This window comes from Leptidea sinapis, chromosome 12 (genome assembly GCF_905404315.1).
Source record: "Leptidea sinapis chromosome 12, ilLepSina1.1, whole genome shotgun sequence".
In the NCBI taxonomy this organism is placed as follows: Eukaryota; Metazoa; Arthropoda; class Insecta; order Lepidoptera; family Pieridae; genus Leptidea; species Leptidea sinapis.
The window spans coordinates 14,518,884-14,590,972 of NC_066276.1; the positions used below are offsets into that span (position 1 = coordinate 14,518,884).

The 72,089-nt window shown below is 34.3% G+C and overlaps 1 non-coding gene across 1 annotated transcript; it reads left to right on the forward strand.

Annotated features, from left to right (window-relative positions):
• The first annotated feature begins 32,872 nt into the window (after window positions 1–32,872).
• Trnan-guu (transfer RNA asparagine (anticodon GUU)) lies at window positions 32,873–32,946 on the forward strand. Its single transcript has one exon. It is a non-coding gene; the product is annotated as a tRNA-Asn (tRNA).
• The last annotated feature ends 39,143 nt before the right edge of the window (window positions 32,947–72,089 follow it).

Below are 72,089 nucleotides of genomic sequence, written 5' to 3' on the forward strand. Positions count from 1 at the left end.
AAATTAAAATTGATAATATGTGTAATATCTCCGCATATCCACTTCACACTATAATTATTAGATCAGCCTGGATATATTTACCTAAAACACGTGCTAATAAAATATTAAAGTACTAAATGCTGTCCGCGACGCTTCATGTCAGCAAAAATACTAGGCTTGCATTTAGCGCGAGAGTATATAACCAACCTTTTGTTAATAATAATAATAATAAACTTGATAGTATGTTACTAGATCGGTAAGAGCGTCGGGCATTTATTGTTGTCATCACCATTCCGTGTGATGATAATCTCGTGAAAGCTGATATAGACAAATCACCGAAGTATCTAGACCTAGCACAGGTCACTGACATGTGGGATGTTGATTCAATGTCGTTTCCCTAAAAGGTTTTATAGAAAAGAGCCTCAACCATCATCTCAAAACGCTCTGGCTACATAACTGGAGTAAGGGTCTGATACAGAGGGTATTTTAGGAACGGCACGTATCGTGTGGAAGTTCCTCAGTCTGATGTAGAAGCATTAATTTCCTTATAATCGGCCCAATGTCTTGTTTTAACGTTTTGCCCTTATATACATACAGACTAAATTCAATTAAGTAATTATTTTTTTGGCTTCAGTGTTGTTTGTAGAACAAACAGCAAGAAGGTATTCTTTAAAAAAAATCAAAATAAGTTTTGCACTCTGATTTTATTATATCTATGAATAAAAATAATTATTGATAAAGGGCCCAATGCGACCACCTTATACTTAAAAAAAAAACAACGTTTTGGTTTTATTCACATGGCGGCCATTTTGGTTTTGATATTGGCACATACAATCTGACAATGTCAGTTGTCAGATGGACACGGACAGCCAAAGAGTATAATAATATATAGGGAAAAGAGAGCCCTCTTTACGCATTATGAGCTGTCTATTTGAAAACTAGCTCCATCTGGAGATTGGCCACGAAAATAACTATAAATAAGCTCGAAATTATAAAATTCATTTTTAATGTTGTGACGCAATTAAATAACTAACGCTTCTTTTTAATGTAGGTATTGCAATTTTTTACCATGTTGAAGTTGCACGTAGAGCTAGTTATTTAATTTTGTCACAACATAGAACATAAAGGATAGATTTAGTAGTGTAAACATGCAAGATGGAACACGAGAGCTATATACATGCGCAAACGCTAGAAGTAGCCGCCATTTTATGACCAGCGGGCTGTGACACAAATAAAGAAAAGTTGAAAGGTTTCAAAACGAGTGACAGCTGACAAAGCTTTCATTTTCGGGACAACTAACAGATGGCACTACAGTCTTCTGTAAACGTCACTTTTAGGCGTCTGTCCCACCCCTGCGGACAGCAGACGAGGCAGCACCTCAAACAGCGCGATGGGAGCTTATATGTACCTAGGTATGTATTATATTTAATATGTACGGCTTATCGACTGGAAGCTCTTTCGTTTTTTAATATTGGATTCTCTCAAAACTATTTTAAAGATTTTGGAGGTGATACGTGCGTTGTGAGACACACATGAACTGTGTCTCTTCTAATCGTTATATATATCTTTATAACTGTATAATCTCGATTAAGACATAGCTTATAAGCTTGATTTATAAAATAGAAGTATTGTAAGCTCGTTCAAGACTACAATACTTCCCTGTGGAGTCTTACAAATATGATTGAAGCTACAACGATAAATAATACGTGATAAATAGTTCTTAGGAGCGATTCTTACGATAACAACTTCTAGGTAAATACCCAACTAACATTTAGAACTAATATCGATGAAAGTTAACCGTATGTTCGTATTTTGATGGCTGAGCTAACTAAAAAGCTAGAGAATAATATTCCTAACAAATAAAACCAAAAATTAAATATTTTTACTGAATATTTGGTTTACAGTGTTATTTTAAGGTTTATAGTATTGGGTTTTTTAAAAATAATTAAAAAAGGATTGTTTGAAACGTGTAGTAAAAAGTGAAACTTTTTTTCACATTATAGACATTTAACTAAAATTTTTTGGAATAATATTCCATTAAGGGTATAAAAATCGCTTTATCAATCATAATTTTATACTTGGAAAATTGGAACGATAATGGGAAATAATAAAAGTAGACTAAGTCTCCAACTAAATGAGTAATAGTCTATACACTACACGGTCAGCTGCTGCGAACTATAGGCGCCGCCCGACCGTCACGCGACATGCAACACACAGACTAAAATACGATTCGATTGAGACGATGTAATTTTTAAAACACTTTAAAACATTATTAAGTAGTGTTAATCATATCTATGCTGTTATTAAAATAACAGAACTAAACGAAGTGATGTTAGTATATCGCAATATTTACGACAGGATATCTGCAGCGTCTGGGAATACATCACAGTTTGGAGACAGATCGCCGGCAGCTACTTAGTCCCGACTCCCGGCTGATAAACTGTGAGGAGCTATTTGTCGGTGTGTCGGCCGCGGGCGACATGTTACATTTATAATATCATTTGAAGGAAGGCTATTATCTGTTTGAACTCACTATTGCGTACATATTACTCGTAGCACGTATAAGTTTCAGTATTCACGAGAACTCTCCCGCATTCCAGTCTCACTCAAAACTTAATTTTTTTATTTCAATAACATCTTGGTCGACTCAAAAATATAATATTTCAGTACTACTGTAAAAAAGTTTAGTGATCACATAGAAATTAAACTCATATTTTTATGGGAAGTAAATAGTTTAAAAATCCTATTAGGCTTTTTAAACTATTTATGTTGTTTTATCTAGTTGCATGCAGAAGCATTAGTTCCTGTAGAAATAGAGAGATACCTATAGACATCAGACAAAAAAAATGTAAATTACATTAAAAATAAGAAATTGTAGTAAATACCTTATCTGTTTTGAAAAGAGCATCCTTTGAGGTTCTTGCTCGCTCTTCTCTAAGGGAATCTACCTTCCGAATGAGCTGTATGAAAAACACATGACATATTTCAAATGTAATGTGATTTACCTATGGCTCCTTCTCATGTCCAAATTACGTCAGTTGGTGCTGGGGCTGCTGCTGCGACTGCCGAAGACAGCAAGCGTCGCAAATATATTGGTCTCAGTGAGTCATACATCTTTGTGCCGTTTGGTGTCGAGACACTTGGCCTGTGGGGCCCAGAGGCGCGGAGAATGTTCAAAATACTATCTTCGCGCCTCAATAAGTCTACTGGAAACCCAAGCGCTGGCAGCTATTTCGGTCAATGGATCAGCCTTGCTATCCAGCGCGCTAATGCTGCCAGTATTCTTGGAACGCTTCCACGTAATGATAGTTTTAATTTTATGTAGTCATTGTATTGCAAATATAGCTATAAGATATGTTTTGTTTGAATAATACACCTATGAAATAAAATATTTTTGATTTAATTTGATTTAAAAGTATTCTCCAGTAGTTTTTAATAGTAGCAAGTATCCATCCCTAATCTGTGGTAGTATTAGTATATTTAACGCAAGCATCTTACTAAACTTCTTACACATTAATGCTCTAGGATGTGTAACGAACAAATAATGTTTCCATTCCATGTTTCAATTCCATGCTATCATAAGTTACAAAATGGAAATATCTGAACACATATTTTTCATTCTAACAATATAATCCAGCATTTTCTCGCCAAATATTCAGCTAGAAATACCCAGTTGAAATTCCTAAAAACAATTTCCAAAACTGAATTGTCAACAGAACGAATTCTTAACGAGAGTAAATGTAAGGGGATTTGTGAGATTGATCACTGTAATCAGAACTGAACACTTCTGAACTCGTTCAGATACTGGAAATGAATTCTTATAATTTATTGATTCAACATTTAAGTGACGCTTTTTATATGGAAACAATTAACGTAATAGCCAGATTATTTGCGTGATTATAAATTAATTTAACCTAATTTAATTATAAATAAATGTCCAAATGATTTGAGTTTTCTTTAGTGTTAATTCCGCCAATATTTGTCTTTAAACAATTCGACAGGTGTTTCGCCTCTACACGAGGCATCCTCAGGCCGTGTTGTCTCGCCAAAATCTGGCACGACGAACACGAGGCACGAGTCTAGATAATTATGGATTTCCGCAAAGTAATAACGCCTACTTCAATAAATTTTAATTATAAATGTTTATTGTACGATATTACATTGTAATCCATTTTTTTTTAATAGCCCGCTGAGTTTCTTGCACCCGTTATTCTCAGATCTGAGGCAGTCTATTTTGAATGGGTGGTAGTTTTTGACGTTCAATAAGTGATTTTGAATAAAAATGATGAATTTGAATTTATAAGTGATATACACACATATATATATTAGTGACAGTGTGATATTAATTTAGGCATGCAGAACTTTTATAAGCCTTTAATTTAACTTTAAAAACTAAACAACCCTTTCATAACTACTATAGAAGCCCTATTTATAACTTGGTTCAAAATTTAAATAAAAAGTCATTTTAACTGCCGCTCTCAATATATTCTTGATAATGTTATGTATGTACATTGGCACAGAAGTGAATTTTCTAGAAACTGTCTTAATCATAAAGTTGATAATGACCAAACATAAACTTATAATGCCTACTACTCGGCTAAGTCGAGTTAGCAAGTCTAATGTGGGGCTATATATGATTTTACAACAAGTTACATTACAACATATAATTGTTAAAAGACGTTTATGTTGTTACTTTAACATAGCTGACATTCTTAATGATACCACAGATTTTAAATGGAGCGACCTCCGTCAGGCTATTCAAATTATAAATTTTTATGATGATGATGACAATTTTCTTAAAAAAAAGGATCCCGCTGAGTATCTAGCGCCCGTTCCTCGCAGTATTGAGGCATTCATTTTCGAATAAATGGTAGATTTTGACTTTTAAAAAGTGATTTCATAACCTATTTTAAATAAAAATATTTGAATTCGAACTGTGCGTTCAAAGAGCCGTATCTTCTTTTCCTGGTAATATCATATTCTACAAATCAATCTCACGCTTTCGTCTTGAGTTGTATCCCGTTCAAAACGTATGTTCACTTATATAATATGTGTCATGAATACGGACAAGATAACGTTTTCTTTGTTTTTGAGACATAAAATGCTAAGTCTCATTGGCCCAGTAATTTTTTTAGCCACGGTATCCTTTAAACCAAAATCAATATTCCTTGAACCTTAGATTAAGGATTGGTCTCCGCTGCGCACCAACTAGATACCGCACTCCCTAAAAACACAAGCTTTTTTTATTACGGTAACTATTAGATGCTTGTGTGCGTGGCATCTTGACACTCAATGGCATCTCTCAAAGTTTTAAAAATTGAAAATAATAAAATACAAAATACTTACTAATGGTATGTGAACCCAATGTCTTTCTTATTTTTTGTAGTGTTATTTTAACCACACAACCCGGCAGTTTAGTTTCAATTATTAGCAAAGTTTTACAGAACATGTGAAACTTAAACGTCATACATTGTTCGAAACTGGCTCGAATACGCCCACTTGGGCGTAGTACCTCGTAGTACCTCCTAGCCGCAGTTTGCGACTATGAGACCAATCCTTAATCTCAGGCTTGAACATTACATACATTGACTGAAGAGAATGGTAGAAGAAAAGAAAGCACCAGTGTAGTATCCACTGGCTGGCATTCTGTGTAAGTTCTTTAAGCCTCCCACTGCTAAACATCAATATATAAGCGAAATATAATATAATTTACACACGTTGTCAGATGTAAAAAAAAATACATACATTTCATAGACCTAGCGCGATATAGATCCAGACAAAGCCGCGGCGGAAAGCTAGTAAAAAATAAATTCAATCAGATTATACCCAATAAAAAATTTTTAACAAAAAAACAACCGACTTTAAAAACACTATTCCAAAACAATAGATATAATATGCACTAAAAAGTATAAAAATAATTGCATATTTTTATGCAATCTAATTATTAAAATTAATTCTAGTTACGATTATTGTTATGTTTGGAATCGGAGAAACCCGGGAAGCGGACACACGGGAAGCACCAGATTTCAAATAAAAAAAGAATTATCAAAATCGGTTCATCCAGTCGAAAGTTACCAAAAAAATACCGACGAATTGAGAACCTCCTCCTTTTTTAAAGTCGGTTAATAAAAGTATAACGTTCTAAGGTGCGAATTTTGCTATTGATATTAATATCTTAATGGTCGAGTTAAAACTACAGCAACTGCCAAATTGTGAGCCTTTGTATCATCAATTTATTGCCAACACAAGAACAGACAGTCAGTTCTTGGATTAAAATCTTTTGTAACATCACAATAGAAAGTTATAAGAGTATTTAATTGTTGCCTCCCTCCACGCGTCAATATCAAAACGAAATTCTCTCGGCGATTACAATTAAACAACAAGTAGGTCATCGAATCGTGCATTAGCACAGAAACCGCTTTCAACCGGTATATCTCACTCAAAGTTTTTCACCCCCACCCAACACCCCACTTTTTATTCCTTCCCTTTTGAGCGCTCGGCGTTGACAGCCCACTAATGGAATGCTACAGAAGCCATTCGCTTCTTCCATACACGAAATGAAATAGCCCCGAATGGGACTGTTGTTCCTTTGTTATATGTACTTACGATTGCCACAATGCTCACAACTTATCGAAAGAACCACAGGTCGGTTATAAGAAGTTTGTAAGCTTGTAGGGCTGGCACTGTTTCATTATAATAATAATATAATATTGACACACTTTAACACAAATTATCTTGCCCCAAATTTAGGCATATAGCCTGTGTGATGGTTGCAAGACAACCATATATTTAATACAATATACTTACTTAAACATATACAGATACATTTAAACATCCATGACTCGGAAACAAACATCAATATTCATCATATAAATGCTTGTACCTACCGGGATTCGAACTCTAGCTTAGTAGGTAGGATCGCTAACCACTCGGCTATACAGGTAATATAATACAATCTATAATACAATCGTATTTATCAAATCTTGATTATAACAAATACAATATTAAATTATGTGATCATCAATATTTCTGAATATTAGTAATATGTTGTCGTCTGGTTAAATGACACGTGACATTCATTGATAGATTCATTTAACCATGATTGCTGGCAATAAATGATATAGTTGAAGAATAGCTCACTACGTCGTAGTTAAATGCGGTGATTTTATTCACTAGACAACCGTAATTCGACTCATTATGTGAATAAAAATTGATGATTTGTAATGTTTGTTGTAATAAAGTAAAGTTAGCTGTTTCATTCATATTAAAACTTTTACAATAAATACCGTATTGAAACATGACTATAGTTTAACACAATATCCAAAAAAATAAAAAACTGTTGGCCATGTAGTGAGAGTTTGCGGAACTAAAACTAGTGATGACAACCTCAGCAAACATCGATAGATGAAGGGAAACTATTTACAAAAAAAAATGTGTACTTTATTACGTTGATTCTTGAAGTATAATTATCACGGAAAACGAACGAGAGTTGAGAGCATTGTACGTTCCTTTTCAGCAGCATTTGTATAATACGTCAAAATTAGTTCTCTAGACGCTCGCGAGTGGCGTTTCAAATAAGCACAAAAAATTTGCTGTCAATTATATGGAACAGACTGGCGTACTGGTATTTATACAGTTCAGCGCCATGATATTTTACACGGTAGATTGCCTTCTTACAATTAAACGGCCAGGTTTTTGAAGTAATCCCCATTTAAATCGTTTCATTAATTTCGAAGTTCACTGAAAACAAACATCGGAACACTGGATTTATATATATTAAGATAACTTTAAAGTTCCAGTAGAGATTTTCTTGATGATGTGCTGTGCCTAAACATATGCGAAGTCCCTCAAATAAATGCGAAGGGAATGATGGCTGGTCCATGCGTTAACTCGTGAACGGGTGCCGCTTGTGGTGTCAGGTAGAGCTAGTAATAATTAATAAATCATTGTGTTTGTTGACGATCACGTCCGTGATTACTGTCATACGGCTGTTCCCAATATACTATGTAGGATAGAGATAAATTACTACCTTCTACTGTCAGTAATTAGCTGTCAATAATCTGAAGCTGTAACAATATACCCGATAAGTCATACTTATCGCCTTATATTGGAACGCATGAATTGCAATTTCCATACAAACTTCTATCGCTGGTAAGCTATACGTCGTCCTATTGACAGACAGCGTGTACGGATAAGGTGAGTTACCGTAGATAAGTTTATTAGGACAGAAAAGTCAACGATACGATATTTTTATCTCAAGTAACTGTATACTGGGAACGGCCGTTAATCAGTAATCGCATACGAATACTGGTCAATATAATTTCAAAAAATTAAATATTCTAACACTACCCTCCATATATATCTTATTACTCTATTGATGTCAAAGTCAAAGTCAAATAAACTTTATTCAATTAGGCTTAATCTAAGCGCTTTTGAATTGTTACTACAAATATTTCTTTTAAATAACTGAATTTACCATATTATGTTTGTAAAAAGTAGAGCTCGTGAGAAGAACATACAAGAAACTCAACGGACACTCTTTTCAATTAAATAGAGTATTTTACAATGGCAATAGAGCTAGTGTTCAAATTTTGCAGTAGTCAATCACCTAATTAATCTTTGAGCTTATGCTTATTACCAAGAACTGATTATTTATAAGCTGTATAACAGCGATGGATTGTTTGCGCCAAACAAAAATACACTCTAATATTTATAGCAAAGGATTAATTTTGCGAATTCATGTAAAAGAGGCTTACTTTGTAGCGAAGCTTCATAGGTTTCTTGTAATGTACAATCAAGAACAACAATCAAATTAGCAGTTTAGTGTTTAGCTGTAACGATTTTATGGTGGCGAGTTTCTCACATTACATATAAGGGGTGTTTAATTAAAGGTTAGAGGTTAGTAAGATGTTACGACTAACTTTTCTCAAATGTTATTTTATATTACTACAATATTTGGAATATCTTATTTAATATACATGCGGTAATATGAGCGCGCTGTGGTTTGAAAGAGGATGTTGTGACAAGAACTGAAAAAGAATGCTGAAATGGTTTGGACACGTGGAGCGAATGACTGAAGAAAGAATGATGCATCACATATATAAGGCAAGTGTGTGTGGGCAAGTCGGTCGCGGGAGACCTCGTAGAACATTCGTCGAACTAATTGGGGACGTTTTGAGAAAAGGAGAGGTCCGAAGCACCCGCAACCGGCGAGCATGTATGAAAAGAGTAATGAATGTAGAGGAAGCGCGTGAGGTTTGTAAGGATAGAAGCAAATGGCATTCTATTGTCTCTGCCTACCCCGACGGGAACAAGGCGTGAGTGTGTATGTATATAATATATACATTGGAAAGAAAATTTTAGTTTCAAAGGCAAAGTCAAATACTTTATTCAATTAGGCTTAAACTAAGCTCTTTTGAATAGTCACTACAAATATTTCTTTTAAATTACTGCGTTTACCATATGTTCGTAAAAAGTTTATCTCGTGAGAAAACATATATGAAACTCAGCGGCCACTCTTTTCAATCAAATAGAGTAATTTACAATACGTAACAAATAAGTGTGCAAAGTGCTGTATCCAATATATGAGTCCTCTTTAAATGATATAAACTATTTCATAAAAAGTTATAAAGAATTAACTGTGTAAATATAAATTATCGTATATTGGATGCATCAACCTTCATAGCTTGAATTCATTGTTTGTGTAAGGAAGCTTCGTGAACATGTCGTGATTACTGTCACTATTAATAATTGCATCCAACAAATAGAATTATTTATTAACTATAACACCTGTCGACCTGGCACCATAAGCATACGCCGCATACGCACACCCGTTCACGAGTTGACGAATGGACCAGCTATCAATCCCCTCGCACATATTATTTTGTCTGAAGGAGACGACCAGGCACTTATTTCTTCCATGTTATTACCAATAAAAAGCCACATTATTTGTGAGTGTCACATATATATATTACCCGAGATATAAGATTTGCAAAGTAAGTCATAGATTAAAAAAAATTAAGGAAAAACAACCGAGTTCAAAAACAGTATTCTAAAACAATAGATGTAATATGCACTAAAAAGTATAAATATAATTGCGTATTTTTATACATACTGTAAATCGTTAAGGAGTTCTTTGTTAATTTCGCATGAATCCCATAATCATAACCTAACCAAACTACCTTTGAGGTATATCCTTTCCAATAAAAAAAGAATTATCAAAATCGGTTAGCCCAGTCGAAACTTCTGAGGTAATAAACATAAAAAAAACATGCCGACGAATTGAGAGCCTCCTCCTTTTTGAAGTCGGTTAAAAAACGGTCGAATGAAAACATTTCTAACAAAGACTGTCTTACCGATGAGATATTTGTGATGTGCAGTATTTATTAATATAGTTTCACTGATAAATGAGGACAAAGTCGCGGGTAATAGTTAGTATTCCATAAACATACACAAAATTTTAGTAAGCAAAAAAAATTCAACTTTCTTAACCTTTTCTTCGGTGACCACCATCGGAAATATCTCGGGAGTGTTGAGCAGGCGAATCACTATTTAATTTCTGCTCATGAAGGATAAGTATTAATTGTTAGACATCCGTAATTCTTGTTCTGAAGTCCAATTTTTACGCCTACACGATAGGTTGCAGAGATTTTAAAATTATTATTATTTTTTTATTCAATAGAATCAATGTAATCTTTGAATCGTCAAGCTTAGATGCAAAGTTTACTATTACTTCAATGATTTTCATTCAGCTGAGAAGAAGACAGCCTACGAATTTAGCCGACAAGAAACTTTTTTTGTGATTACACATAGATTAAGTATAAATGATTCACAGTATTCATTACTCAAAACCTTAGAATTAATCCAAAATGAAGCAAATTGTAATAAAATACTAATTTATACTGATTCTAAATCATGTTTAACAGCTTTACAAAATATTAATAACATAGAACCACTTATTATATAAATTAAACAAAAACTGCTTAACCTAATTAAAAATAACTTTCAAGTTGAATTGATTTGGATTCCTAGCCACCGAGGGATAATCGGAAATGAGAAGGCAGATAGTGAAGCTAAAATCGCAACTAGTATTAGTCAAATTGATCAATCAGTTAAAGCAAGTCAATCTGAAATTAAAAGTTTCTTCAAGTTAGAAGTTAGAAAACTTTGGGATATATATTGGAAAAACTCAGAAAAGACAAGCAATCTCATGCAGATACGAAATTCTATTTTTGAAAAACCACCTACTGACTTCCCATCTAGAAATGACCAAGTAGCCATTACTAGACTCCGTATTGGACATACAAATTTAACTCACATTCATTTAATTACGAAATCTGAAAGGAACAAATGTAACAAATGTGGACTAGACTTAATTATGTTACACCTGTTAGTTGAGTGTAATTCTTATTCCAATGTAAAAATTAAATATAATCTTCCGAATAGTATAAAAGATTGTTTAAATCAAGATGGATGTATAAGAACACTAGAATATTTAAAAATTATAGATTTATATAAATATTTGTAAAATCCCGTGGTCGCTAATGACCTTGTTGTTAAAAAGCGACCTTAAATAAACGCAATAAAAAAAAATCCATTTCAATGTCAAGCAGCCTTATCATTAATGAAGTCTTTTAAACTGTAATAGGCCTTATATTACTTTATCATGTTTAATCTATTAATTAACAAATTTTGAATATCACGTGGCAGAGTGTTGTTAAAATATAAACCTATTTGTCTACAAATGAATCTCTTATATTATGAAGCCTAGTTTTCTGTTTACTTCGACTTAATATTTCCTTAAATTTAAATTACTACGGTTGCTTACAAAAAGTATTTATTTGTTATATATCCACAACAATATGTCGAAACGTTAGATAATATTTTATATGCCTAGATAATTAGAGATTCTAGAGTATTTTTACTGAAGCAACGCATGAAGACAGGTGAGGTTTATTATTATTTTTTATTATTATGAAAATAAGGGACGATACGAGCAGGACGTTCAGCTGATGATAATTGATACGCCTTGCCGATTAAAATGCAGTGCCGCTCAGGATTATTGAAAAACCCAAAAATTCAACAGCACCACAATTGCACTCGTCACCTGGAGACATAAGATGTTAAGTCTCATTTGCCTAGTAATTGCACTAGCTACGGCGCCTTTCAGACCGAAACACAGTAATGTTTACACATTACTGCTTCACGGCAGAAATAAGCGCCATTGTGGTACCCATAAACTAGCTGGCATCCTGTGCAAAGGAGCCTCCTAGACTAGTCTATCTAGACGTATAAAATATTATCTAAGGCTGAATGAATACATTAATAAGGTTGGAACTACATTTTTGTATGATATTTATCGTCGTGTTAAGGCGCTGTAAAGTGCTTTGTAATGGACGATTGTACACGTATTTTGAAGATTGATTTGCGAAGCTAAAACTGCGAACCGCAGTGTCCACAATAATTTCCGTCCGAACAGATTGCAGGCGAGCGGCTAATGTCCAAATTATCGGAGGTTGTTTGCGTTCAGACCGCGCTTATAGGATTGCTCATCATTTGGACAACGGCTTCGCATTGTCTCGCTAAGCCCGAGGTATTTGTGAGGGTGATTTATTGGTCGGTAATGGTATTGCCAGATTTTACAACTAATTGTTTATTATAATGCCATACTGCAGGATTCTTATTGAAATTGATTAGTGTTACAAACAGTAAATTAAATTATCTATTAATACGGCTTTACTCACGTTTTTGTCGGTATCGGTACCGACAAGTTTCGGACCATTCGAAAGTCCTTCATCAAGGTGAGTGTGATGGCTTCGCGAACCGTCCCAAATCGAAATAAAAACTATCCTATCTCTCAAGTTGGATTAAACTGCACTCCATAAAGTTATCCCCATTAAAATCCGTTCATTAGTTTAGGAGGAGTCCATCGCGAACAATTCTTAATAATTATTATATATTAAAGATAAAATACCACGAATATTATAAATTTAAAAGGCCTCAAGTTTTTCCCAAATTCCCTGTTTCCAAGCCCGTGATTCCGGAATACTTGATAAGTTTCGCCCTGAGGGCCGCTGAAGCCCTTTCAGAACCGTCTTACGACATTATTTTGAACAAGACACCTAAACCTCGACGCCGGCTCACCAATCACTGTAGTATATATTTTACAAATATATTGTTCAAATGAATTTTTTTTATATAAAGCCCAATGAATTATCTCTATATTGCTTAATTATTTTATTTATTTGTGTAGAAATAGTTGTAAAATATTTGTTAGATTTATATAATTCGTTATTACTTTATAGCCGACAAACAATCGTCATAAAATTATGTTTAATGCATGTCTGATTGCCTGTAAGTAGAATCGCAATTATCATTTAATTACACAAATAAAAATGAAAACAAAATTTTATGAACGGTGCGGGACTCGAACCCGCGATCTCTCGCGAGCGCTCTTTGAGCTGAGCCAAGCGTTTGAGTGACGTAATGTTCATAAAATCTTGTATGCGTTGTTCAACTCTTAGATTATGGCTTCATCTACAGGATCTACTTTACAGTTGAACAAAGCATACAAGATGTTATAAACTATACGTCACTCAAACGCTTGACTCAGATGGAAAGAGCGTTCGCGAGAGATCGCGGATTTTTTTCAGTTTTGTTGTGAACTATAGTTACCTTATGTTAACAAAGAAACTAATTAATTCATAACGAAGGTATGATAAAAGGATTTAACAACATTTTCCTTTATGGTTGTACAAATCAAAAGATATAAATCATACAAATTTATTGCGTACTAGCCGTTCCCGCCCGCTTCGCTGTGCGAATTTTAAAAAGAATATAAATTATACAATAAAAAAATAAGTTGCTATAAACCATATAGGATAAATTTCGCATCGAATGGTGGTAGTTTTATGTCGATACGATAAGTGGCTTAGGCGTGAAAGAGCCTCAAACAAAGACCATTTTCATTATATATATACCCCCTTATTCATAATGGTCCGCTAACATAGAACAGCCGCTAAGGATTGTTTTTTCTCATTCTGACTTAGGTTAATAGGAGAAGATAGAGTGAGAATTAGCAATGCTTTAAGTTAGCAGACTATTATGAAAAAGGGGGATAGAAGATAGAAGAAGACATGACATGTAAGACGAGTAATTACCATGGCGTGCGCTACTTATGGCATTCGTGTGTAGTGTCATTTATTGGTCCCACAGGAAGATCAGCGCTGGTTGCGGTGGCTATCAGCATTATGCTGAAGTTTGACCAATTTGTGAAAAACACTCCAACATTCAATAAGTTTTGTATATATTTGTTCTATTTGAAAATGTAAAAATTATGTTTTTGTTGAAAATAAATATCTTTCTTTCTTTGTAATATGATTTTCGTAAGGGCTTATTTTTGTTTGTAATTATAATTTATTTTATCAGGTATAATTTTGCGGAAATCCATTATTTTTATCCAAATGCTTAGAGTTTTCTTGAGTGTTAATTACGCTAAGATTTGTTTTTCTTATGACATTAAAAGACGAGACGAGGAGGACGTTCAGCTGATAGTAATTTAGATCTGCCCATTTCAATGTTTGAAATTGGATCAGTTTATAAGATATATATAAATTACTGAACCACAAACGTATATAGAATAAAAGAGTAAATTGTCCTATAACGAAAGTGTTTCGGATCCGAAAATCAATACTAAATTCTCGATTAGACATTTTGTCTATTGTTAAATATAATTATAATTGATTAATAATATAATATATAATAATAATTTAATGATTAATAATATAATAATAATTACTAATTCACTTGACATTAACTTTTTCTTTGTTTGACATTATTATGATCGTAACTGCAACTTCACTTTGATGGTTATGGTCTATGGTTCCTAAACGAAATCTGTTCGCTATATTCGGATGCGAAAAATCGGATTTAATTCGAAAGTCGTCGTTGTTTCGTTTTGAACCTAAACTTCTGCTTTCGTTTTTGGTAATAGACTTCCAGTTTTTATAAATAATGATTATTATCTTGGTACCTTGGTACTCGATGCACGCGTCCACACGTTGGTTGATCCAAACGAAGTTGTCTCATACTCATATTGAAAAATAAATATTTTTAAAACTTTCTGATCCTCCTCTTAACAATTTGTTATTGTTTTATTTTTAAAGTGATGACCCTCACTTCTGGGAGGAATTACATAAATTAAATTTTAAAACAAAATTTATGAACGTATGGGACTCGATCCCCGCGACCTCTCGTGTTTCGTGGCTTCATATACAGGATCTACTTTACACAACCTGAGAGTTCAACAGAACATACAAGATTTAGACACGATACGCCACTCGAAAGGTTGGCTCAGTGGTAAGAGCGCTCGCCCGTATCGTTCATAAATTTTATTTTCATATTTAATTTGTGTGATCCTCGTCTTATGAAGATAGATATTATTTTCGTCACCATAATAATCCAACATTAACTGTTCGCTAACAATATCACGAAGTGACATTTAATACATTTACGCCACAACCAAACAGTCCCAGCAGATTGTCCGATATTATTGTTCTACGTCCGAATGCAAATGAATCTTCCAACATTGTACAACCTCGCCAAGTATTGCATTGCATTCCCGAAAACTGACAAGCAACTTTAGCACCTAATGCACAACGAATAGATGTTTTTATTAATAGAATAGTAGCAGAATTGCCCTCGCGTTAGATGTATTGTACAGAGAATGTGATCATCGTAAGTATTCCCACGTAGTGTTTTGGTTTAACCTAGAGTTAACCCTGTGGTGTGAAAACACTAACAAACGGGTCGATCTGCACCCGAGACTGCACGATGACCAGTTTCACTCGCTACTTTAGGAAGGGTTAATTCAGATACGGCCGCGGTTATCACGAAATCTGCAACTGCTTAGCATTTTTAAACAATGAATACGCTAAATCGTGTTATTAAGGTATAATTTATGATCATTTTACCGTCTATTATGATCTGTTTAAGGTTACGGTACTCAATAGCGGTGAAATGGGTCAGAGAGCTATTTATAAGTTGTTTGTCTCGTTAAGTCATGGAATGTTTTCATTTACATTTCTTACGGATTACTTTGTTTTGATTATTATATTATAACTAATGTGTCCATTAATATTGTTAAAGCTTATAGATATATGTTTTTAAATTTCTATCATTGCGGAACTTTATCACTCACGATATATATTTTATTAATTTGATGCCGACTAACCACTGGATCGAACAGCATAACCCACGGTCAATTTCTGCTGAACGCCAATAAATCAAAACGGCTTGTTAGAGAAGCTATGGAACTTAAAAAGCATCCTGACAATTTTAATATGGTTATAGTTTCTCGCCGCCTCCACAGTTCCGCCGCGACCACGATTCATGCATTTGGATCGAAATATCGGCACCAAATTAATAAAATATATATACCATAAGAGATTTCCACGTATAAAGTCACTCATCACGATATCTCTGGAACCATTAGGCGTAGAGACTTGAAATTTGGTAGGAATATACCGAGTAGAGGTCAGCTAAGACAGCGGATTTTATGAAATTCCACCCGCAAGAGATTTTTTTAATATGAACAGAACAACGTCTGTCGGGTCAGCGAGTAAAATATATACCATTAGTACCCGTCATAACAAATGACAATGTTAAAAACTTTTAAATTCATATTTGGAATGCATTATTATCTAAGATTATTCGGTAATTTCCGCCATTGCACAGTGCACATTTTTTTCGAGGTTAATATATAAATTACTATAATGGAATATGGTGTTAAAAAAAACTAAATTGCATTGCAAAAAGTGAGTGTGGAGCCGTCGATCGATGTCACAAATAAAAAACAAAATAAAAAGTGTACCCTCATTATTTTTGTAAGGAAATTTTTAATAGCCACGCCAAAGTTATCCGAAATATTGAAAATAGGGAGCAATTTTGATTTACTAATACTACCTATCCTTATTAACACAAATACTAGCAGGCTAGGGACCGACACTATACAGCCAAGTTCACACAAATGTCACTTTCCACACCTAGGGTAATGTTAAACGGCCATTCCCAATATACTGTCTACAGATAGAGATAAATTACTACCTTCTACTGCCAGTATACAATACCTGTCCCAATATACCCGGTAAGTCATTCTTATCGCCTTATATTGGGACGCGTGAATTGCAATTTCCATACAAACTTCTATCGCTGGTAAGCTATACGAGTACGTCCCATTGACAAACAGCGTGTACGGATAAGCTGAGTTACCGTCGATAAGTTTATTAGGACAGAAAAGTCAACCATAGTTACGTTTTTATCTCAATATATCTCAATATTGGGAACGGCCGTAAATCTATTGTCATCTTTTTTAATATTTCAAATTGCAGAATGAATTTGGATTAATTTAAAGCAAGTATGAATTCAAAATATTATGTCAAACATTTTGTTATTTAATAAGTTTAACAGTTAATTATACATCTCATAAAAGTTTTCATACAAAACTCATTTTGAAGTCATAATTACCGCCTCGAAAACAATATTACTTTTTAGGAGAGACGGTACGGCGTAAGAAAGTTTCAAGATGTCGCTTTATTAAAATTTAATTCATTTTGATAAATACAGGTGTTGATTACCAGGTTGCAGAAGAGAATTGCCACTACCAAATATTCTTCTATGAGGGCTAAGTATAATTTGATTTATCGTTCTAGCAGCTGTGAAAACGTCAAAAAAATTGAGCTTAGAACTAAGCTCTATTTTGATAAATGCACGCACACTAACACAAAATGTTATACAAATCGCGAGTGTAAGACGTAGCTTGCCACGCACACTAAACTAATATGTATTCACCTTCCACGATCGGAAGGTGCCGCGGTATTCGAGAGATCGGCGCCATTTTGGCGCACGCGCAGCGTTTGTTTTAGCGCATTTTTTATGTGTATTAAAAGATTGCTTATAATTAGAATGATATGAGATAATATATAAGAAAACAGAATATATTGAAAGAAGCTATAAGAATGAAAAATAAACTATCTTATAAAGAAAATGGTAGTCAGAACTTGGTCAGGGCGTAGTGTGCCAAACGGCAGTACTCGATTTTGACAGGGCCTGTTTTTATCCATTCTCTGACAGCAAGGGACTCTATATAGACGTATAAATTATCTAAGGTTCTAGCTTAGTTCAATTGCCATAGCACAGTCATCCATCGATTTATTCACTACTTTTATGAGTATCATTCTACTATATTTTCGCAGACTTTTTATTAATAACAGAATAAAACGGTATATTATGCTTAAAAGCACACGAAAGAACTGAAAAGATCAAGTCATACGATATAATATGAGAATTATATTTTTTTTCTATCTACATACATTTTATAATACGGTTATATAGTTATAATTGTGTATTAAATTACTCTGGTAATTATCATCTGACTAATCGACATTTGCATCGCTGTCTAAAAATAAAAATAATATTTTTGTGTTAATTAAAATATGATATCAATACTTTTTAAATTAAACATTTGGCACGGCACATATCCTATTTATGTCCATACTGAATGCCAATGATGCGTGATGCTTTCTCATGTAATGCTCACCCAGCAAGTCTAAATTATTTGCCTGGGGTTGGCTTTACCCGTGCGCGTTTTACGCAGCTGAGCGTGACGGGATCTCAGCACGCCTAACGGCCGTTCCCAATATTCAGTCTATCTCTTACTTGAGATAAAAATCGTAACTATCGTTGACTTTTCTGTCCCAATAAACTTATCGACGGTAACTCACCTTATCCGTACATGCTGTCTGTCAATGGGACGACGTATAGCTTACCAGTGATAGAAGTTTGTATGGAAATTGCAATTCACGCGTCCCAATATAAGGCGATAAGAATGACTTATCGGGTATATTGGGACAGCTTCAGATTATTGACAGCTAATTAGTGACAGTAGAAGGTAGTAATATATCTCTATTTGTGATAGTATATTGGGAACGGCTGTAAAGAGACAAAAATGTCACTTAAATAACAGTCGATAAGAAATACTCGCTGAACGATTGTGATAACAATCTATGTGTCATTACAGGAAACAAAATATTAGACTATATTCTCTTTGTAGGCTTATTTTGTGCCCTAACGAAGTAAAAATTCTCTGTTCGTTTGTTTTAGAGCATTATAGAATGTCATAATATAGGTTCGATTTTGAAACTGTTTTGATGTCTTTAATGTTATATAACATTAACTTGTTAATTGTGAATCGATAATCATACCATGATTACCTACTTAGAAATAACAGATTGATGTGATTTTTTTTTGTAAATCTGTTTGGCATGTGGTAAAGTACTCCTCCATTCCAGTCTTCCATTAGCTAGTCTAGTTCAATTTACTCTTGCCACCTAACTGATGTCATTGTCCCATCTTCTTGTGGTGTACCTTTTTTTACTTTTATCGACTCTCTTATAACAATTGTTCTCACTTTGTCATGTCCTCTCTACATCTATAATTTTAGAAACTTTCTTTTGTTTCTGATGCCACTTTTTATTAAAATAGAACACTTTTTTATTTCACAATCTGTCGGATTTATTAATATTTAGTGAAAAAGTATAAATAAAATGTAATAGAACACAGTAAATTTATTAATTTAATTGAAAATATTTTCATTATTATACGTACTGATCTCAAGCGAACTTAGGAAGCAACATATAACTTTTAATTTACCTACGAAGTGTTGAAATTGACTAACGAACGAAAACGTATCTCTAGTTACGGATACATTTCTATTACCGTTTAATGACAAGATCTTATCTATCCATAGTTATGTCCAATATAGTTATAGTCCAATGCTTTATGTCGATAGGTAATTGAAATATAAGTAAGCGTAAAAGGATAGATTTGTCTACCTCTAGTAAGTTAAACTAAGGATAGATAGGTTATTGAAAACGGCCGTTATAAGACCGTTAGCTTAGATTGAGTGGATTGAGAAAATCTTTTTATTTATCACCTTCCTCTGCACCACCAGAGAAATCCCACGAGCATTGTCAGCCTTTTAGGTCGTGGGTGTAGGCGTATCTTCTGGTAAGAGCTGATTTTATTTTACGATGTGCACGCTTAGACAATAACATACATTTCTTTTTTTTATTGACAATAGGGACGAGACGAGCGGGACGTTTAGCTGATGTTAATTGATACGCCTTGCCCGCCTGCATAAATTACTATGCAGTGCCGCTCAGGATTCCCGAAAAACCCAAAAAGTCTGAACGGCACTACAATTGCGCTCATCACCTTGAGAAACAAGATATTATGTCTCATTTGCCCAGTAATTTGACTAGCGACGGCACCCTTCAGACCGAAACTCAGTAATGCTTATACATTACTGCTTCACGGCAGAAATAGGCGCCGAATACTTACTGAAGCCAGACATTAGAACAACACCACAACAATTTATTTGGTATTAAATTGCTGTAATCATTTAAATGTGCATTCAACATAAAACGCACTAAAACAGAGTAAAATTGTGTAGACTGTTTACTTCACAGAAAGCCTTTTTTCCAGTGTTTTTAATCTGCATTCACGGTTTCCTTTCAGCCTGGGGCTATTTTAATCTGCTTTCCGTTTTGTGTTCGGTTAAACAAAACCTCCCCTTAGTTAAAGGGCCTGTAAGCGAAAATTAACGTAACTCACTCATTTATTCAAAGATTGAAAATTAAAAAAAAAAATGACGTAGCATCTTTATTTATGTTAGAGCTTTTATTAACATTATTTGTGTTAGTGAGCGATGAACGCACACTAACACAAAGTGTCATACACATCGCGAGTGTAAGACGTAGCTTGTCACGCACACTAATCTAATATTCCTGGCCTGTTTTGAACGATTGTCCAACAGCAAGTGACGTATAAATATAATATAATATAATGTAATGTATCTAGACGTATAAATTATCTAAGTTGAATATAATAAATAAGAATTTATAATATACATTCATTTATATTATTACTTATTAAATCCTGACGCGACTTGCGTCGACACTCTGTCTCCTTCTCATATCCAAGTTACGTCAGATGGTGCTGGGGCTGCTGCTTCTAATGCCGAAGACAGCAAGCGTCGCAAATATCTAGGTCCTAGTGAGTCATACAATATTTATTTGTGCATTTGGTGTCGAGACACATGGCCCGTGGGGCCCAGAGCCAGAAATGCTGCCAGTATTCTTGGTACGCTTCCCCGTTATGATAGTTTTAATTTAATGTAATCATAGTATTGTAAAAATAGTTATAAGACTTGTTTTTACACGAACGAACGAAACAAAGTTACAAAATTTAAGCAATGCTTTAAATTTACAATTTTACACTACCTTAAATTCATGAAAAAAATGTTTTATTAAAGTGAAATATTCATTACATCGTCTCAAACTTTTTCGTCTGTGTATTGCATGTCGCGTGACGGCCGGGCTGCTCCTATAGTTCGCAGCAGCTGACCGTGTAGTGTATAGACGTGCACTCATTTGTGCCAGTGCTCCACGCTATTTTGTTTGTTTTTGTCAGTGTTTAATGTAAATGTTGTTTGTCAGTGTTAAATGTAATCCTTTTCAATCAATATTTTGAACCCGGGCTAAGACACAGAGTTCAATAAAAATATTAGATGGATACTTAGTCTACTTTTATTATTTCCCATTATCATTCCAATTTTCCACGTATAAAATTAAGATTGATAAAGCGATTTTTATACCCTTAATGGAATATTATTCCAAAAATTTTTAGTTACATGTCTATAATGTGAAAAAAAGTTTCAATTATACCGTGATTTCATAAAACCACACAATCCTGTTTTAATTAAATTGTCTATTATTTTTTCATCATTTTAACCTAATAATTAAATCTGAAATTTTTGTTCTGCCTTTCTTCAACACACATATCTTAAACATTTTTCGCCATTTCTCGTGCTTGGCGATGAATAAAACTCGGTTTTTTTTTGGAACCTGATTGACTCGTATTAGTCATTAATATATCAAAGAAATAACACGGGAGTGCAACTTCAGTATTAACGCTATTATTATGGTGATCGTACGTTTAGTGTCAAGGACGGCACAGCACTTCAGTACAGGCGTGCGAGGGCGAGGCGTGCGGACAGCGAGGGGAGATGCTCCCGTCTCACCTCAGACCCCCGCCTGCAATCAACTCGCGCGCTATCGGTACACTACACGCGAACGCGACAACAGAGGCACACACACCATCTTCGCAGGCGTAGAGGCGATCAACCACAGCAACCCGATGGCACCCGTCACTGTGACGATGGCCAGCAGCCCGCAAATTAGATACAACCAAGCACACACATTGTTTTGATATCCGACGAGACGTTAGTCCTCGTCCTGTAATCGTTTCACTCCACTCACACGGACTGTCTGACGGACTGACACACACCGCAAGCACAATCACAAACAAATACAAACACACATACATACACACTTACATACATTACACAATACATCACCGCACTCGCCGGCGACTGTGTTCTTCTTATTTTTCATCTTTCATCATCATTTCATCTTCATTCTCTCTCCTTCCAACTCCTTCCAGGAGGAGGCTAGTTTCCTCCTCTCCAAAAAAAAGCTATCTGTACATTTATAACCCTCCGACATCTTCCATACTTACCAGACCTGGCCCCAACCGAGTATTAAAGTTCAAAATATTTGGAGCAATAGAAAATACCTTCACACAGTTTGTTATGTGCACGGACTCAGAGTTCTACTGCAAAGCCTAAGACATGTATAGGTAACAATTGTAAATACTTAGTTAAAAATAATATATTTTACCTTCTTTAAAATTTTCTGTACTAAATGGCAATTTATATCCCAAAATGTTCAAACAATTTTAAATTTTAAGTTTTATCAAGATTGTTGTAGTTAACATATTTTTTATTTAATTTGTACCAACAAGCAAAAAGTCACGGAGGACAGGAGCCAGATAGGCTTCACCTCAGTAAGCGGAGTCCCTCACCACTCATACATCACAAACCGCATATTTAATGTTAATAGCTCAATCAAGCCATGGTGCAACGAGCTGCCTCTAATTTACACAAGCATTCTCATCTCCCATTCCATTATTCGGCTGCGAACTAATGCCTCCCTAATGTATAATACATCTTCACTTTAATACCTGCATTAATATTCTAACCAAATCCAACAGTCTTCGCAATGTTCTGCCATCCTTTAAATATAATAATACTATCTGGAAATAATTAATATCTGGGGATTAACATGAAACAGACCGAATATCATAATTACAGAATGTTATAAATAGATAACACACTTAATATTCTTATCGACCCATTAATAAAAGACATAAATGTTGCAATGATCGTACGTAGTTTATTAATTCATTAGAATCTTCTAGAAATGATGCAATTTAGTCAGATGCAATCTAGGTCAATCTTAAGGCAGCTTTCCAAAAAATCTCCAAAATAGCACATAATTGAAACCATTTCTCAACGGTTAATATAAAGTTTTTATTTTTCAAAAATTATTACATATGTACAGAATATGAGAAGAAAATTCATTTTTTCTTTACATTTCTATCTTTAATAGACATTGCGAATTACCCCTTACTTTTTCAGTTGGAACCATGCTAATCATTCAATCTATATAATCGCGCTCTTTAGCGCTCTTCCAACTGAGCCAAGCTTGTTGTAACTTCATCTACACGATTTACTTTACAGGTGATAATCTGCTCAACCCCAAAATATTTGCATATCAAGAAAAGGACTTGAGATGTGGCTCCATCAAATCTAAACAAGTTATGTTTAGATGATATGTTAATGCGCTCGCACGGAACGCGAGAGGTCGCGGATTCGAGTCCCGCATCGGTTTTAAATATTGTTTTCAAATTTAATTTGTGTAATTAATCTCAAAAATGAGGAAAAAAATAAATTACTAGTTAGATATTGTTTATAGAATGCTTCATAATCATTTGTTTATGGTACCTATGTTCCATACTGACTTGGGGTTATCTATGGCTACTCTCTTGTTGGTCTGGTTCTATTGAAGAATACATGTTTAAAATGTAATTGCGTTTTATTTAATTTAAGTCCAGGTAAATTAACATGGTGTCAAGTGCGTCGGGTGCGGTGCCGCCAATGTGCCATGATGGCAATTTGGCACAAAATTTTGACTCGTGGAGTCAGACTCAAAATTTACTTTACAGCTAATGACTTGGACGGAGCTACAGAGCAAAGGAAAATAGCCATATTGCTTAATTTCATCGGGGAGCAAGGTATCCGAATATATAATTCATTTAATTGGGAGTCAAAACACAAGAAGTTTGACGAATTAATTGCGAAGTTCAGAGCGCATTTTTCACCGAAAAAGAATTTAATAATAGCTAGAAATGAATTTTTTGTCACCAGACAAAATGGCGGTGAGCGCTTGGAAGAATACTTCACGAAAGTTATAAATATTGGTCTGACGTGTGAGTTTGGTAAATTGAGAGAAGGGCTTACGGTGAGCAAAATTATAGCAGGGCTGGATGAGAGGTATAATAATTTAAAGTCTCAGTTAATATCCGAAGATGATGCAAAGTTAGACCTACCATATGTAATGAACTTTTTAAAAAACGCAGAAAACTGTAGACTTTTTGTACAACAAGATAAAACAGACGAATGTAAATTGGAAGCGGAGGTGTTTTTGGCAAATAAAACAAAAATTATTAAATACTGCCGAAACTGTGGCAAAACTCATGGACTTAATAGATGCTCAGCATTTGGAAAAACATGTTTCACATGTAAAAAACCCAATCATTTTTCTATGATGTGTAACCAACGTCATAACAAAGTACATGTGGTACAAGAAGCAGCATCAATTGAGGAGGCAGCCTCTGATGGATTTTTTATAGGAATGGCAGAGGTGCATCACCATACCATGCTGGGAAATGAGATCCGTCAAGATTTAATTGTGAAATATAAACCTGGCCGGGAATTATTTATTGCTGACACACTTTCTCGAAGCTGTAAAATTACTAAAGAAACTGAATTTAAAATGCAAAATTTAATAGAAAATAATGTTATGCATGTTAGATTGCTTCGAGAAAGTTTGCCAATATCTGATGTATGGCTGAGAAAAATAAAAGAGGCAACTAATAATGATTTAGTATTAAGTACCATAAAGTCATTATTGTTAAATGGATGGCCAGACACTGATAATAATTTGACCCCAAATGTCAAACAATATTGGACATATCGTGACGTACTGGCCATATTTGATGGTATTATCCTAAAAGGAAATCTAGTTGTCATCCCAAGCAGTCTAAAAAATGAAATGATGAGAAAAATACATGAAGGTCATGTAGGAATAAATACTTGCAAAATAAGGTCATGTGTATTCTGGCCATAAATAAATGTTGACTTGGAGAATTTTGTGAAAAGCTGCATGCCTTGTGCTAAATACATGCCTAATATACATAAAGAACCTCTGTTTAAACATACAATAGAAAAAATTCCATGGTGTAAAATAAGTATCGACATTTTTACTTATGAGAATAATGACTATTTAGTTGTGATTCACTACTATTCTAAATTAATTGAGGTAGGCAAATTAGATAATTTAACCAGTGACTGTGTCATTAATCACTGTAAATCAATATTTGCCAGGCATGGCATTCCAGCTTTTGTAGTAACAGATTGTGGAACACAGTTTACTTCAGATGATTCAGAAGCTTTGCTGATGCTTATCAATTTACTCATATTACAACAAGTCCCAAATATTCTCAAGCTAATGGACAAAGTGAAAGTGGTGTTAAGATTTTCAAGAGTATTCTAAAAAAAATGTAAGGAAGATGGTTCCGACATATTCCTTGGTTTGCTTAATTACAGAAATACTCCCAAGCCATACTTGCCATCACCGGCACAAATGCTATACTCAAGGAATTTGAATTCATTAATACCTGTACCAAAAAAGTGTCTGAAACCCAAGATAGTAAATGTTAATTATGATGTGTATAAGTGTTATAATAAAAATAGTAAATCTCTATCAAATCTGAGTGGTGAACAGAAAGTAATGTTTAAAAAAGATCTAAATTCAACATGGATTCCTGGTAAAGTGATAAGAAGTATGAACCAACCACGCTCATATTTGATGGAAGATCAGAAAGGAAATGTAAACTGTAGAAATCGAAAATTCATAAATGGTGTACCAAAGTTCAAAATTGAAGGTGAAAATTTAAATGATCAATTATCTGATAATGATAGTGTATCGGAGGACATGTCAAATAGCACTGACACTTCCAGTAATATTGAAATGTCCAGGAACCAAAGTAATAATCACAATTATATTACTAGAAGTGGCAGGGCAATCAAAGTGCCTGAAAAACTTAATTTGTAATCTCAGTGTGTAAGTGTAACTGAAGAAAGGGGATGTTTATAGAATGCTTCATAAACATTTGTTTATGGTACCTATGTTCTATACTGACTTGGGGTTATCTATGGCTACTCTCTTGTTTGTCTGGTTCTATTGAAGAATACACGTTTAAAATGTAGTTGCGTTTTATTTAATTTAAGTCCAAGTAAATAAACAGATATGAAAAGTAAAATGATTAAAGATTCGCTTTAAATACATATTATTTTTCAACATCCGCCATTCTTTGATATGTTTGTATTTAGGTCCATGTGGATATTCATATTTGGGGACACACAGTTCTTCGATGCAAATAGGTACGTATATTAGGTACCGTTTTGATTTCTATATAAAGAAACATTTAAAATTAATATTATATTTATGAACATTTAACAGGATTGGCGCGGTGCGGTCGTGTCCCTCGTGCGAATTATTGATCCTTTGAGCGCACAGATTATATTAATTGCTGCGAAAATCTGTGGTTAAATGATTTAACTGAGCTGAAATAAAATGATAATTTTAACTGTGAGCGTTGTGTTGTATTCATATTGTCGAACCTGCATGTAATGGTTTTCATGTAACAAGATCATGATTTTTCCATTAAATTTATAAATATATGTCGCCTTCTTATTTTTTGTTTTTTTAATATTTTTTTTTAGAATTTTATAAAAATAAATACAACTTCTAATTTTCAGCCGTCTACGATCAATACCGATTTTTTTATCGCGATTTTAATATTATTCTATTCCATCCACAGATACGATAGAGCTGCAAGATGGTAATCGAATATAATGATTATTGTAGTACGATAAATTTTATGTACGATATACACACATCAAAAAAGTCTGAGCAACATGCAACAAATATAAATATAAATTTAAAAAACTTTAAAACTTTAAAAAAATCTTTATAAAGTTAGCGACAAAATTGAATTGTTATATATTCTTTACGTCATGGAGCGACGTCATTTGACGGCAAATGAAATACAAAGAGCTGCAGGGATGTTGCAAGCGGGAAGTAATCAATCTCAGGTATCTCAGCATTTTGGCATTCATAGAAGTGTTATTTTTCGTCTTTGGCAGCGCTACAATAATACAAGGGAACCCGCTGAACAGCATTCAGACCGTAAAAGGAATACAACCACTCGGCAAGACCGGTACATACAACTGACTGCAAGACGCCAGCCGCTCGAGAGATAAGTTTGAGGCTACAAAATTCAATTGTTGATGTAAGTCCCCAAACTGTGCGGAATCGACTACATGAGTACGGCCTTCGAGTTCGACGCCCAATTAGGTACCCACCGATACGTCACGGGAATCGCGCTCGTCGAAATGAATGGTGTAGAGAACGCAGAACATCGACCCAGGAACAATGGGATAAAATTATGTTTTCTGATGAGTCGCGATTCGGGTTTAGGCCTGATACAAGAAGGGTGCGAGTGTACCGTCAGCCTGGAAATACTGAAAGGCTCAGGTGCATTCAGGAAGTTCATTCATACAGCGGCTCAACAGTTATGGTATGGACGGGTATTATGAAGAACAGGCGAACTGAGTTCATTTTTGTTAATGGAAACATGAACGCTGAAAATTACGTTAAGGATATTCTCTGACTTTATGTCCATCCATTTGAACAAACCTTTGGCTCCAATTTTACGTTAATGCATCACAATACGCGTTCACATACAGCTCGGCGAACCAGTTAATTCTTGGCTACGGAGAATGTCCGGGTATTGCCCTTGCCTGCACAATCAATAGACCTCAACCCCATCGAGCACGCATGGGAAATGCTCCAGAGATGTGTTTTGAAGGACTTGGACGGAGTGACAACAACCCAAAAGCTGAAGGATTTGCTACATTTCCATTGGGAGCGAATACCGCAAGATGACATAAACAGTCTCATTAATTCAATGACTAATCGTTGCCGACAAGTTCTGAATAGCAGAGGAGGCCATACTTTGTATTAAATTATCCTAGTCTTTCACAAACCAATCATTTTCTTTAGAAATTTCATTGTTGTTGTTAAAAAAATTGTTTAGTTGCTTACGTAAGGTACAGGCACAAGGTTTCTGCAGTATATTCTAATATTGTTAATTTCTGTTATTAAAAGTACTCATAAAGACAACAGCTGATATTTTAGCATCATAGGACCCTAAAAATATTATTTTAAGAATAAAATACGTTATAATGTGAAAAACCATCCTAATATTTAAATAAGTACATGTTGCTTAGACTTTTTTGATGTGTGTATTTGGTAGGTCTGAGAATCGAGGCCGTCGTCTATTTTTTATACCCCAAAATTTTAATTATTGAATTTTTTTAATTACTTTATATGGCAATACAACGTTTGCTGGGTCAGCTAGTATATATGTACAAGAGATTTGAACCTGCAGACAGACTGACATTCTTTCTGTATTATGTATATTTCTGTAAATAATAATTACAATCAATTTACATGACCACGTATGCTTTATGATAGTCTTGTCTATTGTTTTTTTTATTAAGTATTACGACTATGTACAAGAGGGAATCAAATAAATCCTGATAAAACAAATTTTCTATCTGCTGTAGCACAACATAATTTGTTAGGAATGAATGGAACTTTTAAGAGTGGGAGGCTCCTTTGCACAGGATGCTGGCTAGATTATGGGTACCACGACGGCGTCTATTTCTGCCGTGAAGCAGTAATGTGTAAACATTACTGTGTTGATCTGAAGGGCGCCGTAGCTAGTGAAATTACTGGGCAAATGAGACTTAACATCTTATGTCTCAAGGTGACGAGCGCAGTTTTAGTGCCATTCAGAATTTTTGGGGGTTTTCAAGAATCCTGAGCGGCACTGCATTGTTATGGGCAGGGCGTATCAATTACCAGCTAAACGTCCTGGTCGTCTTGTCTTTTATTTTCATAAAAAAAATATGTAGCTGAGCTTTTAAGCTAGTTTTAACTAGAGAATCACGTGGAAGGCAACTTAATAAAAATAAGGCCAATAAACGACTAAATTATATTCCTTACATAAAAAAAAACGTTACTGCGCTCTAACCCAAAAATTATGAAAAAAAACATGGAATCGAATCCCGAGTATTCGACCATCATCAAAGGAAAGAAAATATCTTAATACCACATCCTAAATTCATCACTAATATCAGATCCTGCCCAAATAAAGAATTTGTAAAGTCATGTGGTCGATTAGACTGTTGTATCCCATGGGATGTAATCAGATGCATCCCATACTGTCAGGTAGGTCGATAAACCAGCCCGTATGGGGGAACTAACTCGGCTCTATGATACTGGATGAGACATTTTTCAAAACATTTAAACGGAACCATTTAATTATGCACACCCAAAGTGAGGTTCAAAGCCAGAGAGAGATCATATATTATATTAATTGTAAGCTCTTCATGAAGCACTTCAAAATATGTCCTATGAAGAAAAATTACTAATAGTGTTAAAATAAACATTATCAATATTTTATTTGTATTAGTTAATAGTCATTACTTTGAAGGTTTTGTTTACTTATAAACTTAACCTGTAGATTAATTTATACCTTTTTACTTTATTAAGTTTTGCGATTTAAGTAAGACTTCTATTATTATTCTTATTTTGTAATTTAATAATCTTATAATAAACATATTGAATTGAATTGAATATTTATTAACAATAATAGGTAATTCACCCTAATGTAAAACATAATAAATGAAATACATGTCTGAACCATAGATAATTTATATGTCTCGATAGAGCCTCTTGCTGCTAGACAAACGATGAAAATAGGCCAAGTTTATTACTTGATAAACTACGTCTTACAATGGCGATTTGTATGTCACTTTGTGTTAGTGTGCGTGATTTTGAGCAATAGCTCAAAATAGAGTTTAACAGTCAACCTCAATTCTTTAACGGTAGATAATTTATAAGTCAAGATAGACTCTAACAGCTGTGAACACATCGAAAAAAACAGCTGCTAACCGGTAACCTTTATATTCAGAAACGCACGCACACTAATACAAAGTGACCAACATATCGCGAATGTAAAACGTAGATTATGATGACCATGATGTAAGCTAGTGACGTAACATAGTGATTAAAACGATCATATTTAAAAATAAAAATCTTGAATTTCATTTTTTTTTATGAAAATAAGGGACGAGACGAGCAGGACGTTCAGCCCTGCCCATAACAATTCAGTGCCGCTCAGAATTCTTGAAAAACCCTAAAATTCTGATCGGCACTACAACTGCGCTTGAGACATAATAATATAAAGTCTCATTTGCCCAGTAATTTCACAAACTACGGCGCCCTTCAGACCGTAACACAATAATGCTTATACATTACTGCTTCACGGCAGAAATAGGCGGAACTTCCAGTTCTGTAATTCTGTGTCGGTGGTGACGCGACATAGTAGAATCAACTAATGAAATTGTAATGATGAAGCGAATATTGGAACCCTTCATTAAATAAGAGTTTCATTGTATGTAGCGTCAGCTAATATTATCTTGGTAGAGCGATGATTAGATTTAGGAACCATTATGAAAATCAATGTATCTTCATTTGAGCAAATGTTCGTGCTTAGTTTTATAGTCTACTCATAATGTACGTACATAATTTATTTAAGATTTAAAAAAATCTGGAGTGAATAGAAGCAATTCCAACATTCAAACATTGAGTTTAGTTAAAACCCAAAACTACACATACCAAAAATAATATTTAAAAAAAAAACTAAAAACGTCGCTTATCATAGAAAACCGAACTAGAAAATAGAAAATTTATTTTGGAAATTAAAATTAACATCAATACCTACCTTATAGACGATACATGAAAATTATATATATTAACAAAAATCTTATTTTGCAAATTGAAAATGGTAATATTTTATCAAATTAATGTATTGTCATCGGTCCTCGATAAATCTACGAATTTGAATGAAATCTGGCCATTTAAAGTGGGTCAAAATCGCTCATAAATAAGTCGCTTACAAACAACCATACAAACATGTGAAGCTAATAAAAAGCTAGCTATAAGAAGAGGGATATGCTCGGACTTTCCCTGCGAGATCGAATCAGAAATGAGGAGATCCGTGGGAGATCCAAAGTCACCGACATAGTGCAAATGATTGCGAAACTGACGTGCAGTGGGCAGGGCACATAGTTTGACGGACAGATGGCCGTTGGGGCAGTCGAATGGCGACCACGTACCGGAAGACGCAGTGTTGGTACGCCTACAAAATGGACCGACGATCTGGTCAGTAATGGCGGAATAGGTTGGATGAGGGCAGCGCAGGACCGATCGTCGTAGAAATCTTTGGGGGAGGCCTTTGTCCAGCAGTCATCGTCTTCCGGCTGATGATGATGAAAAAAGAAGAGAACACTCAGTAAATTTTACCAAAAACCAGCTGTCTACAGCAAATACCACCTCCGAGGCAATAACTGACGCTCAACTTAATAATGACAACTATGACAAATACCATCTTGACTCATATCATCAATAAAGATGTAAATAATCTATATATATAAAAATGAATTGCTCTTCGTTAGTCTCGCTAAAACTCGAGAACGGCTGGACCGATTTGGCAAATTTAGGTCTGGAATTATTTGTGGAAGTCCAGAGAAGGTTTAAAAGGTGAATAAATAGGAAAATGCTGCTAAATTAGATAAAAACAACAAATTTGTTTTTCCTTTGATGTGTCCATACATAATTTCTATGAGAGAATTTATTGACGCACGGTTTGACAGTTCTGCTGTGAAACAATTTCATTACGACAGCAGTGTGCATATTTTACGAAGTAATTTTTGATGTTATGATATATTATTGACAAATTCATATAAAAACATTATTTTATTTATTATATACAGAACAACGTCTGTCGGGTCAGCTAGTACGTAATAAGAGGCGGGGCTGCCTAGGTATAAATTTGAATTTAGTTTAGTATAAAACGTGTAGTTATTTGCCATAAGTCTGAAATAGATGTTGGCCGATTCTCGGACCCGACCGATATGCACACAAAATTTCATACAAATCGGTTCAGCCGTTTCGAAGGAGTTTGGTAACAAATACCGGGACACGAGAATGTTATATATTATAAGACTAGCAGACCCAGCAAATGTTGTATTGCCGATATTAAAATCGCGATAAAAAAGTAACTGTTAATCGTAGATGGGTGAAAATTTGAAGTTGTATGTATTTTTTAATGCTGACTCATAATCAAACAAATTAAAAAAAATGTCAAAAAAATTAAAAAATATTTGGCGTGGACCAATCAACGGCGTGTTTAGGGGGATGAAAAATAGATGTTGTCCGATTCTCAGACCTACCCAATATGCACTAAAAGTTTCATGAGAATCGGTCAAGCCGTTTCAGACACCGCGACATGAGAACTTTATATATTAGTTAGTTATCAATGTAAGTATTAATTATCATTAATGATTAGGTAAACAAACTAAAGTCGTGACCTATATTATCACAGCTACAATAATATTAATTTGTATACCGTATGGTGTCAACATATATGGTTCTATAATTTCAAACTGTGAATCATCGCCTCCGTGGCGCAATTGGCTAGCGCGTTCGGCTGTTAACCGAAAGGTTGGTGGTTCGAGCCCACCCGGGGGCGCATTTTTTTTATTTTTGTATTGGATTCACTATATTTAAAAAAAAAGTTTTTTTTCTTAGATTTCTCATGTCAATATTGTATTGTAGTTATCAAGTTGATGGTTTAACTTTGCTGTATTTATTAATTAATTAAAACTTAAATTCCTGTTATTTCAATTGATTTATTCGACCAACCTTGATCGTAACATAGATTGGAATTTAAGAAAAGTAATGAATTAAGTAATACTTAATAAATAATTAGTACAAGTAATTATGACAGTTTCAATGTAATATTCGAGGAAGGAACCAATAATTAAATTTACTAATAGGTAAATATTATAATTAACAAGTTTACTATTGTTCAAGTATGAATCTAATATATAAAATTCTCGTGTCACGGTGTACGTAATTGAACTCCTCCGAAACAGCTCGTCCGATTTTCGTGAATGTTAGCGTGCATATCGGCTAGGGTGGAGAATCGGAAAACATCTATTTATCATCCCCCTAACTGTTAAGAGTGGTCCCCAAAATTTATTTTTTATTTTGTGTCATTTTATTTTAAATTTGTTTAATTATTATTCAGCATTAAAAATACATACAACTTAAAATTTACACCCATCTACGATCAACACTTACTTTTGTATCGCTAGTTTAATATTATTCTAATATATCCACAGACACGCATTAGAGTTCCAAGATGGCAATCGAATAAAATGATTATTTTGTACGATATATTTGGTTGACGTCATCTATTTTTTTACACCCAAAAAATTTTTATAATTGTTTTTTTTAATACTTTACATGGCAATACGACGTTTGCTGGGTCAGCTAGTTTTATTAAAATAAAAACAAGTCAACAATTATTTTGATAAATTAAACACAGTAGTGGATGTGACCTTCTATTAAGTGGCGACCACCTGCGCCACAAAGCCACGCTCTTTCATATAAATCAATTTTACCAGCACCAACATCATAGCACTGCAGGCGTAGACGCAAAGTGCGGCAACTAATACTACACCCAAGTGGGCGTACTATCTAGGCGTAGTATCTAGTTGGAGCGTAGGGGAGTCCAATCCTTAATTTAAGGGTTCACAATAATTCAAATTCGTAATAATTTATGCAACAAAACAAAAATATTATAGTCCGTGTATATATCTATATGTGTTTGTGTGTGTGTCTGTGCGTTTCACGTTTTGTGTCTTTTAAGAGTAACATAGAGGATATATAATTTTTTTTTTTATCTAATAGGAGGACGAACGAGCGTACGGGTCACCTGTTGTTAAGTGATCACCGCCGCCCTCAATCTCTTGCAACACCAGAGGAATCGCAGGAGCGTTGCCGGCCTTTTCTGTCGAAAAGTAGGTACGCCGCAGACTTTATATAATCTAAGTATCCATCCCTACGCTGTAATACGAGTATAATTCATAAAAGGGTATAAAAGGCATTTATTTCCTCAAAATTGAATCCTTTAGAATTGTTTATGATGTCATTTCTAATATACTAGATACTACTACCGCTTTGGAAACAAATGGCGCTCTGAGAGAGAAGAAGCGGCGCAAGAAACTCTCCCAGCATTCTTTATTTGCGCTCTTTTTAATAAAATTATAAAATATTGTACTCTTATTGCTATTGCTATAAGATAATCATAATCTAGTCCCAGGCTGTCCGATAACTTAGATATTCAGCAGTGGAGTAATAGGATTTACGACAGAGCCATTTTTTAATAAAACATTTAAATTTATAATTAATGCCTGAACAGTGGCTGGGACTTTATTATAAAATTGTATAAATTGATGAGTACGCTCTTGTCTTAAAAATTTAAATTTTTAAAAGGTCACGCCTTTCTACGTGTCGACGCCAGATTTCCTATGGTCGACTGGATTAAATTTAATTTTATTATTATATCGAGTCATGCACCTAAACCTATCAAACAATTACTCTAATTTTACTCCATTTACCTACTCTGTCAATCACACTTCATATTTCATCTATCTGTCAAATATAACATTCGTTCATTCACTCTTCTACTTCAACTACTTGCACACGACACCTCAACTACACAAGAACTATTTTATCTAATCCTGTTAAGACAGATGAAATATAAATCTTTAAGAAGATATCAATCTTTCTTTTGTTCATCGCGAACACTACGGTTAGAATTTAGTTTTTTGTGGTAGCAATCTAGGAATGCATAAATTAAATTGACTGTGCCAAGGCAGAAGAAGCAACATACGTTAGTTTCTTAAACATCCGGATTAGATTCCTAATCGAATTTTATTACTAATCGACTCTAATTGAAGAAGAGTTGAACAAAGCATACAAGATTTTATGACGATACGTCACTCGAACGGTTAGCTCAGTTGGTTGGAGTACTGGCATGGAACGCCGGGGGTCGTGGGTTCGAGTCCCGCATCGTTCATAAAATTTTGATTTTAAAATTTTATTTGTCTAAATGAAGGTGCTAAGATAGATGTAGGTCTAAATATATGCGAAAATATTTTATAGAAATACTTTTATCAATAGTTGGGCAGGAGCAATATTCGTCGGTACAATAATACTTATATATATTTTGAAGTGTGTGGTCAGGTGGTCTTATCATTCCTATTATTTATTTGTTGCTGGTATTTGTGAAGGTATATTTATTGTTGTAAAATCTTCTCGTCTCAAATACCCAAGTCTCAATACCCCAGTGTCTGAAGACGAAGGCTTTCAACCAGTGTGTGTTGCCACTGATGACTTAAGGTATCTTGAGCGGCACTGCATTGTTATGGGCAAGGTGTATCAATTACCATCAGCTGAACATCCTGCTCGTCTCGTCCCTTATTTTCATAAAAAAAACTCTTTGACGCTTAAATGCTTGGAGTTTCCCTGCGAGTTCGAATCAGAAATGAGAAATTCCGTAAGAGAACCAAAGACACCGACATAGCCCAAATGATTGCGAAACTGAAGTGACAGTAGGCAGGGCATATAGTTCGACGGACAGATGGTCGTTGGAGCAGTAGAGTCCTCGAATCGCGACCACGTTCCGGAAGATGCAGTGTTGGTAGACTTCCCACAAGATGGATCGCAGATCTGGTTGAAATCACCGGAATACATTAGATAAGGGCAGCGCAGGACCGATCATTGTGGAGATCTTTGGAGGAGGCCTTTGCCCAGCAGTGGACGTCTTCCCGCTGATGATGATGATGATGATTTATTTTTTTCAGTACTTATTATACACGATGTGCTCCATGGTATGACTTATTTATATTATAATGGTGGAAAATAGTTCTGACTTGAAACACACGTCATCTTACAGCCGTTTTCAATAACCTATCTACCCTTACTTTCACTTACTAGAGGTAGACAAATCTATCCTATTACGCTTGGACTATAACTGATAATATAACTATATTGGACATAACTATGGATAGGTAAGATCTTGTCATTTACGGCCGTTCCCAATAAACTATCTACAGATAGAGATAAATTAGTACCATCCTACTGTCAGTTGTCAATAGTCTGAAACTGTCCCAATATACCCGATAAGTCATTTTTATCGCCTTATATTGGGGCGCGTGAATTGCAATTTTCATACAAATTTCTTTCGCTGGTAAGCTATACGTCGTCCCAATGACACACAGCGTGTACGGATAAGGTGAGTGACCGTCGATAAGTTTATTGGGACAGAAAAGTCAACGATAGTTACGATTTTTATCTCAAGTAAGAGATTGACTGAATATTGGAAACGGCCGTGAACGGTGACAGCATCTATCCGTAACTAGAGATAAGTTATTGAAAACGGCCGTTCATCAAATACAACATTTAATACGATTTTCTCAGAAACAAACTTAATAAAATTAAACCTAAAGATGTAAAGCTAATTATTATGTAAACAGATACACAGCGGGCGGTCTTATCGCTTGAAGCGATCTTCCAGATAGCCCAGAGTGATACTAAGAAACAATGAATTATTAAAAGCAGTTAGTTATCTTGCAAATCAAGGCCTGTGAAATATTATATATATATGCTTTTATTTACACAGTTGTACATCCCTACTAATATTATATTTAAATGTGAATGTAAGCTTGTTACGCTTTTAAGCAGAGCTACCCAGTCGATTTTGATGAAAGTTAGTACAGCGATAGATTAGAGCTTGAGTAAAATCCATGGTATACCCTCGGTATATCTGAAAACCCGAAATTCATGTCAATGAGCTATAGCTATATCGATAGTAGGCTTAGTTTGTGATAGCAATCTTCCTCGAAACAAGATTCATATAATATGCTGGGAAAGGGAGCGAAAACAGGATCTGGAACTGGAATAGGACATGAGATAATCTTCAATTCCAACTAGCTTATTATTTTTTAAAACCCTTCATCTAAGCGGACGAATTCGCGGGCATCAACTAGTACTTCTGTATTTTTATCAATACAGACCACTATTATCAATATGTATATTAATCAGAGATATGCCACCTACCTACCCACGTGAGCGTTTTACGGTAGACGTAGCCCAACAAATTAATGCTTTTAACGATACTAATTAGTTTAATCAAAACTCAAAGGATTAAATATCGTGCGGTAATTATTAATTACTGATAATAATAAATGCTATTAAATTGTTTCCAGTCTGATAGCCGTCATGGAAATGCTCAATAAGTATAACTTAAACAGCGCATTTTGTCCGGAGAGTGTCCACGTAATTTGTTTGGCCTTCTGTTGCAAATAAAATTCATTATTTTTTTATGACGTAACGTGACTAAATAAATCTCAAAATTTTATGTATATTGAATTCTCAGCAATAAATATAAACAAGTCTATTTGGAAAGACTATCTATGGCTTTAATTTCTGGTCTGGTCACGAATCTATGGACTTACGCACTCTTTCCATATATTTAGTCACTGCTTGTTCTAAAAATTTCAGAAGCGTTTTGATATGAGCGTGTCGTTTACAGAAGGCCAAGTCTTCTGAGCTGCTTTGTAGTCCAAGGAGTTCAGATTTGGACTAGGCGAGGGACAAACCGATGGCTTCCAGCTAAGCTTGTGTACTTACATAAAAATGAGGCTTCGGGGCTCCTTGATAAGACCCCCCCCATCAGACCATGACTAACGCAGGATGATGACCACATTGCACTTTTCGGACCACGTGTGAAGGTTTTTAAAGCTATGAGCGTACACTTTTTCACCAATGTAAAGGATACACTAACATGTGACTGATACAAGCTTTCTAAGTGTCTCACCCACGAAGGTCATTTGTGATTCATAATTTCAGCCGGAAGACGTCCACTGCTGGACAAAAGCCGCCCCAAATATTTCCACGACGATCAGTCCTGCGCTACACTCATCCAACGTATTCCGGCGATCTTGTCGAGACCGTCAGTCCATCTTCTTTTTTGCGCCGCTTCTTCTCTCTCAGAGCGCTATTTATTTCCGAAGCGGTGGTATTGTTACAAATGCCATCTAAGAGAATTCTAAAGGAATCAATTTTGACAAAATTAATGTCTTTTATGCCTTTTTACCTTGTGGGGCGCCTTCCAATACACAGTCTTCCGGTACGTGGTCGCCATTCAAGAACTTTATTGGCCCAACGTCCATCTGTCCGTCGAGCTACGCCCACTGCCACAGTTTTGCAACCATCTCAGCTATGTCGGTGACTTTGGTCCTACGGATCTCCTCATTTCTGATTCAATCTGGCATTGAAACTCCGAGCATAGCCCTCTCCATTGCCCTCTGAGCGACCTTGAGCTTCCTCATAAGGGAATGGTGCCTTACCGTAATACAAGATACAATGTACTTTTAAATACTTTTGTATGAGAAACATTTTTATAATGTATTTTTCTCTTACACCAGTTGTTTGCCTATTCACGATTATTTTGTAAGCCTGTTATATGGTTCTCAATAGTTTCCCTTCGGGTACTGAACCCTATACCATGATAAATATAATTTGAATATAGAAAGCTTCTTATCACGTTATCAAGATGTACGTATAAACTATCTAATAGTCAAGCGACACATGTGATACATAAATTGCTTAAAAACACTCATAAATCGTACCTCCGCCGCTGCGATGTACCGACCCCTGCTGTCTCCGTTGCATCCTTTGTCTACAGACTAAGGAATCACAACAGACAGCGCGCGTAATATAAATATGACAACTGCCGTGGTATACATTGGCAATGAATGTAACGTTTGAACAAATATGTGTGTATAGTAGGATATACTGTAAACAGATCTAAAGAGTCAGTACTATTATGGCTATTGTGATGACGTAACTGATATAACTTAAAAGACCTAACAGATATACGCTTGGTACCCCCTGTAAGACGTACTTTTCACTTACTGATTTTGACATATTATTATAATGAAAGAATGTATGAAAATTCATGAATGTTTTAATAATAAAAAATGGATATCAGGCTTTTTCATATTGCTGTAAAATACAATTGAGCATCAGAAATATTTTATCTTTAAGTGATTGAGAGACTACTGGCGGTTTTCTTTTGATCCTTACTATAGTTTAGTGAACCCATTTTTGGGTTTTAAGCGCTCGTACTTAAAGAGGTGTGGACAAGAACAACACTGCTTCAAACTATTTCACAACACTGACCTGTATAAATACCACTGGACAGGCTGTTGTATATGTTATAAAGTATGTTTGAAAGCAGATTTTTTGTGCCTATGTGCCGCGTACAGTACTCTGAAGTATTTTTGCATTTTGAATTGATTTCGTTCGTTTTCCATATTATATATACTTCAGGAATCAACACATAAATAAAGTACACATTTTTTTTTTCATAAATAGTTTTCCACCATCTATCGATGTTTGTTTAGCTGATGTCGTCATCACATCGTAGTTTTCGTACCAAAGACTCTCACTATGGCCAACAGCGCCAAAATGGCGAATATAAAACAGGCAAAAGCATGTTAACAGCCGCCAGTCCAGTGGTAAATAGTAGAGGTCAGTATTTTACACGAACCCACTCTCTCAACCACCGCCTCCTGCGTTATATTCGTCCCACGCTCTGTCTTTCATTATACTTAGGTCTGAAGCCCTTACGTGTATATTCGAGTCTACCACGACTCTATCCATATAATTAATATCTGTAAACAGGAGTTTAAGATTCGTAAACTTAATCTATAAATATTTTGTAGCATTTTAAAACACTACATAATTTATATTATTATATAACGAACCAGCGACGAAAGCAATATTCTATAATATTCAGCCGGACCTACAATTTGTAAGAAACCTAGACTGTAGGCCACCTTGAAGTTTGCCTTGCTCTACTTGTGACCCCAGGTTCTTCGAAGCCAACTTCCAGATGATGTGGTTGTTTCTCGATTCAATCTCGCCGAATAGTTTCCTGTCTGAACTGTATTCAGACATAGAGCTGTGACACTGCGGGTTGGTCGGCAGTGTCTTTCTATTGTTACTATGAGTCCACTTCGAGGCAAACAGAGTGACCAGTTTTCTCTTTTGCCATATAAGCCAATGTGTCATTCCCCATGTGTAGATGGCTGATATTATATTATCAGGAGCAATTCTCGAACAGAACTTATTCTTATTTCGTGTTATATTATTTTTACAAAGTTTTACTATGCAACCCGACATTTTAGTTTCAATTATTAGCAAAGTTTAACAGAACATGTGGCACGTCATCGTTACGCATTGTTCGAGACTGGCTCGAGTACGGGCACTTGGGCGTAGTATTAGTTGCCGCACTTCACCTGCTGTATCTAGTTGGAGCACAGCGGAGACACATCCTTAATCTAATCTAAGGTAATCACATACTATTAACTATAATAAATATTGTGGTATACATTCACGATCGCAGAATTTGAATTACCATATAAATAATTTATCTACTACTGCAGCAATACTAATGCCAACATGTCACACGTTGTCTCAACAACAATATCAATGTTTTTACCTTTTTTTCTTAAACTTCTTTACAAAACTACTTATTTACACACTTTTACACAAATTATCTTGCCCCAAACTAGGCATAGGCTGTACTATGGGTACAAGACAACGATATATTTAATACAATTAACATACTTAACCATACATGAATACATATTAACATCCATGACTCGGAAACAAACATCCATATTCGTCATGTAAATGATTGCACCTACCGGGATTCGAATCCGGGACCTCTAGCTTAGTAGTCAGGGTGACTAACCATTCGTCTATATGGGTCGTTACACTTAAGCCCGAATATAATAAGGCTATTAACAAATTGAAATATTTTTATTCAAAATATCACAAAGCAGGATTTTGAATTAGAATTTAGTGTGTGTATTACAAATTTGTTTTTGTGTGTGTATTCAAATAGTAAAATGACATGGTGCCACTTTTTTTTTTATGGAATAGTAGGACAAACGAGCGTACGGGTCACCTGTTATTAAGTGATCACCGCCGCCCACAATCTCTTGCAACACCAGAGGAATCACAGGAGCGTTGCCGTCTTTTAGGGAAGGTGTACGCGCTTTTTTTGAAGTTACCCATGTCGTATCGTCCCGGAAACAAGGAAGTTCATTCCACAGCTTTGTGGTACATGGAAGAAAACTCCTTGTAAACCGCACTGTGGAGGACCGCCACACATCCAGATGGTGGGGATGATATCCTAACTTGTGGCGTGTCGTGCGAAGGTGGAATTCGGCGGCAGGAATCAGGTTAAACAGCTCTTCGGAACACTCCTTCGGATCCAGCCGTTCACAGAGCACTGGGTTAAGTTTGTTGTGAGCATTCTTCTCAGGTCTGAGGCAATCGTTTTGGTATGGGTGGTCGTTTTTGACTTTCAATAAATGATGTCACATCCTATTTTTTATGAAAATATTTGAATTTGAATTGTCGTTCGTATCTGCAGCACGTATATAGAGATTCTTTGAGAGAGTTTCTTGCGCCGCTTCTTCTCTCTCAGAGCGCTATTTGTTTCCGAAGCGGCAGTTGTTAAGTTAAATATCACGTGTTACTATCATAAGTGTTTCCATTTAATTGACGTATATGTTAATAATGATTTACTTATACTAGCGTTATTTTGTAATTATTAATACATGTATGTTGTATGGGAACCAATAAATAAATAAATAAATAAATAAATAAATGGGGCAGTCTCTTCCAAGTTCCGAAACTGAATTTTGAATTATGCAAAACAGGCTGTGGCAATCAGGTTATTGTTCTCAAGCGCACAAACCTGATCACCAAAAAGATGGTAAAAACACCAATGGTATTTAAAAATCGTTTATTTGGACCTGTTCATCGTTATAGGCATTATTAGAATTATCTCGCCCCATTTTGGGGCAGTTCCATTTTTATACATAACTCTTAATTCACTTGTAGTTATAGTATTTTTTTTATAAAAATAAGGGACGAGACGAGCAGGACGTCCAGCTGATGGTAATTGATATGCCCTGCCCATTACAATGCAGTGCCGCTCAGAATTCTTGAAAAATCCCAAAAATTCTGAGCGGCACTACAACTGCGCTTTGACATAAGATGTTAAGTCTGATTTGCCCAGTAATTTCACTAGCTACGGCGCCTTTCAGACCGAAACACAGTAATACTTACATATTACTGCTTCACGGTAGAAATAGGTTATGGTAACCATAATCCAGCCGGCATCATGTGCAAAGGAGCCTCCCACTGGTAATAGTAACGAGATATGAACGGAAATTCACGAAAACAAATTCCAACTGGTATTTTTATAATTAGCTAGTGCTTAAAAGAATTGAACCAGTCCACATGCAAACTAAGCTGAGTATTTGAGGTCCAAAGTCAATACATAGTTATTGTTTTGTTTTGTGACTTATAGTATATTTTTGGTGGATGTGTTCAATATCCTTGCTACAAATACGAGAAGTGAACTGGTTGCTTTTTAAGTCAGAAATATCGGATAAGTTTTGTGCGGGGTGTCAAATAGTTTTTTTTTATGATTTTGTAGACTGGTTCCTTTCTGCTAAGCGCTAGCCAATTATAATAGACTTATACAAGAGTAACTGTCAGAATAATCATCGTATGGACAGATATCTTAATGATATTTGGTATAAATTATTCATAGTTTATTCTTAGATATTTTGGTTATATTTAATATTATATGAACGACCGTTCCCAATATTCAGTCTATCTCTTACTTGAGATAAAAATCGTAACTATCGTTGATTTTTCTGTCCCAATAAACTTAACTAAAACTAAACGGTAACTCACCTTGTGCGTACACGCTGTCTGTCAATGGGACGACGTATAGCTTACCAGAGATAGAAGTTTGTATGGAAATTGCAATATAAGGCGATAAGAATGACTTATCGGGTATATTGGGACAGCTTTAGATTATTGACAGCTAATTACTGACAGTAGATGATAGTAATTTATCTCTATCTGTAGATAGGATGTTGAGAACGGCCGTAAGTACGTTACGTTTCTCGCAATTATTTGCAAGGCTGCTTGATATTTTTAGGGCCGTTAGGGTCTCACAATTATAATAATATAGCATTTTGCATTCATAATATTATGAAATCGGTTTTGTAAAACGAAATCCGATCGCATTCAAATATATTTTATTATTTTGTAATTCCATTCATTTTCCTCAGTGTAAAGTTGCGGTCATAGTAAAGGCGATTTAAAATTAATCTCAATTTGAAGGAAGAGTATTACAAAAGAGTAGGCACTGCTGCCCGCGCTCTACCACAAACACAGAGTATTTTAGAATATTATAATTATAAGACAAAATATAAAATAAGAACAGCGTGTAAGTTTGTTAAAATAATGGAGTAAAAAGAATAAAATGTATATGTAAAATAAATAGGGTCAAAAATTAAACTTCTCATGGCAGTGTACACTTAGCTATTAAAATTATTTATTTGCTTAAGGTTTTTTGTTTGTAGCATTGGATAACAGCAAGTAACTAAAATTTAGGCTCTTTGCTTTTCTTGTGCTGTAAGTGTGAGCCTTATCAAATTAATTATTAATTGCTCATTGAATGTATCAAAAGTTTTGGAGACCAAAATTTACGACTTAAGCAGTTGTGAATGAAGGTTTGCTGTCTCTTAAAAAATTGCTTTCAATTTAATTTCACTATATTTTTATTTTTAATCCACGCTCACACTGGGACCCAACCAAGTATTATTGGAAAGGGCAACTCGATAATGCACGAATAATTTTTAATATTCGTACAATTGAGAGCATTTGCCTGTGTTTGAGCTCGAACAAAGTATGGATTTGGTCGGTTTGCTCTCGCTTTTAGTTGTATTAAAATATTGTGACTATTTATTGTTCAGTTGTTTATTCCTAGCAGGGTTAGTAACATAAAACTAAAACAAATAAAAAAGGATTGCGTGGTTTTATGAACCACGGTAAAAGCGAAACTTTAAAGACATTTTACTTAATATTTTTGGAATAATATTCCATTAAATATATAAAAATCGCTTTATCAATCTTTATTTTATACTTGGAAAATTGGAATGATAACAGGAGATAGTAAAAGTAGACTAAGTATCCAACTAATATTTTTATTGAACTCTGTGTCTTCGCCCTGGTTAAAACCATTGATTGAAAAGGTTTACATTAAACACTAACAAAAACAAACAAAATAGCGTGGAGCACTGGCACGAATGAGTAATAATAGACTACACGGTCAGCTGCTGCGAACTATAGGCGCCGCCCGACCGTCACGCGACATGCAACACACAGACGAAAAAGTTTTAAACGATGTAATTAAAGTTTCACTTTAATAAACTAATTTACTACAATAATTTATATTTGTTGTAATATTAAACGAATGCACAATAAAAAACAATACGAGTTGCACTCCGGGAGTGCCGACAGAAGTAAAAACTTATTTTGGCGCGTTAGACTTTTTTAGGTGGGAACTAAGGTTATTAGGTTATTGAGTTATTGATTGTGTTTTATTAATTATTAGAAACTTTAAAATAGATTTGATATTATTTTATGAATCATCGTTAACAATTTCGACAACTCTTGTATCATATATTATCATTAAAATTATTACCATCTAAAATAGAAAGTATTAGTTCATGGTAACTAAAAAAGGAAATTAAATAAATTTGATTCGAATAATATATAATAATAATATATCTATATTTTATTTATATGTGCATATATGCACACACTATAGCTGCGTCTCGTAACGGTGTCGCGAGTCCAGAGATTTTATCTCATCTAAAAATATGCGTACCGCGCTAAAAGAAGTTTTCACTTCAAAAGAAACGGGTTGCACTCTGAGAATGCCGGCAGAAGTGAAGACTTGAACATAAATGTTGTGCATTTTTGAATAGTTAGGGAATTATTTCGCACGAATAGCTGCATTTATCAGTATAAGAGTACTAGTACTAGTACGAGTGCATCTATCTGTTTAAATACTCAATTATTGCGCTATCGTAGACAAAAATGACAATTTATATTATATAAAAAATTTAACAATTCAGAACTATTACAATTATTTTACATTTAAAAGTTTATCTCTCAGAAAAATTAACTTTCATCCATAATTTCAGTGTCTCTTTCACTATCTTCATTACCAGGATCATCATCGCCAATCACTAAAACTGATACAATAGATTTATGGTAGCTGAAATAAGAAACGACCAATTTTGATTCGAATCTATTGAAATATCTAATAAAGACCACATCAATAGTAGTTTTGTATTTCGTTGTGCTAAGATTAAATTTTTAATTTAATTTAATTTATTTTTTATGAAAATAAGGGTCGAGACGAGCAGGACGTTCACTTTATGGTAACAAATATGCCTTGCCCATTACAATGCAGTACCACTCAGAATTCTTGAAAAACCCAAATATTCTGAGTGGCACGACAAATGCGCTCGTCACCTTGAGACAAGATGTTAAGTCTCATTTGCCTAGTAATTTTACTAGCTACGGCGCCCTTCAGACCAAAACACAATAATGTTTACACATTACTGCTTCACGGCAGAAATATATTCCGTTGTGGTTCCCATAATCTAGTCGGTATCCTGTCCAAAGGAGCCTTCCACTGGTAAAATCTATTTGATATTATATATATATAATATAATACCCAAGATTGCGATAATTTGAGACCGTTAAACCAAATTCTTTATTTAAAAATTCAATTAACTGCATCTTACGAATTTTCGATCAAGCCACTTGTCCTGATGCGAGTTTACATTTTATATCCATCCCAAGAAAAGTGCTCAACGCCGCTAAAGAAGATTTCACTTCAAAAACTACCCACACACTGATTTTATATTACGAAGACTAATATTTATATGACATAGCAATGCTCTGTCTGACATCATCTACAGGCTTAGCGCCAATAACCATTTTTTAAATAGTCATCACTACATAGTATAAAACAAAGTCGCTTTCTCTATCCCTATATCCCTATGTATGCTTCAATCTTTAAAACTACACAACGGATTTTGATACGTTATTTTTAATAGATAGAGTGATTGAAGAGGAAGGTTTTTATGTATAATAACATCCATTAAATGTTGGAGAAATACTGTTATTTTTGAGGTTTCTAATGTGATGTCGTAAATAATTACATTTTTTCCGCTTACATTGCAAACGCAGGCTGAACCCTACGAGATTTTTCTAAAATAATGTACTAAGTATAGTACACATTGAAAAGGTCTATAGAAAACTCCGCTATGGTATGGTCTATCTCTTATGGATATCCCACAATAACATCTTTTTGTCATTTACATTTTACGACAAATAATGGCTAATTTTCGAAGCGATTTTAATCAATACAGCATTAATCCTTGTCTAATTAAATGCCTTAAATACATTTTTGATTTAATATAGATCTATTTGGCCCTTTAGAGCATTTGATTTAATTGAATATTTTCGAAGATATTACAGTTTTAATAGCACTTTGAATATAGCAGCGATCGGACGTGTTCTGGACCGATTTTTGAAATTTAACGTGTGTACAGGACAACGTCTGTCGGGTCCGCTAGTAAAAGTATATATATTAAAATATACCGCGCCAAATGTTAAAAATGTAAATGCTAATGTGACGAGCAACTTTTCCGAACATATTATAGTAGTTTCAGTAATTCAAATTTAGTGACAATTATTCAAAAGCGCTTAGCTTAAGCCGAATTGAATAGAGTTTATTTGAATTTGACTATCTTTTACACGAAGCATCAAAACTTTACTTATTATAAATTTACCAGAGGGTGGCTCCTTTGCACAGGATGCGGGCTAGATTTTGGGTACCACAACGGCGCCTATTACTATCGTGAAGCAGAAACGTTGTAAACATTCTTGTGTTTTGGTGTGAAGGGCGCCGTAGCTAGTGAAATTACTGGGCAAATGAGACTTACATCTTATATCTCAAGGTGACAAGCGCAATAGTAGTAAAAAAAACGTAAACTCAGTCGGATGAGTGGTAGATACCATGAGAAGACATCTAAAAGAACGAACAGTTTGAAACGAAGAGTGCAAAATTGCAACATATCTTAAGCGTATAAGCTGAAGATTGTTACAATCTGGAGTTCAATGAAAAGGATAGAATCGATAGACAATAATTTGCTTATTCCGCGATTTTCTCTAATGATTGTTACACCAGTCACGAACCAGAGTTTTTAAAAACATGTCAAAATAAATTGAAGGCATAAAAATATTTTAATTTAAGAAAATTTATTCATTTAGAATTCTTTTTGATGTCATTTCACGTATACTAGATACTACTACCGCTTCGGAAACAAATAACGCACTGAGAGAGAAGCGGTGCAAGAAACTCTCCCAGCATTCTTTTTTTTAAATAAAATATACAATATTGCACTGTTATTGCTATTGCTATAAAATAATCATTATCTAGTCCCAGGCTGACCGATCACTTAGATATTCAGCTGTAGAGTTGTAGGATTTATGACAGAGCCTAAGATATATATTTAAATTAATTTATAGATTAAACCTGAACAGTGGCTGGGACTTTATTAAAAGCGCCTTTTATACTTAAAGCTATTATTATGTATCTTATGAAGCAGAATAATTAGCTACAAACAATCCCTTATTTCTAGTGTTGTAATATTTTTTTTATAATGAAAATCACTTTCTCTTTATTCATTGAAAAAATTTTTGACTATCATTCTTTTCAGTAAGTACAATTGGTTTTATAGAAATATTCCGTTCTTGCAGTAATAGGCATATTTATATGTTGTTTAAAATATTGTAATCTTTCCTATTTATATTATGATTAAAAATTAATTAGTTAAGTAAATGCCGAGCCATGAGCTGATAGGAACGTTGCCGGAGTTCTTGATGAATAATTATTACGAGTTGTAAAAAATGGTTGCCGTTGGACAGCGCTCCTCAAAGGGTGTAGATAATCTTGTTAGGAGTTAATGAACAAACTTAGCGTCGCTCCTAAATTGGACTCTCACTTTACACCCGCCATCTTTCCTAATTAAATTTCACCATTTTGTCTCAACTTTATTATACATATTTTCGTTTCTGAAATGTTACATAGATTTAGACTAGTTGACCCGACAGACGCTGTTGTGTTAATAGAAGAAAAATATGTACCTGCATTCGGGAATAATGTAGCCTTAAGCTATCGGTAATTAAAGATTTTATATGTATGTATTGATATGTATTCATAAAAAAAAAAAAAAAAAAAAAAAACAAAAAAAAATATTTCGCAAGTAAATTGCATTGAAGACATCTCAAAGAACTAACAGTTTGAATCGAAGAGTGCAAAATTGTAACACGTCTTAAGCGTATAAGCTGAAGATTATTATAATCTGGAGTTATATAAAGGACAGAATGGGTAGACTCACTTGAAATATGCCACTTATTTTTCTTACAGCTCGTTCGAAAAGCAGATTTCCTTAGAGAAGAACGAGCAAGAAACTCTAAGGTTGCTCTTTTCAAAACTGAATGATATTACAGATTCTTATTTTAAAATTAATTTTACAAATCATTTCAATTACAATATATGCAAAGTGATGCAATAAAATACAGAAACGTCAATTACTAAATGTCTTACACGAGTAAGGAAAAAAAAATGTAAATTAATAAGTAAAAACATAGTACATACTTAAAGTACATTACAGTAGGTAGTACATCAATCCACACACACCGTAAATAAAATAAAGGCATTATGCCAGCATTTTATTAACTATTATATAAAAAAAATATAAAAAAAAAGAAATAAAAAAAACATACATTAGATTTTCCGATGAGAGGATCATCCAGCCACCACTAAAATAATAAGGATGAATATCGAATTTATTTAAACAGCTTTTACGTTACGGCAATTAGCCGTAACTAATTGCCAATTTTCAAAGTATATAAATTGATATAGTATGTTACTTTAACGGCCGTTCCCAATATTCAATCTATCTTTTACTTGAGATAAAAATCTTAACTATCGTTGACTTTTCTGTCCCAATAAACTTATCGACGGTAACTCACCATATTCGCGCACACTGTCTGTCAATGAGACGACGTATAGCTTACCTGCGATATAAGTTTGTATGGAAATTGCAATTCACGCGTGCCAATATAAGGCGATAAGAATGACTTATCGGTTATATTGGGACAGCTTCAGGTTATTGACAGCTAATTACCGACAGTAGAAGGTAGTAATTTATCTCTATCTGTAGATAGTATATTGGGAACGGCCGTAAGAGATAGACATATGTCATCGGGGACTTTTCTGTAGACTTATATAAAATACACAATTCCAACATACATTCCTTTTTTTATATCTCAAAGGCAGGGCGTGCATATCATATAGGCAATTATTAGGCGTGACCAATCGCATTATCGTGATCGCTACCTGATCAATAATCATTCAGTATCTCGCGTCGACACACCTCAGTTGGTTGATTGAGTTGTTTGCATTGCGAATATATAGATATTAGGATTGTGTTGACATGTTTTTCGCAATCTCTCATTTAATTATTCTCATCTCGACTTTCCGAAGTGTTTTCAATTATTTAAATTTGACTATCATGGTACCAGATTTAGTTAGGGTTGCTAACTTTTATCAGAAGAAATTTTTATCTGATTTCAAAGGAGGTAAATAAAGTGACGGATTTCCAAAAATAGTATTTTTTTTTTTTTTTTTTTTTATTAACATAATATTACATGCCTACCACTAGTATAGTAAACATTGCGTTGAAAAAGAGTATTTTAGCATACTCTATTAGTGTAGTGATTAAAGAGTACGACTACATGTTATAGAGTACGGTTGGCAACCCTAGATTTAGTCCAAGCAAAATTAGTTACTTTGAATTTGAAACCCTGGAATCAGTTATTGATTTGGAAAAATTATTGTGTTTCATTCTTCTTCTCTTTCACTCTTCACAACATTTCTGAATTATAGGGCAATGTTCTGGTGAACATGAAATTAAAATAATATTTTCTGTCAAAACTCAAATAATTTTTTAATCCATATTGATATTAAATATTTGTTTTTCATCCTCCTAGTCGTTCTTGAATTGTAAATAAAGTCGCTCTGTTTAAAAAGCAACAATTCTTTTATTGTTAATATTGAGGGTATTCGTAAATTATTAAGTTTGTAATGTTGTTCATAATATGTCTTAGCACCTTAATGTTTAAGCTTTTGTTTTGTTTTTTTTTGTACGTAAATATTATTACTTTATAGTTTTAAGATGTTTTCTTTTTCTTTTATAATATGTATTACACTTTAAATTTAAATAATATGATGTATCTACCTTTTGTACACGTTAAAACTCGAATAAGTTAATGTGTGTACAATAATTATGATATTTATATGTAATTTTGTTAATAATAAATAAATTACAGAATTGCCATCTATTGCTTTACGGCCTTACAAATAAAATTGGCATAAACCTATAACTAAGCATAAACCAAGTATATGTAAAATGTTTACAAATAGACATTTTGCTTACGAATGGTTTGTTCGGACTTATAACGTTTCATGCGTTTATTTGCAAGGCGGCTTGTCATCAGGAAAACTTCAGAATTATCATTGTATTGACAGTGTTGTCAACGATAATGTAAACATTTTGCATTTTCTATGTTTATCATCAGTTATAACTTTATACCAAGTTTATTTGTAAGGCCGTTAATGTTTAACTACTAAACGAATACATCAACCAATAGCGTGATTTTTTTCTTGAATTACCTTACTCTCTCTCAATATTTCTCACTAGTTCTCTCCCACCTCTCGTTCCATGGCACTGTGCGTGATGCGATGTTCGTTCTATCTCACACTCTCTCTCAATCTTTCTCACTAGTTCTCTCCCACCTCTCGTTCCATGGCACTGTGCGTGATGCGATGTTCGTTCTATCTCACACTTTTTCTCAATCTTTCTCATTCGCTTTCTCGCTATTCTCGCTCCATGGCTATATTTCTCATGCTACGTTAGCCCTTTCTCTCGATCGGTCACAATGGCTCTCTTCGACAAAAACGCTGCACATCTTCGTAACGCTATTATTATTATTATTATTATTGCGTTTCATCCCTAAAAAAATTACCCTCATGCGCCTAAAGAAGTTCCACATAAAAAAAAATAGCGAGAGGGACACGTTCGTATTCCAATATAACCCACAAATGGATACAGAAGAAAAATTTAAATGAGGATGTATATAACTTCACTTCAGTTAAAAGTACAAAGCAAAAACTCCAACAAATTGTTTGTTTGTGGCACGGAAAATATGAATATCATTAAAAACTTTTATATTTAAAAAGTTTCAACATTCATAGATGTGTATTTTACGCATGCGTAGATCCACATTACACTTAACCTACTTAGTTACGTAATTTGATACATTACAATATGAAATTTAGTGACTTTCAGTATCCTTTCGTATATGAGTAGTTCTGTCATTTTTTTAGCTTTTTTGCTTTACCACAATTCTTTTATTAAATACGTATCTAATAATCTTACTTTACCAGTGGGAGGCTCTTTTGCACCGGATGCCGGCTAGATTACCACAACGGCGCTTATTTCTGCCGTGAAGCAGTAATGTCTAAGTATAACTGTGTTTCGGTCTGAAGGGCGCCGTAGCTAGTGAAACTACTGGGCAAATGAGACTTGACATCTTATGTCTGAAGGTGACGAGCGCAGTTGTGGTGCCGGTCAGAATTTTTGGGTTTTTCAATCATCTTGAGCGGCACTGCATTGAAATAATAATAATGGGCAGGGCGTATCAATTTACATCATTCAACGTCCTGCTTGTCTCGTGGAATTTCATAAAAAAATCTAAAATAATGTTTTGCAAACTAAATCTAAACTAACATTACACAGTTCCGGTCCCTACCCAATGTCAGTTAAAATTTATAATAGAATCCAGAACACTTAAAAGCCGAAATCAATATTAAAAAATTCATAAGCTCTTTGAAATAAGTTACTTTCGGACAAAAGTTACTGTTCTATAAATGAAAACTTAAAGGAAAAAATATTTGAATGTCTGCCCCTCCGTTGGTTATGCCTTACTAGGTGCATGTGATAATTATTTAGAACTACAATTTTGTTTAGTAACTAAGGCGCATGTAACACAATTTAAATAAAAAAATAAAAAAATATTTATTAATACATTTTAGAATTTTCGGTTAAAAGTGCTGTATTAATACGGGTTTCATCTCAACCTCGTGTCAAATTACCAAACCACAAATCGAGGTTGGGTATATTATTCGTTTTATTATGATGAAATACGAAGAACATAGTAAAATTATAAAACCATTTGGCAAATTAAATTATGTATGAGATATAAAATATATTCATGATAAAAAGCAAAAGAATAATGCAATCAACGAGAGACACGTCGCTATCTTTTGTTATGAAGCTGAAACTATTTCTGAAGATGGTAATGTTGGGAATGTTATTAAATACAAGAGTTAAATGTACCCATATAATAATATAACGTTTTATATACACATGGTAGAATTACCGAGACTGTACATTAAAAATATTTGCAAAAAAATAACTCGAGGAAATCTTTTCGATAATTTCTCAATTTGTTTGTTCAAATTCAAATTCAAAAACACTTTATTCATGTAGGTCACGGAAATGACACTTATGAATGTCAAAAAAAATAAAAATATTGTTTCTTATTGAATTTACCGCTACTTCATAAAGGGTTGAGCTAATGAGAAGAAGTAGCAAGAAACTCATTGCCATTCTTTTAAGTCAAGATGTACATTTTAATTGTTTTACAAATCATTTCAATTACAATATATGCAAAGTGACGCAACAAAAATACTCAAATGTCAAAAACTGAAAGGCTTACACGAGTAAATCGAAAAAGAAAAAAAAGAAAATTAATACTTATAAACACAAGAGTTATTGAGTATAGTAGATGCATCCATCCACACGTGCTTAATATATTGCGTGCTTAGATAATTTATACGTCTCTATCTAGACGTACAAATTATCTAAGCACTTGCCGTTAAGCCTAAGCCTCTTGCTGTTAGAGAGCGCATGACAACAGGCCAGGTTCATTACTTTAGTGTGCATGGCAGCTAAGTCTTACACTCCGTGCTATATCAATAATTGATAAGTATTACGATATTCAAAATAATTGTTAAAAAGCGCTTGTGTGGTAAAGGTTACTATAACATAAATGACTTTCTTAATGATAACACAGATTGGGAATAGAGCGACCGCCCTCGGGCTATTAAATAAGAAATAAGTTGAATTGGACGATATTATTTTCTAACCATGTAACCTTCTTTATGAAAAAAAAGCCCGCTGAGTTTGTTGCGCCCGTTCTTCCCTTCTTCTCTCTTTTGGAATGGGTCGTAATTTTTGAATAAGTGATTTTATATCCTATTTTGAATAAAAATATTTGAATTTAAAATACCATTAGTTTTAGGTGGATAAAAATAAATGTCACATGCATCCATTAGGCCGGGCAGTAAAATATACGAAATTGACATAAATCTGTGCTCAACACACATTTTTTCTCACGTAAAGTTTTGAATATGAAATATTATCCAAGTTCACACATAAAACACAGCTCGCGTGAAAGCCTCGCGATATAATGGACCAGCATTTAACTATGCGTGTGTAGACAGAGCCGTGCAAATTACATGTTGAAACAAAATATAGTGACTTGACAAATAGGCTTCTCCGAAGCTTTAGTTATCTACAAAACCCAACACTGTCCTCGCCTTCATGATGTTTGATGTTCAGGTATGATGCAGTAATCAAAGTACTTTAATCCGCTTTCCATTAAATTACAGATTAATTACCGCAGGACGTTAAGTTAAATATCGCATGGATATATTAAGTATGTATGTATATTCTCCAAGAACTTGGCATAAAACAACGCCTTTCGGTCTTAGTACAGAGTCGCATTCTTAAGTTCTTCAGACACGTCTGCCGGCGCGAGAGTGAGTCCATTGAGCGCCTTGTCGTGCTGGGCAAAGTGGAGAGCACCAGAGGGCGAGGAAGATCGCCCATTCGATGGACTGATCAATTAAAGTCTGATGTGGGCGGTTCATTGAACGAGTGTACCAGGCTGTTGGCCAGGAGGGAAAAGTGGTGAATGCTCGTGAGGTGAATCACATCTGCCCCAAAAGATGTCACTTCGTGATTACCACGCCCGCTCTGCAAGAGTGTACCAAAGAAGAAGAAATGTATATTTACTTTAAAGGCTGATATCGCTCTTGAGATCCCCGAGTGTTGATTGCTGTATGGGCTTCGGGGATCTCTTAACATGGTAATAAATAACGATGGTCAACCTATTTCATAAAAAAACTAAAAAGTGTGTCTGTCAGCTCCGACGCACGAATGGAGTTTACTCCTCAAGAACGATTGTCTTTGAACAGGTACTTAACAAAATCATGACCAATGGAGTCGGTTACAAACAGACATACAGCAGAAGCTAATAAAAGCGTATTAATTAAAAAAGATCGACATCATATGTGAGGGTAAATAAACGCATTAATGAAAAATCTTAAAGACTATGCGGTGAATTATTATATCAAATATTTTACATTTAAGTAGATCTTACATCATCATAACTGAAACTACTAAAATAGTTAATAGAAAATAAATCATAATTAATTAAAAAAATATAGATATTAAAAAAATTAAATAATAGGTTAGGTTGTCTAGTCTTCGTCTATTTGGCGTGAAATGCGCTATATATACTCTCCATATTAAATTAAACATTTAATTATGTGCATATATCATATAAATTTGTATGAACTAAATTGATAATTCGATATTTAATAAATACAAAGCACACATGTCATATTAATGTATGAATTGTAACTTACTTAGTAACCACGCGCTTATCAGATTTTCCGGCACTATTATTTACACCACTTTTTTCCATAATTTATAGAATTTTCACTTAATTTTATGAAAGTATAATAATACATCAATTTCAATAATATAATAAAGCTTCAAAATACTAGAAAGTGAATGGTGCGCGAGAAATGATGCGCACCAAAACCGTTACTATGCCATTTGATGAGTAGGTTTTACTCTCCATATTTTTCTTATACCTTATATGAAAATCGATTCTTAAGGAGTAAACTCCAATAAACTCCAAAAAGAGTTGCTAAAAGTGTGACCTTTTGCATTGTCAAAACCCCTGCAACATTTTAGGGCTTAAGAAGTTCCGTGAGTTTGGATTATTTTTAACATAACTAAAAAGTGAAACGTATCTACCATAAGTGTGTATTGTGTTTTAAGTAAACAAACCAACACTTATTCTTTATTATTATTTATTATATTATTATTTTAACTTATTCATTATTTTTTTATTTAAATATATTGTATTGGCTTTATACCTTTTAATAAAGACTATTATTATTGTTATCTGAAACGTGATAGCGCGGTGATTCTTATGTGTTTATTAACTAATGAATAAAAATGAGTGAATTATTCAATATAGTTAAATTAACAAGGAATTGAAAAAAAAAGTGTCTAGGCCAGGACTGCTCATGCTAGACCTAAGTGTTCTTTAGATAACGATTAACGATACACTATTTGAAATGAGAGGGGCTGCGTATAGGAAGTACACCAATGGCACGCAGAGAGTGATGTAATTTAGAATGTGTCCTAATGCTACTAAGACAACCTTCGTAGCGACGGTAATTCTTCTACGGCTGCTGTATCTTTACCGATGGATACAACTAATAAAGATACCATTCACACTTATGCTTCATTACGTAAACCATCATTTTGTAAGTTTAATATTTTACTTAGAAGCGACTCGCATTATAGATGTTTCTCGCCACAGCAGCGGTCGTTTGCTCCGACACACCAGGTCATTCAGTTGATTGTAATTGATACGCCCTGCCCATAATAATGCAGTGCCACTCAATATTATTGAAATACCCAAAAATTCTACAACTGCGCTCGTCACCTTGAGACATAAGATGTTAAGTCTCATTTTCCCAATAATATAACTAGCTACGGTGCCCTTCAGACTAGAAATAGGCGCCGTAGCAAACTATTTATTTATGTGACTGCTTTCAGTGCTTTTAAGTGATTACATAATAGTATATAATTATGTGGTCTCTACTTCTTATATGGTTTTTTCATATTCCAAGAAGTCACTTAAAACCCTATTTTATGAACACAATAAGCACAACACGATGCTCCGTCTAATCCTGAGCACATAACTGCCTCACTTATGTAATGTACTCGCCAGGTCATCTGGGGATTGTTGACATTGTGCGGTACTTCGGTCTCAGATAAAAGTTACCCCTAAATCCTTATAGGCTTGTGCTTTGAAACTTGCTTCAACTTTCTGAATTACTTTTCATGTTGTTTCTTAGAGATACGCAATATCAAAGTATTTGCATCTTTGAAATGCAGGAAATTTTAAAAATAAGAATATTTAACAAAAAATACAAAGTTTGTAATAATAGTCACCATTGTAGTAGAACTCGATATAATATCGAACATCAATAAGATATAATAAGTATATATGATCTGTAAAGTGTTCAAAACAAATGTATCACGACATTCAAAAGAATTTTTAAAAAACTGTTGTGTGGTAAAGGTTACTATAACATTAATGACTTTCTTAATGATACTACAGATTGGGCGACGGCCCTCATTAAATAATAAGTTTAATTGTACGATATTACTTTGTAACCATATTTTTTTATAAAAAAAAGAAGCTCGCGGAGTTTGTTGCGCCCGTTCTTCTCAGGTCTGAGGCACACTTTTTGGAATGGATTAGTTTTTGACTTTCAATTATTAGTGATATCATATTGTATGTTGAATAAAAATAATTGAATTTGAATTGTATTATATTTTGTGAAAGATAGAGTAATAACAATCAATCTAATGTTCCGTAAATCATTCTCAGGTTTGCTTTAAGATTTCTCACACAGTTCTTTGGGTATTATTTAAGAATTTACTCCTCATTTAGTCATACCTCTATGAAATTAAGTTTTACATTTCCTAATATGCAAATATTGCGGTGGAACAGGTTATCAACTGAAATCTAGATCCTGTAGATGAAGCTACAACCTGAGAGTTGATCAGGATATATCAAGATTTATGAACCTTACGTCACTCGAACGGTTGGCTTAGTGAAAGACCGCTCTCCCGGGACACGAGAGGTCGTGGGTTCGAGTCCTGCATCGTTCATAAATTTTGTTTTCGAATTTAATTAGTGTAATTTATCCCAGAAGTGAGGGTTATCACTTTAAAAAAATACCTAAATGTTAAGTTTTAAAGGTCTGTTGCAGAATCCAAAGACGACCCTGGAATCATTGAAGTCAGGATACACCCAGATGTATCCAAAACTCGTCTTCTTAAAAGACTTAAATATCGACTACTTTAGATAACTTACACACAATCTTTCAAGTAGAACGTATTGGTTTTCGGAGTGGTATACATGCGATTGCAGCCAAAAAGCTTAATAAAATAAATGTTATCTCAGACCATACATTCATACTTCCAGAGTTATAGAATCCTGTCCTTGTAATGCAATGTCACAACCATATTTATTGCAAATAGAAACAGAGTAACCGTGCAATGCATCAAAGATCTTCACAATTCACTGGGGTCAATGCCACAACAGATGAATAATAATCTATAGGTAAATCATAACGCAAATTAAATCATGACTGCGATAAAATAATGGTAGAAGCCAACCTAACAAAATGAAGCACTTAATAGATGCAGGCAAGAAAAGAATGTGGTTTCGGTGATAAAAAGCACCTATTTACTATAATATGTGTGAAAGACAACCCTATATGTAAGTGAAGCGGTTCTCCAGGTCCAGGTCCAGGATTAAGACGTGTAAACTGTATTTTACATTTTGTTTATGCATAAAAGTTACACTTTTATTATTAATTTGCATTATTTATTTTACATTTACAGGCATTTTAATTCTTAAATATTTCAAAAAATGTGTAGCGATCGTATGAACCATAACACATAACTACGTTTTTTTTTTATTTTTATGGAGAAGGATGAAAAACGAGCGTACGAGTCACCTGGTGTTAAGTGATCACCGCCGCCCACATTGTCTTGCAACACCAGAGGAATCACAGGAGCGCTGCCGGCCTTTAAGGAAGATGTACGCGCTTTTTTAAGATACCCATTACAATGCAGTGCCACTCAGGTTTCTTGAAAGACCCAAAAATTCTGAGCGGCACTACAACTGCGATCGTCACCTTAAGATATAAGATGCTCAGTCTCATTTGCCCAGTAACTTCACTACCTATTTTGTTTTTTTTTTTATATTTTTGTTTCCATTATTATTATTTTGTAATAACTTTGGTTTTGAGTTTATAATAAGCCTTTTTTGACGGCATTTATTATCGAGACTCCTAATGCAAAGGTATGCAACGTTAGAGCCTAATGAGCCATTCCCAAGTGTTGAAGCATACCGTTGAGAGAATTAGCAGTTAGCAGTTGAAGAAGTTTGGGGTGATTAAAAGCCTTTACATGTCAAATGTTTGTTTCAAAGTTTAGTTTAAGAGCGGGATGTAAAACGGGTAACTTTCTCAATAGGCTTGCTTCAAGACTTATTACGTATACAGTTGATGATAAATATAAATAATTTGTATTTTTGATGTTTGCTATTGCAGCTTATGAAACATAGCACATAGTATAGTTTTTTTTTTTCAATTAGGGAACGTAATAATATAGTTTGTGTAATGTTGCCCCACTTGCATTACAATCGAGCGTTAACTTTGACTAATAAGTAAGTCACCTTAACTTAAACTGCTAGATAGATTAAACTAAGAATGTGTCCATTAACGCCGTTCCCAATATTCAGTCTATCTCTTACTTGAGATAAAAATCGTAATTATCGTTGACTTTTCTGTCCCAATAAACTTATCGACGGTAACTCACCTTATCCGTACATGCTGTCTGTCAATGGGACGACGTATAGCTTACCAGTGATAGAAGTTTGTATGGAAATTGCAATTCACGCGTCCCAATATAAGGCGATAAGAATGACTTATCGGGTATATTGCGACAGCTTCAGATTATTGACAACTAACCTTTACACTCTTCTTTATCTCTCTATATTATCTCAAATTGATAAATTCACTTTGTTTGCCGAAAAATATTAATTTATTTATTCTTGTTTTAAATCGCGATTTCACTACTCCAGTGTATTAATGTCTTGTGCGCTTTCTTTATAACATCGTACTAAATGGTGGTCTCATCCTTGGCCCTGCGTAGTCTGTGGTGCGCGATCCAAGCCATTCGGCATTGTGCCCCTTGAAATCACCCAAGACTACGATTTCAGCGAAGGGGATCTGTGCAGGCACGTCGTCAATTGCCGCTTGAATGCAGCCCATGAGATGATCGGTTTCTGCTTTACCACTATGGAACCTGTAGACACACGCATAGATGCGGACCCGGTCCTCTAAATCTACGCGCAGTCAGAGAGTAGACAGGTCCCTACCCTCAAAATTGCCGAGACGGTGACAGCATACATCCTCACTAACGTACACACATACCCCGGCTTGAGCCGTTTGTTGTGAAAAAATTGTGCTCAATTTTGTACCCGGGTTAGGTTTTATATGATGTATCGCTAGGTCGAGATATCTGCGTCTCCGTAAGAAAACACAAGGCCGGCTGCGCCGTCTCAAGGTGGTGGTGGACGGCGTTTAAATTGGAGTGAATTCCCCTGATATTGCAAAAGTCCACGTTGAGCGTGGAGCGGGGTGCCGTGGTGTTACTGCCTCGTTTGTCCTCGGTCATGCGCGGTTCTGTGCCCTCCCCAGAATACGAAGGGCAGCCCGAGTAAGAGTGCTCGAGGAGGGATTCACCGGCTCTGGTAGGCAGCAGACAGAAGGTTGAGGCACTTCACTTTGTCGCCCTAAATACATCAAAGATTGATTTAAATATATGTATTTGATTTTGACCTTGACTGCTTACCTTTGCGATAGTGTAAAAAATATGCTGGCTAATTTTCATCGCAATTGGATAAAAAATAGACTAATATAAATGTTTTTAACTTAGATAATTATTTTATAAGAATACTTATTTGTGTCTGACAAATTTCTATGAATATTAAAATTGATCGCCCCAACCAGCAAATACAGTGATTGCTATTGCTTATTTGTACGGTGACACGTAATCGAAGCCATGTCTCGTGTGATTCGTTAACGGATACAAAGTGTACCGAAGCTCTTAATTCACTTTGACGTGAACTTTTGTAGACCGGAAGTAAATGTCCTGCCTTTTCAGTATTAGTTAAGTAATTATAAGTATTAGTTTTGTGGTCGGTATTAAAAATAGAGGCCCTAAGCCGCATTTTGCAATCTAATTAGATTTGTATGAGACTTATTACGAAAAATAATTATGTGACAGTAAATATACAATTAATTATTTTGATTAAAACAGCTGTATTTAAGTTGGATATTTTGCAAAGCGACCGAAATTTCTTCTTCTTATTATTTCAACTTTTTTATCTATCTTTACGAACAATTTAAATTTAATATCGAATTACACTTTTCGGGTTGGCTAACTCAGTTATGGCTCAGTTTTAAAAAGGTTTCGTCCAATTAATGTACAATTATGATTTGATTTAAGTTAAAAGAAAACATACATATTTATCAAATCTACATTTGGATATGTTAAATTAATAATATAAGACACTTTACAACATAATATTAACACGAACTTACTAATTATGACTGTTAAAGTCGTATACGTCAGAATAAGTTAATTTTTTTAGTTACGCTGAGCATAAAAATGAATAAATTAGTGATTTATATTTAAGAGAGATAAGATAATATAAACTTTATTTCCATTGAATAGGTTTGATTACCGAATGGTACAGTACAAATGCTATTCAGCTTAATACAAAGCATATAAATCAGTGATTGACAATTATTTTTATAAATAAGTAATTTAATTATTATCAATGCGACAATTTAAGAATTCCCTTACATTATAATATACTGATGTCAATAGAATTTTTTTTAAAGTTAATCTAAATTTATATTTGGGTAATTTTTGTACATGGTCAGGTATTTTATTAAATAACTTGCTGACCCGGCAAACTTTCTTTGCCATATAAGTTATTTTTAGAGTTAAACCGTTTCTTGGACATTGCAACATTACTTTATTTTTCTAAAATAAAAGAATGTTTCTAAAATAAACGTAGCCTTAAATACTCCTTAAGAGCTACCTGCCAATAAAAGTCAAAATAGATCCAGCCATTTCAGAGAGTAGCCAGAACAAACAGACAGACAAAAATTGTCTAACGAACATACATACTTGCAATATACATACATGTATACATGCTAGCTAGTATAAGTATATTCAGCTTGCGAAATAGCGGTTAAATTAAAAGACTTCATACTGCTAAAATACGTAAAATTATCATCTCTGACATCAGTAGGCCTACTCGCAAAATCGACAACGATGTATTCGGAACGATACGATAATAACCCGAATATATCGCAACTACCCTACTCTAACAAATATTCGTATTCCATATCGTTTATCGTAACAACATCGTAACCATAGACTAATATTTTGATTTTTTTGCGATGTTAGAGCGAATGAATTATGCGCAAACTATGTATAATCTGTGCTATGCTACGCTGCTAAGTGGCAATAGTCAAAACATAGCTTAGGCGCTTAGGACCATGCCAGACTCTGCACCAACAATTTGCATCATTTACACAAAACGTAAATATAAATAATATGTTTTTTTTAATTCGCAATTTGCAAAATGTGTCAGTTTGGGTGACAGTGCAGGTATCGCTTCTTTCGACTACCTACAGCTTGAGACATTCATGTGTTGTGTAGGTTATTGGTGACAGAGCGTATCCATGAGCGCATTGGGCTGAAGGGCAGTGGCAGAAGTGGCAATGGACCAGTCACTAGATTTGCCGATGTTGGGTAACGATGCTCATCCGCTACATCATTACCCAACTATATATATTTGCATGCCTTGTAGGTAGAATAAGAGAAACATAATCTAAATAAAATAAGACCAATTGTATAACTGACCTTATTCGAATGCAAATAAAGATTATTATTATTATTATTATTAACGAACCGCTATGTCCCTTGATCCATTGCAGAGTTATCCGGTTATAAGAGATAATCCTTTCTCCTATTTTATCACCTACTAGCTGACCCGACAGACGTTGTCCTGTTCATAATAAAAAAAACTCTTGCGGATGGAATTTTGGAAAATCCGAATTCTTAGCTGACCTCTACTCGGTGAAAAGAATATTCCTACCAAATTTCAAGTCTTTAGCTCTAGTGGTTCCAGAGATATCGTGATGAGTGACTATATACGTGCAAATCTCTTATATAAATATATATATAGAGATTGAACTTCGGAAACGGATTGTCTTGATTCATACCACAAACTTGCGAATGCGAGACGGATCGGAAATTAAAGATTTACGGGCTAACTCGTCATGCAAAATGTTTATTAAGTAATTGCTGCAGATCTGAAGAATTGCTATTATCATTGCTGCATTGATCTCTTGATATCGATCAAGTTATATGTCCATGTTGCCCATGAAGTATAATTGTAAAAATTTAAGCTGTGAGAGGTCTTCGAGAGGCTGCAGTGATCCAATACGATGGTGAATCTGTCCTTATATCTACAATATCAAAAGCAAAACCCGTATTACTGATTTATAAACATTTTTTTTAGAATTAGCATACACAATACATAGGAATAAGTATAGTACGTATGTTATTCTTTTACTGTATTGTGTGTAAGTATGTAAATAAATAAATACCTTGAATGTCGGATTGAATCCTCGTTCTTAGATTTCTGCCCCAAATGAGGTAATTTGGAAACAAACATTGTATTCTTGAGTGTTTTCTAGAACATGGCAGCACAATTCTTGCGATTCTCCGCAGAATACTCGCAAACAACGTCCATCGGCCCAATGCGAAAGGTAGTATGCAAGCAGTACTACAGTACAGTATAAGTACTGCAATCGTATCGAAACGCTGCTCGATTCAAATCAGTACTTCATAAACTTTTTCTTGTGCGTCGAAAATTGTCTATAAGTTGTTGATCTCTGAGGTTTTACTGGACGATTTCGTATTGCCAGCCGTTTTACGGGCTGCTACGCTTTGCTCTTGTAATTCATAGCACGAAGACGATCCATACTAACGCGGTTCTTTTCACCTCCAATTTCTTGTTCTTCTCCTTTCATTCGCAATATTTCGAATCCTAGTTGCATTACGTCTTTGTCGGGAATAATTTGATCGTCTTGGTCGTGACATTGTTAATGATAATATCGGCACAATAAGCTAATAGAAACTCGAAACAAACACACCAACCGGTCAACTTGAATAACATGACGTGCACTGTCAGTTGTATTTTATAACTCATGTAGCGTGAAACTAACAAAAAACTTTATTGAATTCTTTCTATTCTCAAGAGGTCATCAAAATGTCAATCCATACAAAATGTATCAGAAAATATTTTTTTTATAATAATATTTTTTCGTAATTTTTTGATATTTTCTGACTTATTATATCCTATGTCCGTCTCCTGGCACTAAGCTACCTCCTCACCAATTTTCAGCCATATAGTAAAAGCCGTTCTTGAGTTATAAATAGTAATAACACGACTTTCTTTTATATATATAGATTCTTTGCTGTTATTTTGAGTGCTGCAAATTACGGCCAGAGTTCGTTCTATCAAAAGTTAATAGTAAAAATTTCTCGTCCGGTACCACCGCAAAAGCTAAGTCCTGCAATCTTACCTTCGAAAATATTAATTTAAATGACATGCTGTAAAGGGTAATAATGACCTTCATTAAATGATTGGCAATCACAATGATTCGACCACTGATCCAATGACCGTATGAAGATTAAATTGAAATACCCGAACTATAATTAGTTAGAAGTATAAATTTTTCATCCATAACTTTAACGACTGTCGTTGTAGAAGTTTTCACTTCAATAAAAGTAACTTAATTCAAATTAAAATTTATGTAATAACTAACACGACAAAGTGGCCTATCCCACTCGAGTCTAACTGAATAGGTTGCTGATTAATTTGCGAATAGTATTAGAATAATCAGTGTTAATATTAACGGACTGAATTTATTATTTAATTTACATATGCGAGGCAAAAAAAAGACTCTTCTGGTGCGTGGTGGGCGGCATGACCAGAGTAATTTCAATACGCGGATAACTGCTTGGTACTCAACTTGGTAGTAAACTGCAGTCTAAATTATTTAGTAATTAGTAATTTATATAAAAACATTACATTCAAAAATTCTCTTCTTGGTTCAAGAGTCATCAAGTCAAAGTTCAATCTTTTTTATAGGACACCACCGATTTGGAAAAATTTGCTGAATATGATAGATAATAAACCCCATAAACCTTTTTTGTACGCTCCAGTCATAAGTAGGGGGTAGAATAACGGGGACGCCAAACAACGCCTACCCTTAATGTCTATGAACAAGGCTGTTGTTTTGTTTTAGCTTAGTTAAAAGTTCAACCTTGTAGCATAATAAAAGCTAATAATTATAAAACTTAGTTTATAACACTTTCTTTGTAGTAAAGAACATGTAGTGTGAAGTATTCAAAGCAATAACGATGTCGTTCACAAATATGTAAAACTAAAACGGGCCAAGATGCGAACCCTGAGGTTTACCTGACGTTACCGAATTGTTTGAAGAGCTAAAAACATTAACAACCACATGAAAGGAACGGTCATGTAAGTATGATGAAAGCCATTTCAGCACCAGGTTAAACATTGGTGCGATAATTTTCCAATTAGTATTCGGTGGAACTTTATCAAATGCCTTTTAAAATCGGTATATATGGTTCCTATCCTGCTTCTGCGAGTCTTCTAATAACGAAGAAGTAAAACTAACTAAATTAGTGGTTAGCAAAAATTAATGTTAAATTAATGCTCAGAAGCCAAAGGTTTAAATTAATACATAATAAAGTTAATATATTTGAATTTCGGACAAACTACAGATTTGAACACCTTTGCGAAAGCCGAAAGAATTGATATAGCCATATAGGCCTATAGTTACGTATGTCTTTCTCGTCTTCACTCTTATATGTATATTGGAACAACTTATATATTCACTGCATAGACTAGTATACTTTATTAATGTATAAGATATTATTTATTTTATTAAATATCTTAAATACAAATCATTGGCTTTAAATGAAAGTAAAGATAATATTTCAATGAAAACGTTTGCACCAAAACAATTGCGATGGTGTGGGCGCCGATGATATAGAGCGGTATTTACGCGTCACCGCGCGACGACTAAAGGTAAAACTTTTATTTATGCGGAAACTTCACTCATTTTTCTTTCGAGAACATTTCAGAGAAATAAAGAGCCAAGTGCCGGCTCTAAATATAAATAACTTCACATTAAAGATGTATGAAAGGCACCGCTGCAATGAGCGTTAACAATGGCTACTTTGATAAAACTTGGGAAACGTCTTTTGAAGTATTAAATTATTATTATGTAGCATGGAACGTTTTGCACGCACAAAGTATTATAAAAATATTGTCTGCAACAGGACAGTGTTGAAATAAAGAGTTTAACATTAAAATTAATACAAAAATAAATACTTAGAATATCAATAATATATTTTTTATTCATTTAATCTAACTATCTATATTTGTATTGCAGTTTTAAGACTTGGACTCATATGCATTACAATTTAAAGCACACACACTATTATTACTAAGTATGAAGAAATGACTAAAACATATTTTTTTTATTTATTATATTATTATATTTACATAGCGGAAAGACAAATAAGCAATATTATTCTGTAAGTAACTTAACACTACTGGTTATTATTAAAAGTAAAATATTATTTAATTATTATTGAGGATTTAAAAGCATCAAAATACGTAGAAATTTGAAGAGGCTTCAAATTATAGAAAAGCAAATTATAAAAGCAGATGCAATAGAAAAAGAGCAGAATAACGTGATGCTATCAAACAATGGAAAGAAATTGATAAATAGAAAGAAAAACATACAAACTAAATGGAAGGATATAAGTACACTTGCAACAAATGTCTATATACCTCTTTATGCAAACCAACTCAATAATTATTGACAGTTGCATTATGAGAGCCTGAAGTTTTTCCAATGAAGTCAAAAAATCAATATTAAGCGAAAAATGGAAAAAGTATCAGGTTCTAATAATATTACTGAATTAATGAACTGTTGTTAAGTTCAAGGGTAGGATTAAAGTGGTTGCCACCGCTAACATTCTCTGGTAATCACAGGAGCTTTGCCAGCCTTTTAGAAAAGTGTGCACTTTTTTTGAGGTACCCATGTTGCATTGTAAGCCTTCCGTTTTTAAGCAATGCTCAAATCTAATTATTTCACTATCATTGCTTCTCATTCAGTTTCCAAGATGCAGGGGACTAGTATGATTTGTATTGAAATTCATATTGTCCCCCTCAAAAGCCACATAATTGGAGCTCTGGTTTGAGGTTAAAGTGAAGTACTGTCTTATTATACTGCCACGCCAAGCTTTTACAGGCCTTTCAAGTGACCACGAAACTCAACGAAAACCAATTACCATGGAGTAAGTCTTGCTCATTCTTATAAACTATGTCGATAACTACATTAACTTAGGAAAACGAGTATCTTTCCCCAACTCTAACTACGAAGATGAAGTAGCAAGAAGAGTATCAATAGCGTGTTATAGATTCTGGTCATTAAAATAAATCTTAAAAGGCAACTACAATCTTCACATAAAAAAAATAGTAATGGATACTAGTGTCTTACCATGTTTATTGTACAGCTGTCAAACGTGGACCTTTACAGAAAAAGTCAAGCAGATAATTGCGAGTAAACAAAGAGCAATGGAAAAAAGCTTATTAAAAATAAGAAAGATAGACAAAGTAAGAAGCGACGGGATAAGACAGAAAACCAAGATCAACGATGCACTCACTCATGCACTGGCACTTTTTTTTATGAAAATAAGGAACGAAACGAGCAAGACGTTCAGCTGACGGTAATTGATACGACATGCCCGTTACAATGCAGTACCGCTCAGGATTTTTGAAAAACCCAAAAATTCTGAGCGGCACTACAACTACGTTCGTCACGTTGAGATATTAAATGTTAAGTCTCATTTGCCCAGTAATTTCACTAGCTACGATGCCCTTCAGACCGAAACACAGTAATGTTTACACATTACTGCTTTACGGCAGAAATAGGCATCGTTGTGGTACCCATAATCTAGCCGGCATCCTGTGCAAAGGAGCCCCTCACTGGAAATGGGTTGGACATATTGCACGGTATACTGACAGGAGGTGGACTAGAGAAATCACACGTTGGATGTGGCCAACTTCAGGAAAACGAAATGTAGGAAGACCAATAAAACGGTGTGCTGATGACATAGCACAATCAGCAGGAAAAGAATGGATGCAGAAAGCACTAGACAGAAAGTTGTGGATGAAGTTAGAGGAGGCCTGTACTCAATCTGGGATCCATATCTAAAAATTGTACTAAAAACCTAGATTAAGCAAAAAACACTAACAAAAACTAAAAATATTTCAAATGTACACTTTATCTAGAGATATGGAATAAATGGCTATATTATTATTATTATATTAAGCCTTGCTCATCTAATAATAAATCTAAATCAAATTTTTCAATTCGAAACAGAATTTTTAAATTCATTAATTCGACCGACACATTCACATAAAAGGAAGCATTCACGCCATCTGAAAATATTTCAGTTACATTTTGTCAAACAGAAATTTGGGTCAAGTATCGCTTCAAATACTTGAAAAATCAGAAATGTACGAATAAAATAATATATAAGTTATTTTCTGGATACGTTTAAATAGTATAGAATATGTGTGAGAGAGATGAAAAGGCCAGCTCATACGATGTAGGTTAATGATACCTTGAAACTCGTTAGGTTAAACTGAAATGATTCCACTGCGACGGCACTCTCGGAAGATTACTAGTGCAAATTTAATTATTTATAATTGACATGTCGCTTGTAAATTATATTTTATAGCTCGTTTGAAGCCGCAGAACAGTTTAAATGTATTTTATCTATTCTGTGTTTGTAGCTATCTGTTCATTCTTATATCCTACTTGCGTTTTATATCAGAACAGTAATTTGATAACTGTAAGGCAACTCTTCATTCAGAGATTAATGTTACGAAAGCCCGTAATAGACGTATTAAACATTAACTTTTTAGCATCCCAAAATTTCTACCTTCGCTTGTTATGCTCAGGATATTGAGAGACATTACCAATAAATACAAAATCATATCTTATTTATTGGTGTTCTATAAGTCATTTGTTTAGGAATTAGAACTACCAACGTAATCAAAAAAAATTTGAACTAAAAATAAGTAAGAAAATTACATAATTAAATTCAGGCAAATCACTCTTGGCTATTTTTTCCGAATTACGCCTCTCCTAGTTGGAAAGTTAAGCAATAACTAAAAGCGGAAACTGAGTTTTAAAATGATTTCTTGAAATCAACTATTTCAATTAAGAATCTCGTAACAGTTTCAACTTTGTTTAAAGGATAAACTTCAGTTTCTTAGTCATTAACATTTTATATTAGAGTAACGGTTGCATTCATTTCTTATTTCTACATCGGAGCCCAGAGGATTCGAGTATATTTTGAATTTATCAATCAAAACTGAAAAGTATAACCGTGTATCGATTTTTAATTTAAAAAAGTGTATGTCTGTGTATGGTCATTAACTAAATAATTAAATTGATATCATCGCTTACTTTCTATAAATTGATTCCTTTAGAATTCTTTTTCATGTCATTTCCAACACTACCACCGCTTCGGAAACACATGGCGCTCTGCGAGAGAAAAAATGGTACAAGACACTCTGCTAGGATTTTTTGTAATAAAATATACATTATTGTACTGTCATTGTTATTGCTATAAAATAATCTTAATCTAGTCCCAGGCTGTCTGATCAGGCTGATTCTGTCTGAAGGGCGCCGTAGCCAGTGAAATTACTGGGCAAATGAGAGGGGACGAGCGCAATTGTAGTACCGTACAGAATTTTTGGGTATTTCGAAAATCCTGAGCGGCACTGCATTGAAATTGGTATGGCGTATCTATTACCATCAGCTGAACGTACTACTCGTCTCGTTTCATAAAAAAAAAACTAGTGTATTTATAACGTTTTATAGACGTATAGAGTTATAAAGATTCATAGATAGTGGTACCAAATGGGTCGTGAGAAGGGCTGTATACTCGATTTTATTCATAGACACTAAGTTTATACTTTGCTACACCTGACTTCAGAATGAACTAAAGATTTTACTAAACTAAGTATATATTATAGTACATTATTACGTAAATCTTTTTACGTGTTCGTATCTTTTCGTTAAAGTGTAAACTCATTTAAAAGCGAGCAATAAAACAATTTCCTGTGGCATTACACATCGCAAAACCAATTAAGACTATTAAATATTTGCCAATAATACAATGGGATGAAATTATTTTAACAAATGACACGCGGCGGGACAATGAGAATACAAGGTTTATTCGGTAAAAGCCGACGCGAATTCGTTCATCCGATTAGCGCATCCAATAAACAACGAGCCAGCGCCGTTATTAATTTTCGATTGATTCAGAAGTTGTAAACATTTTTTGGATCCGATTTAAATATTAAAACAGAGAAGGACCGGAGTCGGTGTGTGTTCGTTTTTTAAGGTTTTAGATTTAATATTATAAATTTTATTATTAAATATAACGTAAGACTTTCAATGAGTCTTTTCATTCTTTCTTTTAAGGATCATTTTCCTTTAGCTGTTGAATTCGATTTTGAAGTAATTGTACCAAAAAGTGTTATTTTAAATAAAACACTTGTTAATAAAATTCAATGGGGATATAGGACCTCAGACCAGCAGTGTAATTATACCGAATTATGTAGTCAATATCTAGATAACTATAAATATAATAACGATCATAGCTATCTCCCTGTAAATATGATGAAAACGAATGTAATACCGATCGTTAAAAACAGAGCTGGTGACGTCTCCGACCCTAAAAACTACCGCCCTATTTCTCTCACAACAATATTTTCAAAAATTTTTGAGAGATTGTTAATATCCCACTTAAATTGCAATATCAAATTACACTGCGGTCAGTTTGGTTTTCGTAGCGGTTTATCAACAGACTTAGCCATTTTTGCCTTAAAAAGTACTGTTAACTATTATCTCACTAGGGAAACATCCGTATATGGATGTTTCCTGGATCTGAGCAAAGCATTCGATACTATTAATTACAATATTTTGTGGAATAAACTGCGAGCTACCAAAGTACCTAGCAGGATAGTGGACTTGTTACAGTTTTGGTATACAAACCAAATTAACCAAGTAAAATGGCAAAATGATTTTTCCGATACCTATCGGTTAAATTGCGGCGTTAGGCAGGGTGGTCTGACGTCACCGATTCTATTTAACATCTATGTAAATGAACTGATCGGGGAACTGAGCAGTGCTAGGGCAGGCTGCCAGATTGGAGGCGTCAGCGTTAACAATCTGAGCTACGCTGATGACATGGCTCTGCTCAGTCCCTCGGTCTGCGGCTTGCGTAGCCTTATTGTCATTTGTGAAAAATATGCGGAAAAACATGGATTATTGTATAATGTGTCTAAAACTAAAGTTATGATATTTAAATTCAAAAAAGGTCCAGAAAATGTACTGCCTATAAAACTATGTGGCTCAGAACTGCAATATGTGACTAAATTTAAATATCTAGGACATGTACTAAGTGAGACGATGAAAGATAATGAGGACCTAGAGAGACAGAGAAGGTCACTGGCAGCAAAAAGCAATATGCTGGCTAGGCGTTTCGCCCGCTGTTCCCGACAAGTAAAGGTCACCCTGTTCAAAGCCTACTGCCAGGCACTCTACACCTCTCAGCTCTGGTACAATTACACCAAAGCCACCTTTGACGCTCTCAGAGTGCAATATAACAATGCGTTTCGGTCTCTGCTGGGGTTGCCATGGAGGTGTAGCGCGTCGGGTATGTTTGCGATGCACAGGGTTGACGATTTTTATGCTGTAATGCGTAGGGCTAGAGCGGGATTTCTGACGAGATTATATAATAATCGTAAAAATTGTATATTGAAAACGGTAAAACATTACCACCGAAACATACCAAAATTTTTTCTTATATAATAATGTTATTTTTAATATTTTTAATTTTCCATTTGTAATTTATACTTTTTAATTCTAATTTATATAAAACTTCTTTTACTAATTAATGTTATCTAATTAAGTAATGTTGTATACCTTTTTTAATGCAAAATTGGCTATGGATGATATAATCTGTCCGAAATAAAATATTTTTATTTTATTTTTATTTTTATTTATTTAATGTTCGTATGTGTATTAATGGTGTACTGATTAACATATGTCATATAATTAACTACTTACTAAGTGTGGCAAGATTAATTATAATACAGGTTTATTGATAGTTTTTGATAAAAAGTTTACTCAAAGGTAAAATATTATAACACCAGCTTCAACGTAACTTATGCCTGCAGATAATAAATTGAAAAATTGGTATAAAATATTAAAATATATACTTAATGTATGTACTTATGTAGATACTTTTAATGATTTGCATTTTCTACACCATCTTTTCCTTTACAACGATAATTTTTTTATATCTATATAACTACACATTAGAAATCAAAGTCCTCCGTCGCATCTGTCTGTTTGTGTGTTCAAGATAAACTCAAAAACTACTCCACCTATCTTCACACTGTTTCGACCAATGGATAGCAAGGTTCTTGAGAAAGATT